Below are 60948 nucleotides of genomic sequence, written 5' to 3'. Positions count from 1 at the left end.
CAATATAATGACTTAGAAAACAATGATATAATTTATTTATTCATAAAACATGTAATATACCAGTGGAGAAAGTTGAATAATTGGCTAGCTAGAAAGAAAGACGTTACTCACATGAATCAATGTTGAAGATAAGGATATCTAGAGGCCAGAAAGGCAACCGTTGACATATCAAACCTAACCACTACATGAAAGTTACCTACAAATTAGGCCGAACCCATTAATTTTAGTCCAAATTCTGTATTTATATTAAGAGATCCATTAAATATGTACGAAAAATATTCAAAACACAATTACTAACATCTTATGTCATTATCATAGAATTTAGAACTCATAAAATTTAAATTCTGGCTCTGTCTTTGTTAGTAGGGAGCACTTTCAGAGGTGAAGCTACAACAAGGGAAGGGTGATCAGTTGGGACATTTCAAAAACTTACATTATATTTGAACATATATATGTTAAATTTTGTACATATATATGTTAAATCTTGAACATCCTTCACGAAATTTCTAACTTTGCCGTGAGTGCTTTACCTTAAATATGGAACTTTTCGGCATGAATCTAAATTAATTGAATTCCATAGCAGATATTGAATACCTAGTGGGAAACAAAAACGGAAAGCACTATATATATATAGACTCACAAGAAACCTCTTCAAGTACACTTCACTTTTTTGCTTTATACATCTTTCATTCATATAATTTTTAAAGTTCATTACGTTGAAGTCCAAATCCATCCTCCCTTATTTAAAACTTCTTCAATATCAATCTTCCACTTTTTATCTTATGCAAAACCGTTGACTTTCAAAATCTTTAGACCATTTCCATTTGTTCTAAACATCATGGCTAATAACCAAACCAAAACCACAAACACAATAACACCCTCAAGATCATCATGAATGCTACAGCCAATGGCCCGGACCCGAATTCCTTAGGCAACAACGGGTTCCACGGATCCCAAAACATCGGATCATTCGCGTATGGCATCGGAGTCTCTGCTGGTGTATTGTTATTGATAACAACAATCACCTTGACGTCCTACTTTTGTACAAGACATCAAACGATAGTCCCACCTCAGAGGAGGCGGAGGAATAGTAATAATAATAACGAGGATTTAGCACAAGTAGCAGAGGTGGTCGTGGACGTGGAAGTGGGGCTTGATGAGGAAACTCTATTGAGTTTTCCAAAGTTATTGTATTCAGAAGCTTCTAAGAATATTCACAAGGATTCAACAGCTACAGCGAGTACTTGTTGTTCAATTTGTTTGGCTGATTACAAGAATACTGACATGTTAAGGCTATTGCCTGATTGTGGACATTTGTTTCATTTGAAGTGTGTGGATCCATGGCTGAGGTTACATCCAACTTGTCCTGTTTGTAGAACTTCTCCATTGCCAACACCACAATCTACTCCTCTGGCTGAAGTTGTTCCTTTCGCAACTAGACCTATTGGATAGAGCGACAATCAAATTCAACTTTTTTGGGGGGTTTTTTTTTGTTTGGTGTCTGGTATTTGTTTTGGGATCCGATTAATCTGGATTTGCAGGTGAAATAGCGCTCACTGACCACTTTTCAGCCTTGTCGTTTGAAAAATAACCACACCCTTTGTTCGAGTAGTTTTTTCTTCGGCAAGTTACCTGAGGCCTTTTCATTTTTGAGTTATGGAGTTTCACCTGTGAAATTTGAAATTTTCACAATGATTGAAAAGTGGCAATCTATGAATTTCATTTGAATTTGCGCGAGAAAGTCCTGCTTTGGGAGTAAAGCGATCTCTAACTAAGGTGACTCCATTCTCAGGGCTCAAACACAGAACTTTTGATATTTTTTTCATCTTTTATGTAAACTGTAGATTAGTGTATCCTTTCTTCTACAAATTTATATGTATAATATGTCATTGAAAGAAAAAGTTTTCTTCTATTGCCAATTTTTTTTTTCCGGATTCTTTGTATAATCTACCTCACGTTTACCTTCTTGAAGCTAGGGCAAGGGTCAGAAAGACATTGATAGATGTTTAAGGAAGATATTTATTTGATGTCTTATAAGTTGTAAAAGTAATTTTGAGATATAGTAATTTTGAGATATACTGCTGTGCAAGCACAATTACTTTTTTTCATCTTCTTTTTTCTCCTTTTTTTCTTTTGGCGTGCAGCTTAATTATTTATCTATAAAATCAATTTCAACACAAAAAAACTATATTTCACCACACTTAATGCTTATCAATTACTATTAATTAGCTAAGTCAAACGGACTCTAAAGCAATAATCAAGGGTGAAAGTCACTCCACATAAAACATGTGTCGGGAGAAAATATTTCAACAAAAAAACTATAGTTGAAAGCATGACATTGAAAGGTTATTATTCACAACACAATCTATGGGGGAAAATAGTCAAATAATATTCCGTAACCTAATTTCGCCGGAAATAAGAAAAAAGAAGAAGCAATATTCTCATAGACAAAGGCGGAACTTTGTAGAGTTGAAGGTTTCAATTGAATTTCCTTCCTCGATAATTATACAAGATAAATAAAGCAAAAACTAACCCTTTCAATAGTTCAGTAAGTATTAACTGTCAATTGCTGGAAATAAGAAAAACGAAGAACCCAATATTCTCATAGATAAGGGCAGAACTAAGTAGAGTTAAGGTTTCAATTAGATTTCCTTCATCGAAAAATTATACAATGTAAATAACGCAATAATAAAAACAACTCTTTCTATTATATATTAAGTATAAACAAATTGTCTATTCAAACTGTGACATTCTAGTATTATTATTATTACTCTAAAATCTCCTAAATTCCTGATTCCGCTACTACCGACAAACTTAACCATTCCTTTGGAATAATGTCATGGAATTTTTTTAGGGTAGTATCAGAATTTCTCTTTGAAAACCCTGTTTCTTGATCCTTTGAATATTCAACAATAGATAGAGTCAAATCAGTACAAGGCAATTGCTCTTTTCGCTTTGGTGAGATCAAATCAAAATCTCTGTTCAAGATCACAGCTTCTTCTTCTTGCTTCATGTTTCTTAGTAATTTTGAGAAAACAAAGTGTAATGAGAAGAATTCTTTCAAGGCCCCTATTTGTAGAGATTGATTATGGTTTTTTGTTTCCTATTTTGAATTGGAGAAGGAGAATAACATTTTGCTTCCTATTCCATATCAAAGTTGGATTTTAAAGGAGGAAATTCATTAATAAAAGAGAAAAGAAATCAAAAGAAAATGTGTTAAATTTTTTTTTAAAAAGAATGCTATAATAAAATCAGTGTTGTAAATACTTGTCTGTTGTTTACACCAATTGAATAGATGCATGCCATCTATTTATATACGCTTATATTACTTAACTGAACACTATAAAAGTGCTTAAAAGCTATTTTGGCTTAAAAACACCTAAAATAAGTCAATCCAAACAGGCGATAAGTGACTTATAGCCTATTTGGCCAAGCTTATTTTTCCCCAAAAGTACTTTTTTTTTTTTCAATAAGTTTTTATTTTAAAAAAAGTGAGGTGTTTGGCCAAGTTTTTGGGAGAAAATAAATGCTTCTGGGAAGTAGCACAAACAGTTTTTCAGAAGCTAAAAAAAAAAATAGCTTTTGCCCAAAAGTATTTTTTTTCAAAAGCACTTTTGAGAAAATTACACTTATAAGTACTTTTTAAAAGCTTGGCAATTGCTACTCAAAAGTGCTTTTAAAATTAATTGGCCAAACACAAACTGCTTTTCTCCAAAAATATTTTTTTGAAAAGTACATTTGAAAAAAAAAACACTTTTCAGAATAAGCTAATTTTAGAAGTTTGGCCAAACAGGTTATCAATCATGATAAATTGAGTTGATTTAGTATAAACATCCGGTGCTAATAAATATTTTCTATGATAATATGTCTTAATTCTAAATAAGTTGAAACTGACTATATGAATCATCATAACATCTTCCTCCATATAAATTTAACTCATGTCATCTTTGTACCATATTTAAAAGAATGCTAAATGAATAAAATTATGAAAATTATCAGAGTATGACTTTACTGAGTAAAATCAGTATTTTCCTCCTTTAATTATTTTTAAAAAATAACCACACCCTTTAATCGAGTAGTTTTTTCTTCGGCAAGTTGCCTAGGCCTATGCATTTTTGAGTTCTGAAGTTTTACCTGTGAAGTTTGAAATTCCATGATGGTGGCTATTTTTCAATTACAATGGCTGAAAAGTGGCAATCTGTGAATTTTATTCGAATTTGCGCGAGAAAATCCCGCTTTGGGAGAAAAGTGAATTTCCTTTTGGCGTGCAGCTTAATTACTTAGCTATAAAATCAATTTCAACCCAAAAAATTATATTTCAACACTTAGTGATTATCAACTACTATTAATTAGCTAATCCAAACAGGTTCTAAAGCGATGATTAATCAAGAGCATAAAACATGTGTCAGGAAAAAAGATTTTATCAAAAAATTTATAGTTGAAAGCATGACATTGAAACGTTATATTTCACAACACAATCTATGGGGAAAAATTGTTAAATTCCGTAACCTAATTTTGCCGGAAATAAGAAAAGGGAAGAAGTAATATTCTCATAGACAAAGGCGGAACTATGCAGAGTTGAAGGTTTCAATTGAATTTCCTTCGTCGAAAAATTATACGGGATAAATAAAGCAAAAACTAACTCTTTCAATTTTATAGTAAGTATTAACATTGAAATTGTAACACTGTAACCTTATTTCGCCACAAATAAGAAAAAGGAAGAAGCAATATTCTCAAGGGCGGAACTACGTAGAGTTAAGGTTTCAATTGAATTTTCTTCATCGATAAAATTATACAAGTTTAAATAACGCAAAAAAAAAAAAAAAAAAACTACTCTTTTGATTATATATTAAGTATAAACTGTGATTCAAACTGTGATGTTCTAGTATAATTATTACTCTAAATCTCCTGCATAAATTCCTTATTCCGCTACTGCCGACAAACTTAACCATTCCTTTGGATGATGTCCTGGAATTTTTTGAGGGTAGTATCAGAATTCCTCTTTGAAAACCTTGCTTCTTGATTCTCTGAATATCCAGATATACATAGAGTCAAATCAGTACAAGGCAACTGCTCTTTCTTATTTTCTTTTTTCCCTTTCTCAGCCAAATTACTCAAAATCACATCTTCTTCTTCTTGCTTCATGTTTGTTAGTAATTTTCTGAAAAGTGTGTAATGAGAAGAATTCTTTGGAGGCCCCTATATGTAGAGATTAATTATGGTTTTTTGTGTCCTATTTGAATTGGAGAAAGAGAATAGCATTTAGCTTCCTATTCCATATCACAGTTGGATTTTAAAGGAGGAAATTCATTAATAAAAGAGAAAAGAAATCAAAAGGTAACGTATTTTTGAAAAAAAAAGGATGCTAAGACAAAATGAATGTTGTAAATACTTGTTTGTTGTTTACATCAATCCAATAGATGCATGTCATCTGTTTATATACACATATATTACTTAATCATGAGTAGTCCATGCTTATTTAACTATATTAAGTCACTTAATTATAATAATTGAGGTTGATTAGTATAAACATCCGGTGCTAATAAATATTTTCCATGATAATATGTCTTAATCCTAAATAAGTTGGAAACGATTATATGAATCATCAAACATCTTTCTCCATCTAAATTTAACTCATGTCATCTTTGTACCAAATTTAAAAGAATGCTAAACGAGTAAAATTATGAAAATAATTAGCGTGTGACTTTACTGAGTAAAATTAGGAAAGTAATTAAAGTATTTTCCTCCTTTAATTATTTTTGAAAAATATCCACACCCTTTAATCAAGTTGTTTTTCTTCGGCAAGTTGCCTGAGGCCTATGCATTTTTGAGTTATGAAGTTTTACTGTGAAGTTTGAAATTCCATGACGGTGGCTATTTTTCAGTTATAATGACTGAAGTGTGGCAATCTGTGAATTTTATTCGAATTTGCATGAGGAAGTCTCGCTTTGGGAGTAAAGCGATCTCTAACGAAGATGACTTCATTCTCAAGACTCGAACCCTGAACTTTTGATACTTTTCTCATCTTTTATGTAATCTGTAGATTAACACTATCTCCTGTCTTCCTTTAAATTTATATGTATAACATGTCATCGAAAGAAAAGGTTTCTTCTACGGCCATTTTTTTTTTGGACTCCTTATATAATTTAGGGAAAAGGCTCAAATATGTCATCGAACTATCAGAAAAGGTTCATTCATGTCACTCGTTAATAGTTGGGCTCAAAAATGCCACCGTTGTTACCATTTTGGGTCATATATGCCATTAGTCACTAACAGAACTCTACTACTACCAGATTTTACCACGTGGCATTATCTAAGCCATTCATTTTATGAGTGGCATATATGAGCCATTTCGTAGTTCAGTGACATATTTGAGCCTTTTCTCAATTCCTATATAAATCTCCATCTTTTCTAATTTTATGTAACAAGCTTATATGGACAAGTTTATCCCTTATACTAATAACTTTTTCATTTTACATGGAAAAACTATTGTCTCTTATTTAATAGGATTATAAATCTAATCTTATATATATCCTTCACAATTTTACCTACTTTATGGCTCTTTAAAAAGATTAAAAATAAATAAAATTTATTTAAGAAAAAAAAGAGACATATTTAAAAGAAAGTACACTAATGAGGTATAAATGGGTATGGAGAGTTACATATGAGTGAAATTAGGGGTGTTAATAGTGGTAGGGAGAAGGCTCAAATTTGTCACACTCATATGTAATTTTCATACCCATCTCACCTCATTACTATACTCTCTTTTAAACCCGTCTCTTTTTTTCTTAAACAAATTTTATATTTTTTTAGATCTTTTTAAAGAGTCATAAAGTCGTGAAAATTATGAATGATGTAGAATAGGATTAGATTCATAATATAACTAAATAAGAGAGTATGTAGTTTTTCCATGTAAAATAATAATGTTATTAGTATAAGGGACAAACTTGTCCTTATAAGCTTGTTACATAAAATTAGAAAAGATGGAGATTTATATAGGAATTGGGAAAAGGCTCAAATATGCCACTGAACTACGAAACGACTCATATATGCCACTCGTAAAATGAAGGGTTTAGATAATGTCATGTGACAAAATATTGTAGTAGTAGAGTTCTGTTAGTGAATAATAAATGGCGGTGGCATTTTTTAGCCCAACTATTAACGAGTGGCATGAATGGGCCTTTTCTAATAGTTCAATGGCATATTTAAGCCTTTTTCCCATAACCTACCTCACATTTCCCTATTTCTCTTAAAGCCATGATGTTTATTTGATATCTTATAAGTTGTAAAAATAATTTTGAGGCTATTCTGCTATGCAAGCACAATTACTTTTTTTCATCTTCTTTTTTTTAATTTTTCTATTTGTGTGCAGCTTAATTATTTATCTATAAAATCAATTTCAACACAAAAGTCTATATTTCAACAATTAATGATTATCAACTACCATATTAATTAGCTAATCCAAACGGACTCTAAAGCTATAATCAAGAGTGAAAAGTCACTCCACATAAAACATGTGTCAGGAGAAAAGATTTCAACAAAAAAATAATAGTTGAAAGCATGACATCACAATCTATGGAGAAAAATTGTTAAATTCTGTAACCTAATGTTGCTGGAAATAAGAAAAAGGAAGAAGCAATAGTCTCATAGACAAAGGCGGAACTATGTAGAGTTGAAGTTTTCAATTGAATTTCCTTCGTCAAAAAAATTATATAGGATAAATAACGCCAAAACTAACTCTTTCACTTTTATAGTAAGTATTAACTGTCGATTGAAACTATAACATTGTAATCTAATTTTCCGGAAATAAGAAAAATGAAGAAGCAATATTCTCATAGACAAGGGCGGAACTATGTAGAGTTAAGGTTTTAATTGAATTTCCTTCATCAAAAAGTCATACATTTAAAATAACACAAAAAACAAAAACTCTTTTGATTATATTTTAAGTATAAACTGTCGATTCAAACTGTGACATTCTAGTATTATTATTACTCTAAATCTCCTGCATAAATTCCTTATTCCGCTACTACCGACAAACTCAACCATTCCTTTGGAACAATGTCATGGAATTTTTTGAGGGTAGTATCAGAATTCCTCTTTGAAAACCCTGCTTCTTGATTCTCTGAATATTCAGCAATAGATAGAGTCAAATCAGTACAAGGCAATTGCTGTTTTTGCTTTGGCGAGACCAAATCAAAATCTCTGTTCAAGATCACAGCTTCTTCTTCTTGCTTCATGTTTGTTACGTAGTAATATGAGAAAACAGTGTGTAATGGGAAGAATTCTTTCGAGGCCCCTATTTGTAGAGATTAATTATGGTTTTTTGTTTCCTATTTTGAATAGAAGGAGAATAGCATTTACATTTAGCTTCCTATTCCATATCAAAGTTGGACTTTAAAGGAGGAAATTTTCATTAATAAAAGAGAAAAGAAATTAAAAGGAAACGTACGATAAAATCAATGTTGTAAATGTTTGTTTATTGTTTTATACCAATCGGATAGATGCATGCCATCTATTTATATACGCTTATATTACTTAATCATGATTAGTCCAGGCTTATTTTCGCTATATTAAGTCACTTATTTTGATATTATTATTCATGATTGTAAAAGCATTCATGTGTGACTTTACTTCTATTTCTTTGTCTTTTTTCAAAAGATTAGCGAACCAAAGGTGCCCATCTGTTAACTCGAGCTTCGGGTTCTATGTCTGATGCTATGGAGTGGATACTAGATCCCCCACCTTTGATGCATAATGTAATCAACTTTGATTTGATTAATAAATGATCAGAATGCCTTTTTCAAAACAAAAAAAAAAAATCATAATAAATTGAGTTGGTTTAATACAAATATCAGGTGTTTAATAAGTATTTTCCATGATTATATGTCTTAATCCTAAATAAGTTGGAATCAATTATATGAATCATCGGAATATATTTCTCCATTTAAATTTAACTCATGTCGTCTTTGTACCAAATTTAAAAGAATGCTAAATGAGTAAAATTATGAAAATTAATAGAGTATGACTTTACTGAGCAACATATGTGTTTTTGAATATATTAGTCTCTATGCATCTTTTAATATCATTAAATTTCAGTATGTCGGATTTATATAAAAGTAAATGAACTAATACTGTTTATATTATTATGGACTCAATTTTGATTCTAAAAAGAAAAAGAGGGTTTAAGCAAAAAAAAAAAAAAAAAAAAAAAAGAAAGAAAGAAAGAGGGTAACTATATAATACTATAAGTTATATATTTGTACTATTATAAAAGCACGATTTCAAAAACAAAATATTAATCTACTCTTTGTTATCGTTTAGAAGAACAGATTTTTCATAGGCAAAGTTGTTATTTTAAAAGCAAATACGATTGCTTCTTCCTACATGAACTTGTCACTTTCGAAGAAGGAATTAGATTGTGTTCTGAGTACGAAAATTCCTAGGCTTGTGTAAATAATAAAAAATATTTCTGAAATTCCAGATTTAAATAAAAGAAGAAAATATTTTTGCAAGAAGTCGAATAATCTCCAATTCTTAAATCCTACAATAATTAAAGGAGGAAATACTTTCTCAAAGCTAGATATTACACAAATCCTTTAAAGTCCATCCTAGATGCTCAAAGCTAGAAATTACACATCTTAGCCTTGCTCATGATTTGCTTCCTTTTTCTAAAGGGAACCTAGTCTCTGTGACTGCATTCCACAAATTATTCCTGCTGTTCTCTCAGGCCTCAGGGTTGCAAGTCAATCTGAACAAATGTTCAGTGTACTTTGGAGGAGTTACACAAGGTGAAAGAGACATAATTCTACAACATCTAGGATATATACATGGAGAGTGTCCTTTCAAGTATTTAGGTATCCCATTATCTATTAAAAAGCTGACTATAGTACAATGGCAACTATTGATTGAGAAGATTGTTAAGGGAGTGTCATTATGGACTACTAAGAAGTTGTCCTATGCAGGAAGGATGCAATTGGTTCAAAGTGTCCTTTTGGCATTCAAGCCTACTGGCTCGGTTGTTTATCTGTAGGAGCTATGTATGGTCTGAAGTTAACACAATTACTAAAAGGGAAGTCTGAACATGCTAGAATCTTTAGAAAGTTATGTGTTGACTGAAAGGAATATGAGGATCTTTGAAAAGAGTAGAGAAGTTGAAAGCCCTGCTTGAGAAATAGCCTACACCTGCAATGTTCGAGCTAAACCTGGCCTTAGAAACCTTGTCCTGAACTACCAATTTTGATTCTTTTGCGCAGCTTTTTTATTTTTTTATTTTATAGCAATAGGTTGTTTGTAGAACTTCTCCATTGCCAACAGCCCAACACCACAATCCACTCCTCTGGCTGAAGTTGTTCCTTTGGCAACTAGACCTATTGGATAAAGTGCATTCAAATTCAATGTTTTTTAGTGTTTGGTTTCTGTTTTTGGGCTCGGTTAGTCCAAATTTGGGGGCGAAATAGCGTATGCTTGCCAGTTTTTTATCCTATTATTGTAACATAGTTACTGTAATGGAGTTTTAAGTTCACACGTGAAACTCTAGGACATTATCAAGGAGTTTCACCTGTGAAATTTGAAACTCCATAGCAGTGACTATTTCTCAATTACAAGGGCTGAAAAGTGGCTATTTGTGAATTATTTTATGCGGATTTGCGCAGAAAAGTCTTGTTTTGGAGGTGAAGCGCCCTCTACAAAGGCAAATTCTGAGGGCTCGAACATAATACTTTCGATTTTTTTTTTCTTCTTTTATGTATACTGTAGATTAATTATCTAGTTTTTTTCTTCTAAATTCACATGTATAACATGTCATTGAAACAAAAAGTTTTCTTCTATGTCCAAATTTTTTGTTTTTGTTTTGGATTCTTTATATAATCTGCCTCATTTTTCTCTATGATCTCATGAAGCTAGAGTAAAGGTCAGAAAAGACATTGATAGATGTTTAAGGAAGATGTATTATTTCATGTCGCTAAGTAATTTTGAGGCTATACTGATATGCAAGCACAATTACTTTTTTACATCATCTTTTTCCTTTTTTCTTTCAGGGCGTGCAATTTAATTGCTTATTTATAAAATTAACTTCAACACTAAAAATACTTTTCAGCACCTAATATGTATCAACTACTACTAATTTGCTAATCCAAATGGACTCTTAAGCTATTATCAAGGGTGAAAGTTCACTCCACATAAGACGTGTAGGAGGAAAAGATTTCTACAAAAAATCTATAGTTGAAAGCATGACGGTGAAAGGTTATTCACAATGCATACAATTCCTCTATAGGGGGAAATTGTTAAATTCAGTAACCTAATTCCCCCCCCCCCCCCCCCCCCCCCCAAAAAAAGTGAAAAAAAAGAAAGAAAGAAAGAAGGGAAGCAACAATATTCTCATAGTCAAGGGCGAACTATGTGCAGTTGGGTGTTCAATTGAATCCCTTCATCAAAAATTATGTAGTTAATAGCGCAAACAAATGAAAACTCTCCATTGTATATAAAGTATAAACTGCCGCTTCAATGTGTGACATTTTAGTATTATTATTATTTTAAATCTCGACATAAATTTTTTATTCCGCTGTTACTATTGATAAACTTAGCCATTCCTTTGGTAGGTTGTAATGGAATTTTTTTATGATAGTATCAGCCATAGACAAAGTCAAATCAGTAGAAGACAATTGCTTTATTCTCGATGATGAACCAAATTCCCCTTCTCAAAATCTACTTCTTCTTCAAGGTTCGAATCAAATTCAGCGACCACACTTTTAATCCCTTTCTTCTTTCCTTTTTGCCCTTCTACAGAAAAATTATATAATATAATTTGTATCTAAATATGTAATTTAAATTTTTGGTGAATAGTGTTCAACTGACCATGTTTAATGCATCTTTATATTTCTCCTACTATGCTTTTCGTTTACCGTTTAGTTCAATTGTACTTCTTTTTTTTCTTGCAAACAAGAAGGGGAAAAAAGGGAGATTTGAATCTCTATTTTTCTGCTTTCCTCTTTTCTGCTTTCTTGCTCATGCCAATGCCTAACAAAACAGTCAAGAAAGTTGTATGGATAAGCAGAACATCAGCCACTACGACTTCCAACAAATGATTGATGCGCTGAAAAGATTTCAACAAACAATTTATAATAGAAAGCTGACAAGGAAAGGTATCATAGCTCGATGCATACAATTCCTCTATAGGAAGAAAAAACAAAAAAGAAATTGCTAAATTCCGTAACCTAATTTCTCCGAAAATAAGAAAAAGGAAGAAGCAATATTCTCATAAACAAGGGAAGAACTATGTAGAGTTGAATGTTTCAGTTAAATTTCCTTCTTCGGCAAAATTATACAAGATAAATAAAACAAAAACAGACTCTTTCTATTCTATAGTACGTATTAACTGTCGATTCGAAACTTTGACATTCTAGTATTATATTATTTTAAAATCTCCGACATAAATTTCTGATTCCGCTACTATCGACAAACTTAGCCATTCCATTGGAAGTTTATCATGGAACTTTTTCATGATAGTATTAGAATTCCTCTTTGAAACCCCTTTACTTCTTTCTAAGCCTTGAGCGAAAATTTCGTATTCAGATATAGATAGACTCAAATCAGTAGAAGGCAATTGCTTTATTCTCGACGATGAAGCAAATTCGCCTTCAGGAAATTCACTTCTTCTCTGTTCTTCTTCGATGTTCGAAATCAAATTAAGTGTCTCACATTCATGCTCCTTCTTCTTTTCTTTTTTCCCTTTCGCGGCGAATTTACTCAGCCATTTTCGCTTTGGCGAGACAAAATCAATATCTTTGTTCAAAATTACAGCTTCTTCTTTATCTGTTAAATAAGTAGAAGGCAATTGCTTTGTTGTTCTCCGTACCCCACTTGTGAGATTAAACTGAGTATGTTGTTGTTGTTGTAGTAATGGCTTTGTTCTTGACGATGAAGCAAATTCGTCTTCACAAGATTTTCTACTTCTTCGTTCTTCTTCTTCAATGTTCGAAATCAAATTAAGTGTCTCACCTTCATGCTTTTTCTTCTTTTCTTTTTGCTCTTTTACGGAGAAATTACACGTTGATTTTCGTTTTCGCGAGACTGATTTGGAATCTTTGTTCAACATAACAGCTTCTTCTTCTTCTTCTTCTTCGTCGTCGTCATCTGTTAAATCGATGATGTGATTTTCTGATGAGAGTGGAAATAAGGACAATGTGTATGAAGGTGGTGGTGATTGTTCATGCGCCATGTTTGTTGTAGTAACTAGTAGTAGTAATTTTGGAGAGAAAAAAAAAACAGTGTAATGAGATTTGAGAATAATTCTCTAAGACTCCTTTTTATAGAGCTTAATTATGGTTTATCTTTCCTATTTTGCATTGGAGAAGGAGATTAGCATTTAGTTTTTCGAATTCAAGAAAAACAGAATTTAGCTTCCTATTCCAAATGAAATTTGGATTTGATGAAACATTAAACGAAAAGGAAAGGAAGAAAACGTGTTAAAACCTTAAAAGGATGCTACATGAGATATTTTTTTGTTATGTTGAAACCTAACTAAAAAAAATAGAAATTTCATAAGCTATATGGCTTAATTACGGTAGGAGGAAAAACTTTATTTTCTTGAGTGTGTTTTTTCAAATTAGCAAAAAAAAAAAAAAAAAAAAAAAACCAACTTTGTGACCTTTATTTGCTAAAAGGCCAGCATTAGTTTGCGTCCCGTTAGATATGTTTAATAGTGATGTCGTTAACTTCAAGAAATTATATACAATCTTTAATAATATCTCTAAGAGGGTTATACTGTATATCCTCCTCTTTGATAAAAATTGACAGTAATTAGAGCATATTTCTACTTCTAGTTCTTTATATCACATTTCTTTTCCTAATTTTAATCCTTGTTTGATAACAGAAATTTTAGCTTCCTATTCCATATTGGAATTGGAGAATAACAGCATTTAGATTCCCGTTCCGAATGAAATTTGGAAAGGAAGAAACACATTAAACAAAAAGGAAAGAAAAAAACGTGCAAATAGTTTTAAAAGGATGCTAAATGAGGATTAATTTTTGTTACACTGAAAAAATCTAACTAAAAAAACTCAATTACTACATGAGCTACATAGGTTAAGCTTGACTTGAAAAATTCTATTTTCTGGAATGTTTTTCTTCCGAGTAACAAATCTTTGTCATATTTGTGACCTTCATTTGTTGAAAACCTACATATCTACGCATTAGTTCGTGTCCCGTCAAATATGTTGAATAGTTGCCTTGTTAACTTCAAGCATTTATGATCTTTAATGACATCGTAAGATGGTGGTACTGTATATCCTCCCTTTTGATAAATTTGACATCAAGTAGATAGTATGTTTCTATTTCTAGTTTTTTATACCCATTCGTTTTGCTAATTTCAATCCTTGTATACGATAATTCATAGTGGCTTAAAATGAATTTTAACTGATCCCATCAGCCACGCTCTTTGGACATTTCTTAAAATCCCTCAAAAAGCAGCATTTTTTAGTTTGATTCTTGATATTTCTTAAAACCTAACTAAGAAATAAGATATTTTTTGTTATGTTGAAACCTAACTAAAAAAAATAGAAATTTCACAAGCTATATGGCTTAAGTGTGGTAGGAGAAAAAAACTTTATTTTCTTGAGTGTGTTTTTTCAAATTAGCAAAAAAAAAAAAAAAAAATAATATTGGGACCTTTATTTGCTAAAAAGCTATGCATTAGTTCGCGTCCTGTCACATATGTTTAATAGTGATGTCGTTAACTTCAAGAAAATATATACAATCTTTAATAATATCTCTAAGAAGGTGATACTTATATCCTCTTTGATAAAATTTGACAGTAATTAGAGCATATTTCTACTTCTAGATCTTTATATCTCATTTCTTTTGCTAATTTCAACCCTTTTGAGCTGCCTATTCCAGATTGGAATTGGAGAATAGCAGAAATTAGCTTCCGGTTCCGAATGAAATTTGGAAAGGAAGAAACACATTAAACAAAAAGGAAAGAAAAAAAAAATGAGGATTAATTTTTGTTACACTGAAAAAACCTAACTAAAAAAACTCAATTACTTCATGAGCTACATTGCTTAAGCTTGACTTGAAAAATTCGATTTTCTGGAATGTTTTTCTTCCGAGTAACAAATATTTTTCATGTTTGTGATCTTCATTTGCCGAAAATCTACAAATCTACGCATTAGTTCGCGTCCCGTCAAGTATGCTGAATAGTTGCCTTGTTAACTTCAAGCATTTACGATCTTTAATGATATCGCTAAGATGGTGGTACTATATATCCTCCCTTTTGATAAATTTGACATCAAGTAGACAATATGTTTTTATTTCTAGTTTTTTATACCCATTCGTTTTGCTAATTTCAATCCTTGTATATGATAATTCATAGTGGCTTAAAATAGGCTTTATTTTAACTGATCCCATCAGCCACGCTCTTTGGACATTTCTTAAAATCCCTCAAAAAGCAGCATTTTTAGTTTGATTCTTGATATTTCTTAAAACCTAACTAAGAAATAAGATATTTTTTGTTATGTTGAAACCTAACTAAAAAAAATAGAAATTTCACAAGCTATATGGCTTAAGTGTGGTAGGAGAAAAAACTTTATTTTCTTGAGTGTATTTTTTCAAATTAGCAACAAAAAAAATAAAAATATTGGGACCTTTATTTGCTAAAAAGCTACGCATTAGTTCGCGTCCTATCACATATGTTTAATAGTGTTGTCGTTAACTTCAAGAAAATATATACAATCTTTAATAATATCTCTAAGAAGGTGATACTTATATCCTCTTTGATAAAATTTGACAGTAATTAGAGCATATTTCTACTTCTAGATCTTTATATCTCATTTCTTTTGCTAATTTCAACCCTTGTTTGATAACAGAATTTGAGCTGCCTATTCCAGATTGGAATTGGAGAATAACAGAAATTAGCTTCCGGTTCCGAATGAAATTTGGAAAGGAAGAAACACATTAAACAAAAAGGAAAGAAAAAAAAAATGAGGATCAATTTTTGTTACACTGAAAAAACCTAACTAAAAAAACTCAATTACTTCATGAGCTACATTGCTTAGCTTGACTTGGAAAATTCTATTTTTTTCTGAAATGTTTTTCTTTAGACTAACAAATCTTTTTCATGTTTGTGACCTTCATTTGTCAAAATCTACAAATCTACGCATTAGTTCGGTCCCATCAAATATGTTGAATAGTTGCCTTGTTAACTTCAAGCATTTACGATCTTTATTGACATCGCTAAGATGGTGGTATGTATATCCTCCCTTTTGGTAAATTTGAAATCAAGTAGATAGTATGTTTCTATTTCTAGTTTTTTATACCCATTCGTTTTGCTAATTTCAATCCTTGTATACGATAATTCATAGTGGCTTAAAATAGGCTTATCTTAACTGAGTATCCCATCAGCCACGTTCTTTGGACATTTCTTAAAATCCCTCAAAAAGCAACATTTTTAGTTTGATTCTTGACATTTCTTAAAATTCATCAATATTCAATTTAAATTTTTCTGCACCGGGGTAGATTAAAGCTATTAGTTTGACTTATTGAAAATTCTGGCACGCAAATACTTGAACAATTTCCCTAGAAGAATCACTAATTTGTTTGCAATATAAGGTCAATAGGTAAATATTTGTTTCAATCAAAATTCGATTTCACTCTTTTCATATATGTCACACAATTAAAGATGTAAGTCTAGTATAGCGAAGAGTTGCTCGATATTATTTATAGTCAAGTCATTCAAGCAGTGATTGAAAATATTTAGATGTGTATCCGATAAAAAATTTCGACGAAACGATTAAGTGTTTCCTAGATGAAAGTCCTGGAAAAAAATTCTGTTGTATATATAGGGTTAAAATTATTTTTTAAAGTATATATAGTAGACATTTGGACCCCCCTTAGCTTTTTAGTGTATTTACTTCTTCATATTTTCCCCCAATAAGAGTCAGATGGAACACGCTATGCATCATAGAATTGATAATGGATTGAGCATGTTAATGACCAATTTCTCCTTATGTAAATATCAAATCTTGTATGATGTGAATACAATACACCACACAATCAACCGATCAATTCATTTTTATTTTTTTTAAATCCTTTATCTTTCAGTCACTATATTAGTCCAAATTTTCAACTGGAACACAAACATTACATTATTTATGTAAATTTTATATTAGAAATAAAACAATCCCATATATTAATTTTATAATATAGTTATTTTAGTAACGACAGGGTTTTATATTGCTAAGCAATTACTGAAATTACGAAATTGTCCTTTCACACCCATCCAAAAAAGATAAATTATTCTTTCTTATTATTGGAGCAACAACCAGATAATCCATAATTGTAAATTTCATACGTTGCCCACTTAACACTCCTTCATGTCGGTTCTCTCCTTCCTAAGTAGCAGTCAATATGTGACGTTGGAACAAAAATTTGTTTTATATCAAATGACACTAATTATTTATCATTAGACGTTAGGGTTATGGATAAGATTAAGACTTTAAAAGGTCTAGCATTCAAGCCCTAAATATGAAAAAGAAACTCAAATAGAAAACATTTTCTCTTTTAATAGACTTGCGTGATGTGAATCTAGAAAAAAATTCTAATAGGAAAAGCTTTTTCTTTTAATGAGCCTTCCATGACTTGAATCTGAATTAATCGAGATTTCAATCTGAGTATTAAATACCCGATGGAAAAAAAAAAGGCATACTAATTCACAATAGTTAAATGATAAATAAATGAAAACATACACTAGTTTAACTATACCAATTCACTATAGTTAACTTTTATTGTATTGTATTGTTGTACCCGTTATTATGTAGTGATGAAAAATGTCAATTTATGTAACTACCAATTTAGTATGATTGCGTCCTTATTTTTTTTCTCCTAGTTATTTAATAAATTTTTAATTTTTACCTACCCGTTTTATGATATCTCTATCTTATATTCTACTTTTTTAAAAATATTAGTACAAAATTATTAGATTATTGACGTGTAATAATGCAAAACCATTGTTATTATAATAACCATTTAAATTAGCAATTAATGACATTAATACATAGGAAAACATAAATAAATATATTTATTGATTGAATATAAATATTAGGTGCACCTAAATTTTTAATGTTGATATTGTAGTTAAGCTTTAATAGGAAACTTGGCCTTTTTACCAAGTGTTTCCTACATATTCTCTTCTCTTCCATATTTTACTTTGCTTCAATCAATCAATGGCAATGGCTTCTACAAAACTCTTGGTTGCTCTTTTCTTCTTCCTATGTCTTTTCTCTCCTCTTACTTCAGCTGAATCCACCAATTTTGAGTATTGCAGTAAGTTTTTTCCCTTCATTGGTTCTTTGACCTACTTTTTGTACAATATGCACCCCAAAATTTGCTTGATTAGTGGTTTTTCAATGCAGATTTTGTTGGATCTTTTTGTTTGATCGTATCTTGAATTAGTTAAATTAACTCTCCAAAAGCGAAAACTACCATATAAAATTGACACAAAGGGAGTAATATATTTATTTAAGAAAAAATACGCGATGTGACAAACACTTAGATTGTATTTATGACATACAACTATAGTTTAAAAAAATTACAAAGCGCAACTATATTTTGGGTCTTGTAGCCAACACATAATACACACGCGTAACTGTGTGCATTAATACGGTACGATACCCTTGATTTCAGCTAATCCGGTGTAATTGTATGCGTTGATATAGCTTATCCAAGTGCGATTATGCACTAATAATGACTCTAAACTACAGCTACTCTATGCACAATTATAGCTATGTTTTATAAATACGCAAACTGTAGCTAACATTTGTAATTACACTCTAAAATATAGCTATTTATGAAATTTTTTTCTTTTATTTATTCATTGGTATAAATATAAATATTGGGTGCACCTAAATTTTTATCCTAATATATTTGGAGATGGTCATTTAACTCTTTAAATAGGAGACTTGTTCTTACCTTGTAACTGTTTCCTATATATTCTCTTCCATCTTTAACGTTCCTTTTTCGACTTTGCTTGCTTCAATCAATAACAATGGCTTCTACAAAATTCTTGGTCACTCTTCTCTTCTCCCTTTGTATTCTATCTCCTTTTACTTCAGCTGAATCCACCAATTTCGAGTATTGCAGTAAGTTTTTTTTCCTTCACTGGTTCTTTGACTTACTTTTTTGTACCATATGTAACCCAAAATCTGATTGATTTTCGGGGTTTCACTGAATATTTTGTTGCATCCGTTTGTTTGATTGTCTTTTTGATCTGTTCTGTCAATGGTGTCTCAATAAAATTAGTGATTGTCCTTTCGATCTGTTTGACCTGTCTAACAGGGTCTTAATAAAATTAGTGGTTTAAGGCTAAATTTTAAATAGGACAAAGGTGCAAATATACCTTTAATTTTGCCATTTAAAGTAGATATATCCATGTATATATTACTATAAAATGGTGTAAATATATGTTATAAAATTGTGCAAGTACACTTCTTTTTGCTGATAGATCATTTAGGTTAGTTATTTAATTAAAAAAATATCACGTGATTTAAAAAAAGATCTATCCATTTTTTTTAAACGAATTAGATTCGGTCCACCAAAATTTAACACGTGGCTTTTGAATATATGCACCAGCAAAAAAATTAGTTTTGTCTTTTTTTGTTTTTTCCACTTTATTAATGGGAGGCTTGCCCTTTATCTTTTAGCTGTTTCCTATATGTTCTCCTCTTCCAAATCTTTATCAGTCCGTTTTTTCACTTTTGCTTCGATCAATAACAATGGCTTCTACAAAACTCATCGTCACTCTTCTCTTCTCCCTATGTCTTCACTTCAGCTGAGTCCACCAATTTTGAGTATTGCAGTAATTTTTTTGCTTTTTTTCTTTTCCTTCACTGGTCCTTTAAGGGGTCGTTTGGTTCAAAAACAAATTACTTAAAAAATAATATTTTAATTATATAAAAAAAAGTTAGTTTTTTAAAACTGCATTTTTAAAAAAAATCATATTTAAAAAAAAAATTATAAATCTGGATTTTTTAAAAAAAAGAAAAAAATAATTTTTGTAATTTTGTCCTATCAAAAAATTTATGTCGAAAATCATAAAAAAATCTACAATTTTTATGTAAAAGTTGAAGTTTATTAAAAAATAAAGATAAGAAATTACTAAATAATCATTTTTATCTTATTATTTTTTTATCGTTTTCCCCTTAGTTACCTTGTTTTATTTGACTAAATTTTGATTTTTTTTACAAAGATTTTACTGAATCCCTTTGTTTTATTGTCAATTTTCGATCTGTTTGGTCAACAATCAGTGACTCCTGAGTCAAGCCTTTCACCTAAGAATTCAAATATATAAAAGAAGTTAAGTGGATTTAATATTTACTATATATAAATAAAAAATAATTTTAAATTTATATATACATGTAGTTTCGGACATCATTGGTACTTTTCTGACAGCATTTTTAATAATTAATAAAATTAATGGTTTAAAGTCAAATTTTAAATATATACAACTGCACAAAAAAATTAGTTTTGTCTTTTTTTGTTTTTTCCACTTTATTAATGGGAGACTTGCTCTTTTTTCACTTTGCTTCAATCAATCAATAACAATGGCTTCTACAAAACTCTTGGTTGCTCTTCTCTTCTCTCTATCTCTTCTCTCTCCTTTCACTTCAGCTGAATCTACCAATTTTGAGTATTGCAGTAAGTTTTATTTTCTTTCATTGGTCCTTTGACTTACTTTTTTGTACAATTTGCAACCCAAAATTTGCTCTATTTTTGGGTTTTTAATGCAGATTTTGATGGATCTTTTGTTTGATTGTCTCTTCAATCTGTTTTGTTAAGGGCGTCTCAATAAAATTAGTATCTATTTGGTTAAAGGCGTCTCAGTTAAAGTTTAATATTAATTTGAAACCTTAAATATATACACATACATTTGGTCATAAATTTGACCAAGAATTTGCATATTTTTGTTTTTAATGCAGATTTTGATGGATCTTTTGTTTGATCTTTCATTGTTTTGACTTACTTTTTTGTACAATTTGGGTTTTTAATAAAGTTTGCTTTATTTTTGGGATTAATTTGAAACCTTAAATATGTACAATATCTATTTGGTTAAGGATGTTTCAATAAAATTAATGGGTTAAAGTTTAACATTAATTTGAAACCTTAAATAGGTACACATACATATTTGGGACCTTTGACTCTACAACATATGACCAAAAATTTGCTTGATTTTTGTGTTTTTAATACAGATTTTGTTGGATCTTTTTGTTTAATTGTCTCTTGAATCTGTTTGGTAGATACCCATTTTGGGTTCTTGAATTTTAGGGGTTTATAAAAAAAATTTTTTTTTTTTTTTTTTTTTTTTTTTTTTTAATCTCTTACTCACCCAATATATGTGGCACAGTTCGGATTCCAAGTGTTAAACTTTTCAATTTTGATCATGATTTTAAACATGAAATATTTAAATAAATAAAATTTACATATTTGAAACTACTTAAGAAGTATCACTATAGTTAACATATATATAAAAAAAAAAAAATCATGGTCAAAGAAAAACTTGTTTGACCTTGTTTTTATACAGTCTTGAAATTATCTCCTTTGAAAGTTTTTTTTTTTTTTTTTTTTTTTTTTTTTTTTTTTTACTTTTACATTCTTGATTGTCTGTTGAATCTGTTTGTAGATACCCATTTTGGGTTTTTGAAATTTAGGGAGTGTTTAATGCTATCTGATTTTTGGTGATTTGTTGTGTTTGTTTCTGTTTCAACTGACGATTGTTTTCTGATATTGTTTTTATACAGTCTTGAAATTATCTCCTTTGCTAAAGTTGGAAGCTTGTACAAGCACAAACTTAGTTTGATATAAATTCATTCACTTTTTGAAAATAAAATTTGTTAGATATTTACAGACTATACAAGATAAGCTATAAGTTGTACTTCACGAAGAAGGTGCTATAAGTGGTAATTTTTTTCATAATACTAAATGGTCACAGAAATCATTTTGTGCTACAAGTGGTAATTTGAAAAAGAGAAGATCATTTTTTAAATCTCGTAAAGCAAGAAGGACAGGGAAGGACTATATATATAATTAGTAGTACTCCTTATCAAAAAAAAAAAAAAAAAAAAAAAAAAAAAAAGAAAAAAAAAAAAGGGAGTATATAATAAGCAGTACTAGATTTTTAAAATAATATCTTTGTACTTGTAAGATAGTTTTTCTCCATTTTTCTCTCATTTTAGGTAGAATAGATCTTTGGGAAACATTGAGGAAACTTTAATAAATATAATTGTGATATGCTAGCTAGGAGAGGTGATTAGACAGGCATGACACAACTTCAGCTAACTGAGGACATGGCCTTAGATAGGAAGGTATGGAGGTCGAGGATTATGGTAGAAGGTTAATAGGTAGCTGAATGTTGTCCCACTTTGTGTAAGTGAGACAGGGGGCTAGCCTTCTCCTCTCCCTTTCTTCTTTTTAGTAATATTATTTAGTTGTCACGTAGTTTCTTATGCTTCAATGTGTATGACTATCTGTTGTTGCACTTGTCTTGTATCTTGCTATTTTGCTGTTTTATTTTTCTTACAATTCTGCGTTGGATACATTTCTTTTGAGCCGAGGGTCTATCTGAAACATCCTCTCTACCCCACAAAGCTAGGGGTCAGGTCTGCGTACATCCTACCCTCTCCAGACCCCACTTGTGAGATTACATTGGGTATAGTGTCTTTTTATTATAATATGCCAGCTGATGGAATTGTTTTTTGGTTTTGCAGATAAAAGGGCCAATTATGATGTGAAGGTCAGTGGAATAGATATAACACCCTATCCTGTTAGCGGAGGTAAAAAGACCACATTCAGTATTAGTGCAAACACAGGTAATGAACTACTTGCATATTCTCTCTCTTTGTTTTTTTCCTTTTCTCATATTCATGTATACTCAACAGGTTGATTTTAGTGAACTTTGATGGTTAAGTACTTAAGTTGATTAACTATTTTACTTGCTTCTATATAATTTGCCGGTTTTATTGGCTACTCTCAAATAATCTGTTAAATAATTGGATGTATGTCTTGCTTACATGCCTAGCTTGGTTGAGATTATTGGATTTTTATATCCTTAAAATTGGAAAAGGCAATAGAAGTAGTGAACACAATTTCATGTTATTGCTGGAGGAGAAATTACATCGAGTACACTTGTTGTCTATAGCCCTCAAGTCTTTGTATTTGTTCTCGCATTTTGAGTGATCAAAATGTTAGATGGTTTTTGACATAGCCTTGTGTCCTTCTTCACTTTTCTTTCCCTCCTTTTAAACCAATCACTTTACTAGTGGTTATACTTTATATTAACATGGAAATATTTACAATGATGTTAGAAACTTGGATTCTTACCCTTCATTTCTGTGTTATTTTTCATTCTCCTTATCCTTCATCTTCTGGAAAGTGTGGACGAACAAGGCCTAGGACAAAAAGCATATGGAGAAGTTCAACTATAGACCTTATAATTTTTCTAATATTGTTGACAGGATGTGTGTGTCTGTATTGATATGTGCATGTGCATTAAGATAGATATGTTAAACTTAGTGAATAATGTAACTTCTCTTCACTAAGTATTTTGCAAGAGACGTGATTTACCTATATAGACTCGTATAACCTAAGTAGCACGGACAAATAGGCTTGTGCTGCAAATCCCCAGCAAGATGAACTCTTTCCTTCTCTACGTGCTCAAGCTGGATTTAGTTCTTCTCAACCTTGTTGACCCATTAGCTGTTCCATTAGAGAAGCATATGAAATTCGTAAGCAAATGGCCTACTCGTGACCCACCTAAGCATGCGTTTATCACAGGTAGATGGGCATAACCTTTTTTAATTATTCAAGAAAGTTTTATTTGGGAAGGTGAACAGAGGTTCAGAAACATAATAGATAGAAAACCATGGGAAAACATGCAACCCACAGGTTATTACATGTAGGTTAGTAGGTCAGTTACACAGCTTTGACCAGTTTCAACTCAAGTAGTACTTGAAGCCCATAGATTTTTAGCCGATCAGTATCAACTAAAGTAGTACTGGAAGCCCATAGATTTTGACTCATAGAAGAAAGAGTACTTAGTGTTATTCGTCAAACAAAAAAAAGGAGTAGTACTTAGTGTTGGTACCTTGGAGTCATGTCCTTGTGTAAATCTAGTGAAACTATGCTGGGTGGGTACAGAAGGTAAAGGACAAAGCTCGAGGGAGATAGCAGAAACTGACTGCTAATTGGTATTATCCTTTTTGGTTTCAGCTTCTATATCTGATTTGAGAAAAAAAGTTACTGATCATCGTGTTACTTCATGCTGCCAGAAATATTCTTAATTATTTTCCTTACTTCCTAGGTATTTAGGAATCTCAGGAATGCAACCGATTGTTGCTGGATTAAAAAGGTTTTGTTGTAGTTTGACTGGGACTGGACTGATTTTTCTCGTACATGTGTTCTTAATTGAGAAAAATAAAAAATGCAGTTAGTGAAAGGATTATATTTTTCGTATTTATAAAAAGAAGTATGGACAATGATAGGTATCCAACATGAAAGTTATCAATTTGTTTCCATAAAACATGAAAGTAATCAATGTTAAGAGAGCTGCATGTAAAGAAACTTCAGTAGGTGCAGAAAAAACGAAAAAAAGAAAGAAAGGATGGAGAGGCTTCGATGGAGTTTCCGAAAGGATGGAGAGGCTTCGATGGAGTTTCTATTGATCAAGCAATCAACAACGACACGTGTTTTTAACCCAAAGGGAAAGCTGATCATACCACAGTAAATGTGATTTTCATTTGTTTTTTTAGTCTTATTAGCTTACCAGTCTTCAGAATGCAACTTCCTATTGCTATTATCTCACTAGTTTGTCAACCTAAGTGTTTGTTTCTCAGCTTTTTAGGACTCCTCTTATTCTATTTTTTAAATTTGCTGATTGAGAAGAATCAGTGATCACAGTTTGTTAAAGATTCAGCTTTTTTAAGTCTTTTTCTTGTAAATAGAACTAGATACCGCTCATCAAGTATCCAATCAAATTTAAGGTTCCTTTTCCTAAAGGTAACATTTTGGTTCGTTTGCAAGGGCTTTTAAGTTTTTTCCCCAAGAGCCTCTACATTTTCTAGATAAGCCGGATTAAAAGACTTCTCCTTAATTTTGCTCTAGCAAAGTAAGACTTTGAAGTTACTTGAAGTTAAACCCCTTCCTCGGATGTATCTGTGGGATTAGTTTGGAAAAGCTGCACTCTGTGTTATCAAGAGTTTATCCTCTTTTATGAAAGAGTTAATTGAGGGACGAATAAATAGATGCTTACATTCTCTTAACTGTCTAATTAGCATTATCATGTTGCTGAAGTTTCTTGGTGGTTGTAGTTTTCTCTTATCACCAATGATATATGCTTAGCAAGGACTAAACTCCAAAGCAATGGTATGCTTGTTTCTTGGTTGGATCTTCACACCCATGCATAGTATTGCCAGTTTTTTTTTTTTTTTTTTTTTTTTTTTTAAATGTGGAGTCCTTTTTTTTTGGGTTTAAATCAAAAAAAAAAAAATGTGGAGCAAGCAGTAAAACTCTCATGTTATGATGAGAAGTTTGATCCCATTTATATGTCATCAGCCTGATGTTTGGTGGTCAATTTTATGTCTAGCCTATGGTTTGTTCATCGTATCTAAGGATCTTGCTGAGGTATGGGCGGCATCGACCATTTATTAACTTTGAATGTTGTGCATGGACGCAAGCACTACGCTTAAGTTATCAATAAACATGTTGGGTTCACTTTCTCATGTTTATGAATATAATGGCTCTGCAATTCCTTTAAAAGTGGCTTTTGCTCTCATATGACCAGTGGCTCTGTCATATAGTCTATTAGTTTTTCTGCACCCTTTCTTGGACAGGGAAAAAAAAGTTCAAGAATATGGTAAAGAGTTATTTTACTTGAACAGTGAATTGTCCTTGCAGGTAAGAGTCTCACTGGAGGAAAGCTGGTGATTGATGTCAACTATTTGTTCTTTCATGTCCACCACGAGGCCATCGACCTTTGTAAAGAGACATCTTGCCCAGCTTCCGGTGATTTCGTGATTTCCCACTCACAAGAGTTGCCTGGATTTACTCCACCTGTGAGTCAACTTTCTGATTCAATTTTGATTCATCCATGTTATTATCCTTTGCTACTTCCATTCTGCATAAATTTTCTTAAAAGAGCATACCCGTCCCTCCATTTCTTGAGCTGTTTACTTCTTACAAGTCTTCAAACCCTAATCTTCTGTGCCTCTTTGGAAAGGAATGGGGTCTAGTTCTTGGATGTTCTGAAGCTATGGGCCTGGGGCTTGGGTCTAGGGGTAAGAGCGCAATGCATGATGTGTGAGTTAGGCTCATGTCACGGGTTCGAACCCTGCCACAAACAGAAGCTTGGTATTTAAGTGGAGAAGGGTAAAGGGGCAGGCCCATTATCCACCAAGTTTAAAACCGTGCGCTATGGCCCTCAGGGAGGAAAGTTGTCGCTGACCCCCTCCCCTTGTAGATTATCTTGTTTTTTGGTTCTGTTATCACCCTTCATCCTTTTTTCGGAGGAAGCGTACTATAAAATTAGACCACATCAAAGGCCAGTTCAATACATTTTTTTTTCATGATAAAAACATCCAGATATATCCACTGAAGATGCTTTTTCTGATTGCATCTACTTGATATTTTATTCGATGCTTCAGAACTTCAGATGCTGATTTTGGTGTTTCCGGTTTGAATTGGAAGAAAATCTTGTAATGCTGCCTTCAAGCATACTTAATGGTGTTTTTGTTTTGCCTTTTTTAAATTCAGGGATCATACACACTTACAATGAAGATGGTGGATGAAAAGAATAAGGAACTGTCATGCATAAGTTTTGGCTTCAGCATTGGGTTCATAGCTGAATCCCAGGCATTAGCAGCATCTAGCTAGGTGGTCCAAGGACTTAGTGACAAATAATGGTTTATCAATTATGTAATTAAAGTGTCTTAAAGGAGTTTCTGTTTCTGCTTAATGTATAATACTTGTATTATGTGGTCTATGGCATTTTCGTGTACTTCTTTATACGGTAATACCAGTGCCACTGGTTTTCTCAGAGATTCAAGAAAAATATGTTTCTTTGTCCTAGGGATAATGCTTATCCTTTGCTAATAAGCCAGTAGGGGGTGGTGTGTGTTGCATCCTTGAGATCGTGTAGCACTATTTAAGTCGGAAGGGGCTGGTATGTGTTGCATCTGGGGATGGATCATATGTAGTGGCACTCAATTTATCGAGTCACTCTTGCTTCTTGGCTCTGCCGAATGGTAGCTCAGATGGTCTATTGAGGGGTGGCTTATGCCTATCAGTTGAACTGCCAGACTCATCAAGGTGCAGGAATGGGACCTTTAGAGGGTGATTTGCTGAAATAGGATGATTTAATACCCGGTGTTTAACTTCTGTCGACGTTTAAGGAAGTTGTGTACAATGGCCTTGATATTATACTCCACGAAGAATGAAAAATCATGCTTCAAGTTATGACAGACCGGTCATAGTGTTAGTACAATTTTCATTCTTCACAGTTCTTGTTGGATTTGCAGATGCGTTTGTCCATTTTGAACAAAATCTTTAAACGGTGACAAAATTTAAGAAACAACGCGTAGTGTTATATCTGTGCAATTTTCCAACGTGTGTGCACAACATGTATTCATGGTGTTCCCCGAGTGCTACAATTGAAAATGCCAAAACATGGAAACCTGTTAATCTCTTGAGTCTTGAGAGAGCATCTATTCGTATTTGTAGTTGCAATAAGGTTTTCTTTTTCTACTAGAGATTGGTTTGGTCTTAAACCTATTTTAGTGAAACTTAAAATTTCTTTGTTTTTTCTTCTGGTTATTGACATAGCATTCTGAACTCGACGAATAATGGGCTCTTTTATCCTTTTCCACTTAAACGCCAGGCAAGGTTTGAATCTGTAATGTGTTTCTTCCTTATTCACATATCGTACGGTGTGCTCTTATCACTCCAAACCTTGGGCATCTAGATCTCATCCATTGGATGCTCCTTTGGAGAGGTGGTTGTTTAGTTTTGATACCAAAGCTTTTATCCCTTAATTTTCTCTCTGACAAGAGAAATAATATCCAAAGAAACTATTGACTGTGCTTTTAGTTAGCTTGTCAAATCAACATCATATAAGGGGCTTTGCTTTATGGCTTTTTGACTTGTTGAGAAAAGGTCATGCACAATAGCAAAAAGGTTTTTGAGTCACTATTGCTTTATATCCTCTAAACTTTCTTCTAATTGATAAAAAGAAGTTGCTTTGCACCCCTTGTGATTGTATTATTGCTAGAGGCACACCTTGTCCCCTATCCTAACTTGGCCCCATTGAAACCTTCTACTTTGTTGTTACCTCTCCATTTTCATACAAAGACGGAATTTAGAATTTTAATTTAATGAGTTCGATTTTTAAAGTTCTTTAATACTGAACTCGTTGTACTTCCAAAATTACGGGTTACAGATCTATTATTAATTTGTTGACATTTTCGTCGATTTTCACATATATATTATGCTCCAAGTCCAAAATACGGCTTTGAATGAAACTGTAGCGGAAGAATTAGATCTGCCCCTATTTTCATTGTGAGATTATCAAAATGCTACCAATGGCAAATTCAAGATTTGAATTTTATGAGTTCGAGTTTGGAATTCTATCACTACTTATTTGATTTACAGAGTTATAAACCACTTGTTTTTGCACATTTAGCAAATATGTTAACTCGTATATAGGGTTAAGACTTCCAAAGATAATGGGTTCAGATCAACCTAGTAGTTACACTCTACATCCACACCTGACTTGAACCAATCATAATCGTCCGCCTTAGCCGTTGATAGTGGGTTCAAATCAACCTAGTAGTTACATTCTACATCCACACCTGACTTGAACCAATCATAATCGTCCACCTTGGCCGTTGTACTTGGTAAAATTACATAATCGTCCACCTTGGCCGTTGTACTTGGTAAAATTACTTAGAATTCCTTCACATATAGATGTGAATTCAGGATTTTACCTGACTTGAACCAATCATAATCGTCCACCTTAGCCGTTGTACTTGGTAAAATTACATAATCGTCCACCTTAGCCGTTGTACTTGGTAAAATTACTTAGAAGTCCTTCACATATAGATGTGAATTCAGGATTTTACAGGTAATGAGTTCTTAGCACTGAACTTGTTGCATCTTTAAAATTATGGGTTGAGATCTATTTGTTAAAAGTTTAGTAGATTATCACATATTACACTTCACATAAAAATACTGGATTCGGATGAACCCGTAGCCAATGCTTAAACCAATCATAAAGGTCCACGTCACCCATTTGTACTCAGTGAAATTACTGAGAAGTCCTTCGCATATGGATGTGTGGTCAATTTAAATAAGCTTTTGAGCATGTTAAATTGGAACCAGCTCTAGAACATGTTCTTTTTTTATGGGTACGTTTTGCCAATTTGTTAGTTATCATCATTCAGAAGTTCAAAAGGCTACTAACAAATAGCCTTTTGTACATTGCTTTTTCAACCACAAGAAAAGAAAAATCAACTAAAGTCCCTATCTATCCCCCTTCTATCAATACCTTCAATCAATACCTTCAAAATTTGGTTGTAGACAAAAGTGTTGCCCAACTCTTTCTTTGTTGGACACTAGCATAGCTAAATCAGTCTACAAGTGAAACAAACAACAAGAAGGAAAACAAAGGAAAAGAAGAGATGAACAGCATCAAGGGAGGAATTCTAAGGAAAATCAATTCCTTTCCAACATTAGTTTTCCAAGTAAATCATCCAACCAAACACTTCCAAAGTCACCTAACAACAAATACACAACATGACAATGAAATGTTTTGTCAAAACATTATGTCCGATCTTGCAAATGATGTTCAAGACAAAATGAAAAACACTTCTACATGTGAATGTGAAACTCATCATTCTAGTACTACATCTATTACTCTTCAAGAATCAGACACCATGGAGGAAAACAAAGGCTTGGATGATTTTGAATACAAGTGCCCACCAGGAGGAAAAGACGTGGTCATTTTTTACACGACGAGCTTAAGGGGGATAAGAAAAACGTTCGAGGACTGCAACATGATCCGATTTCTCTTAGAAAGCTTTCGAGTTGTCTACTACGAGCGAGATGTATCCTTACACGTCGAGTATAGAGAGGAATTATGGCGGATTTTTGGTCGAAAAGTAGTCCCTCCAAGTTTGTTTATCAGAGGTAGGCACATTGGTGGAGCTGATGAAGTTGTTGGATTTCATGAACAAGGGATTTTAAAGAAACTCTTACATGGGATTCCTTTGATTTCTTCAAATTTTCCATGTAAAGGGTGTTGTGGGATTAGGTTTGTTTTGTGTTTGAGTTGCCATGGATGTTGCAAGATCATTGATCAAGAAGGGAAAGATACTAATGGATATCGAATTCGATGTCCAGAATGTAACGAAAATGGATTGATCAAGTGTCCTGTTTGTAGCTAATGTGGCCATGATCTTGTAAATATATTAGTCTTTATGTTGACTATATGTAAACTATGCTGTTTGTAGCTAATTTCTGGCCATGTTCTTGTAAATAAATTAATCTTTATGTTGAGTGTTGACTGTATGTAAACTATGCTGTTTGAAGCTAATTGACCATACTCTTGTAAATATATTAATCTTTGTGTTGACTATGTGTAAACTGTGTTTATGATTAACTTAGAATTATTGTGAGGGTTGTTAAGCATATTGATCATGTTCCTATTATCACTAAATTAATTTCATGGATTCCCCTGTTTATGGCTATCCCTTTTTGGTCAAGTGCCCCATCCTTAATATGTTACAGAATGACTTACCCTTTCCATGCGCTAAGCTGGGCAGAGCGCTTTATACCGATCATAGAGTCACATTCTTTAGGCTCTAGCTTAAAACTTTGAAACTATACCAAAGCATACTAAAGCGTGGAGAAAATCCACATTCCTTGGAAACGAAAGATCTCAAACCTGAGTATTATAATCTTTTAAGCCACCTAATGTAGGAAGCAGAAGTATGGTGAACTCGGCCAAGATATGGGACCTGAAGGTTCGATGCGCACAATCCTATCATATTCGAGTCTGAGTTTTTAAGGATGAATAATGAATATGCTTGGATTTGAAATTGTAAATTCAGCATTAGCTAATTTAAGTTTATATATTTCATGGGGAATTGTCCTATATTTATTCATTAATTTATTACTTTTTATAAAAGTGATGTTCGAGTCAACTTGCAGAACCTCAACGATTCTGAATATTCATACAACTTGTTTTTGCGCTGATTGTCCTTCATTTGGGATGGTCTTTAATTTTTGTCTTTCAAATTGGTGGTCTTCCTTCGGTTTGCCTCCACGAATAAATTTAACATTATCTTCCTAGTCCTGGCCATGGCTCGTGTGTAAACTAAATGAACTATGGATTCAAGCGGCCATTCAAGTCCAGTGGACACTATAAGGAAATATACCCAATCCAAAATATATGAGCTTAATGGGCTTAATAACGCTTTGTCTGTTGCAAAATGAATAGCTTAATACAACAAGGGAAATTTGCAGGATTGTCCTTCGCTGGGGTGGTCTTTAATTTTTGTCCCTCAAAATGGTGGTCTTTAACTTTTATACTTAAGGCAGAATTTCGCTTTGCATGGGAAGATTTGCAAAAAAAATTCCTTGCGTTTTTTTTTTTTTTTTTACTGAGTTGGGGTTCGAAGCCACAATGTCGAGGTATCAGGGAAAGGACAAAACTTAAAGACCGCCAATTTGAAGGGAAAAAATTAAAGACCACCCCAAATGAAGGGCAATCTGCGCAAAAAAAAAAAAAAGATACAACAAAAACATACACAGAAAAATCTCATAAGTGGGAGTTGAGAGGTAGACGTAAACTTTATCCACTATCTCGAGAGATAGAGGTATATTACGATGACGTTAATTCAATTGAGCTTATAAAAAGACAAAACCGTATAGCTAATGTGAGAACAATTCTTGTCAAAACCTTTGCCACGTAAGTATGTCAGAATAGAATTGGCACAATAGCAACATACATATTATGACAATTGACCTTAAGGGAGACTAGTTTTTAGACCTGTTTCTAATATTTAGTCACTGTTTAAGATATAATTAATAAATAACTATTTTTAACACGAAAATAAGATTGGATGAAATATTCCTATCTAAAACAAGGAAAAACGTCAACGTCATATATTGGAGTTCGAAATTTCTATAAATAAAACTCCAGCACATCTTGGCACAAGGGGCGGAGCCAGCCTTAGCGAACCAAACAATTTTCGTCCTAAATCCATATATTTGTATTAAAAGTTTTTGTCAAATATGTATAAATTATTGATGAACCCGCATAGCAATTTTAAAGAATTAGGCATATCTTCGAATCTTAATCCTTTCGAACTATACAGAAAACCAAACACGAAGTTTTGATTTGAATTGCTATAGTTCAGACTCCAGTATTTCTTATGCCAGAGTATTCTTTGCATGCACCAAACCAAAAACCAAAACAGTCCTTTTCAATCACTTTAAATACAATACCTTACCTTTCTTTTTCTGATTTTCTCAATCTAAAATGACCCAGTCCAAGTGCATTGGCATATTTCCCAAAGTTAGGTAGTATATTCTAATAGGACTCTAATGATGGGAATATTTCAGAGAAGCTCATTTGCCAATGAATTTGCTCAACTTGTAGTGATCATTATTCATTAATACACTTTAGGGAATCAATAGGAAAACCATTCTTTCTTGGAACTTTGCTATCAAATTCTTCTGAGACTTTCCATAGTGCCAGTAACATTTTCTACATTAGCAAAACATAAGAAAACTTGGGTCATAAGTGCAAAATTCATTTTCCCTCCTTCATAATCATGGAACTATGGAGCAACGATGATGTTATATTGTGTGATTTATAGATCATAAGTTCGAGCCGTAGAATCAACTATTGATGCTTGCGTAAGGGTAGGCTGCCTATATTAAACCCACTTAGGATGCTACCCTTCTCTATAGAAATAAAAATTATTAAAAAAATTCGTGGATGGTTACTCAACTTTTACTTTATTGCACCAAAGTACTAAACTATTTCTTGTTACGAAAAAGCTCACTCGGCTTTATCTAATAAGTATCAAGAGATTCAATAACCTATTATTTGTAACAAAAGAATTACTCAAATTTTTTCTAAATCTCATATTTTAGGGAAGTCACTAAAAGGGAAAGAATAATATATTTTCTATGATACTCAACCAGAATTCAGTGGCTTTTTCGTTACAAAAGTAATTTATGTGAGTGAATGAATAGGTGGTTTTGTGTGTGGGTGGGTTGTTGGTTGGTTGGGGGGGGGGGGTGGCTAGGAGGTTGAGATTTATCATTTAAAAGTTGAACACGGAAGAAAAAATATCTTCATGTGCTCAAGGAACAAATTTGGAAGAAAGGATCACAACTTTACAGCTAAAAAAGTAACATGGAAAATCACATGTATTGAGCATCATTGCAAAACTACAAACTGAAACACAAACTTTTTTTCTGATTCTGACCTAGCCAAACAAAATACCAGTCAATATCCAATCCAGTGACAAAATGCAGAAAGTTCTCATTAAATCCACTGCACATTGAATAACTTACTATGAACTTTAAAAAAGTCTGATGCACAGTTTATTCCACGTTCACGTAGGGTCTCAAGGATCAAGGGATAGAGGATGTCAAAACCTGCAAACATCAATGCATGGCTGATTAATCAAACGATTCGCAAGATCCAAGAACAGATTGGACCGCAACAGGATGTGATGTAAGCAGCCTATTTTGTCACAATCGGTGGCTGATTCGACAGCATGAACGGTTGTAGGTTCCAAGAAAGGACCGAGCCCCAAGGGATGTGATGTAAATAACCTACTCAGATGCAACATCAGTGGCTGATTTTTACAACTCGAACGTGTGATCTATAGATCACACAAATGCAATTTTACCGTTGCTCCATTTCAACCTACTATGCAATCTAGTCTAGAAAGAAAAACGTCTTTTTCCATACAACATAAATCAGATAACCAACTTTAGAACCTTCTATTTAACTTTCTTAACACCTAGGAAACTAAAAGTGAAGTCACAAATCGTTTTCAGAAATAAGGGCTGCAATTAATGTTTACCAAGTATGTTCAGAACATTTATATAGAATATAACCAAGGCATGCAGTGATAGTACAAAGCTCAGAAGTTAAAAACCATCTACTATTATAATTCCAAGACAGAAGGTTGATATACAAACTTTTGCTTCCATAGAAGCTTAACACTATCTTTACTCTAATGCAACACAAAGACATGGCAAGGGAAAAAACAAAGATCCTCTTAAACCACTTGAAAGAGATAACATGGGCTTGCATGCTTCTTAAAGCACCATTCATCCCTGTTGCTAACAGAACGAAAACTAGTTAGAAACTACTCACTTCTTAAATTTACAGTTAAAAGACTTTACACCGAGATCTCAGTCATTGCAACTGCAGGCGATTCTTGTGCAGCCGTCGCCATCTCTATTGCTGGAGTTATGGGTGCTTCTTGTTGTAAATGGGTGAAGTGGAGTTCAATCTGAAGCCGGTGATGAAGAGGGGTTGACGTTATCAAACCTTTCTTGATATCTGCCTGCAGTTCCCTTATCGGTATGGCAGCCAAAAAACTCTTGATGTAGTCTTTGCAAGACTCTTTGCCTTGACAGATAATTTCTTCTGCGGTCCCGACCTTCAACTGTTCATCCGATTCGTTCACTGTTTCACTGCTTAGAGGAGCATCGCTAAGCATTGGTTCAACTATCGTAGAAATACTTTGATGATCGGCAGCAGGTTTTTCTTCGGTCGAATTTGTAGTAGGGCCGGGCTGTTTATAGATGGTTGTATCCTTGTCGAACTTCAGTATATAAGCTTGATTGCATCCCTCGTAGAGTCTCTCGCCTAAGGTGTCGATAATGTAGTAAGCTTCCGCTTCAACCTTCAGGACGAAAAAATGGTCGTTCCAACTCACAATATAGATTTGTGGTTCACCGACAGAAGGGCTAATTTCATCCCAAATATTGTCGAACGACATAGCACCATGCAGAAAATCGAATCCTCCCTCATCCATCCCTTCATCGGGGTGGAAAAATCCGACAAAGGACTTCCCTGGCACAACGGATATCGAGCGAATTTTGGCTTGAAGGACCGTCTCCAGATCAAAGTGCTTGTCAGGGAACCGTTCCCTGTATGTTTCGTTTTCACAAAGTTTCCTCCACTCTAATGAACCTTCTCTAATTAAGCTATCGAACTGCGACTTAATGGGCATGAGATCGCGGTTGTTCTGCAACCAATCAGCAAGCACGGCCACGAGGGCTGTGCACGCACTTTCTCCAGCAGCTCGCTCACTTCGCTGGTCAATGGAAGCAAAGAATACCTGAGTTTTAAGCTTCATGTGTCCATCCCGACTTACTATCTCTCTCTGTTCCCAAGCGCCGACAGCAAAATTGTCCTCACCAAACTCAGATACTGAAGATCGATTGGCGGTCGAGTCTTCCTCCACCTTGTGCCACTGCTAGTCAATATCAAATTTACTTGTAAGAAAATTATAACAGGGCCTAAACATAGCAGATTTATGAGATAAATTCGAGACAGTGTCAAGCACCAATATGGGCTCATTCTATGTTGCCCGGACTCTTCAAAATCCCAGCCGCACCCCTGAAGACACAACATGGGTGACGGTGTGGGATCCATACTGGATTTGATCAACTTATCTTGGGTAATTTGGCCTCATTCTATGACCGAGAAGTATAGATTGATAGGGTATTTGGTTTGATTTTTCGGTTCATGTATTTTTTAATTTTTTTTGATGACATGGGAACCCGCAGCCGCTACCCTTCGGGTGAGCACAGGGTAAACCAGCTCCTGTGTAATAGCTCGCAAACCACACAGGAGAGATAACCCGCACTAGGCAAGCCCCGTGCGACGACGAGCTCGACCCGGGCAAATCTCCCCGCCGTCGGCGGTGGGGTTTGAACCGAGACCTCCATTATATGAGAATGTTTTTCTCTTATGCAAGATAAGAATAGAATATTGGTATTCGTAAAGAATGAAGTTTTATTAGTTTTAGTTCAATAACTTTTAACTAATTGAAATATATACTTTTTATGTCGTAATATACATTTATTGGCATCAATAACTCCGAATACTAAAATTTATGTGATGAGGAATCCGACCTTTAGATCAGCAACCGGATCGAATACTCGCACCCGAGTCCAAGCAACATACGGCTCATTAGATGTATAAGGTGAGAAAATTGCTGCCTAAGTTATACGTTCTAAATTCTAACTACTCTCATTTGAGTCAACATACTAGAAATGGAAATGTGGTTTGCGCTGACCAGACATACTAAATTTGGGCTTTGGATAACTAGTACAGACAAAATTACGAAGTGGAACGTCTGTTAAAAGAGAGGCTTATAGATCTTACCCCAAATGACAGAGATTCATCAGAACTGAGCTGCCGACGATCAAAGTCAATATCATCTCCACCTTCTTCCCCATTATCCTTCTTCAACAGTGGTTCCCCCTTGGATTTAGGGGATCTAAAGCTCAGCTTCCTCTTCCTCCAAGGCAGGATACTTCGCTTTGAATTCTGCAAAACTACAAGATCAGAAGCACAGTTGATCTGCTCATCCGTTTGCGAGCAGCCCACATCTGATCTGCGGTTGCTAAAATAAACCCAATCCTCACCACCCTCACCGTTGACCCTTGTACTAGAATGAAAAGAAGAAACTCCTGCACAATTCGCGTAAGCCAATGGACCATAATTAAATGACTTCCTAACATTGGAGTCGGAATCTGACTCTCCTTCATACTCATCATTGGACTCGGAATCAAAAGGATAAGTGTATTCCCCATCTTCACTCCTCGCAGAGCATCTCTCTTCACTACCCTCTTCTTCTCGACAAGCTTTCTTTGCTCTCCGAGTTGACACATACTCCGTAAATATTTTAACCTTTCTGAGGCCAGCTTTGAGTGCAGAAAGCTCATCCTTTTCTACTGGCAGAGTTTCTCCGGACTGTGTTGGAGATTGAACGGGAGCTAGCGGCCTCTGAACCAACTCTGCTGACTCTTGGGCAGCTCTTAGTTCGGACAAGCTAAGCGATATCTGTATGACATTTAGAGATCAAGTCAAGTAAGAATAAGGGATAATTACATTTTTGGACCGCTCAAAAGAATAATAGTCAGCAAATGAATAGGTTTTAAATAAATATACATATAATATACAATAATCGATGTACAGGTTTTGTATATCTTGACTAGCGCCCATAATTAATTTCGGTTGACAGGCCAAAAATGAAAAAACCCCTAAAAATAACAACTCTTCGACGAGGGTAGTAGTAAGAATAACATGTTATGAAGAAATTAACTCGGGAAATAAAAGGAACATACACAAAGTGTGGGCCGAGTCTCAGAAGCAACCCCTGGAACTACCAAAGGAATGTTTAGTTTAAATTCTTTCTCCTCTATCTTGGCGGCGAATTCAGCGACGTTTAAGACAGCTGTACCAACGACAGGTGCCTTATTCTTCGAATTTATACCCTGGACCAGAAAAAAGAATCAGTCTCCATGAACAAATAACTAAAGCAAAAGATGGTTATGCCAGCTATAAGAATCTAAACAGTCAAAATAGCATCTACATCCTTAATGACCAAACATAAAATTTGGTGGAAACCATAAATCAGTTCAAATATAAAAAAATCGAGATACGTATGTAGATTTAAAAGAATTTGAGTATCCGACCATCCCCTTTACGGCAAAGTGTAGATTAGGTCAAGATCTGCATAAACCCTTAGTACGATGATAATGTAGCTGATATAGAATGTTATATTATTCAACAACGTCCCGCATGTGTAACCCAATTATGGGGTTCACAGGTGTTATTCAGCACTGATTTAGAAGACAGTTTTTTAAAGTTGGCTATGACGTAATGTGAATGAATCTGAGCACCGCCCCTTCTTTTTTCTTGTTTTTTCTCTCTCTAAATAATGTACTTATCCGATGTGGAACATCATATAATTCGATATAAATAAACATGACTACTGCTTAGTGTCTAATATTGGTACCATAGTACCACTTATAAGCAGCAAACGATCCAGAAGAAACAAAATAAGTCATCTATCTTCTTCTTAGTTCAATCTCCAAAATCTCAGTTTCATAAATGGATTAGTATTTAAGTCTGCAAGTCTTTTCTAGAGCACAATAGGAGGGAGATGTAAACGACAAAACGAACCTCACTCCAGACGAAAACGTCTCTTTAGGTCTTCTTTAACCATTAAAGAGAAGACAAGCCATGTATTAGACTACATATCTCGTTTCCCGTCTTCCAACATAACCTTACTATCACGTTTAAAGCAAGGCAAAGAGGTAGGTATTTTACTAGTGAAAAAGGGCAACCGACGGACGCAAGGCGACAAAAATCCATCCAATGAATCACTAAGATAATCGAAAGGAAGAGGAAATTTTAGCTTAAGCAATGGACGCAACACGACAAACATCCATAGCATTCGCTGCCTAATTGGAAACAACAGCATAAATCTCAATATGCGTCGGCTTCGTAACGACAAATTCCATTAAAATTTTCCTTGACTTCCCCGTTTCCATCCCAGACCACGTAAGCACAACTACCAGAATCTTTCTTTCGACAGCAAACAAACACATTACCACTCGGCTTGATTCAAACTTCAAATGGATTGAAGAATAAGACTTTTCCCCAAAAACTATCAAGATATCAGATGGTAGAGCGTTCAAAGCTATTTTTAAAAAAAGTAGCTGTAGGCACAATTTTCTACAAACAACCAGCACAAAATGAATGATTAGAAAATATAACAACATTCATTTCTACAGATTATCATCAGTCCATCTAAAATCAAATCACCAATACAGAAAAACAAATTGAGAAAATTTTACAACATATCCACACAAAATAACGCAAGAAACGACAATGAACACTCATTTTCACTAGATCATACATTATCCTCTTCTCCTTTGACTAAATAAAAAACCCCTAAAAACATTTCCAAACATAACTTCAACCAGTCATAATTAAAACATAAAGAGAAAACACAAAAGATGCTACTCCATAAAAGATCTAAGTAATACAAGGCAAGACACTAAACATGAAACTGAATAAAAAAAGTGAAAACTTCTAAGAACTAAAGATAAACTGAGAATCTCACATTCAATACAGAAACACAAAATTGAGATAATTTTCCAACATATCCACACAAAATATGGCAAGAAATGATAATGAAGACTCATTTTCACTAGATCACATCATTTTCCTCTTTTCCTTTGACTAAATATAAAACATTCCAAACATAACTTCAACCAGTCATAGTTAAAACATAAAAAGATACTACTCACATAAAAGATCTAATCAATATAAGGCAAGACATTAAATATTAAAAACTGAATAAAAAAAGGAAAAAATTCTCACATTCAACACAGTGAAGGCAATTTCCCAAGGATGAAACACATTGTCTTTATAACCAGACAAATTACACAAACTCTGAAACTCTTCATCCCACTCAACAAAAACAACACCATTTGGTCCATTTTTAACACTTTCCTCTTTAGTACAGTTTCTCTTAACTGTTTTTCTAAAAGAACTCAAAGCTAGTTTTGGGGGTCCTTTCCACCTTATCTCCACTGTAACACCACCACCACTAGATGACACATCATTCACCACCAAATTTTCAAGTTTGCCTACAAAAATCTTAACATCAAATTTCTTTGAAATAAGTGGTGGCCATGGTCGCCATTTCATCATTTTTACCACCATTTCTCACACAAAAATGACAAAAAATTTAAATTTTTTTGACACCCTTTTTCAAGATTTGTGAGTACTACATGGGTTTTTTTTTTTTAGGGAAAATGGGTTGTTTTTATGAGGAAATTAATGGTTTTTTCAAGCAAAAATGGCAAAAAAATAGATTTTTTTGACACCCTTTTTCAAGATCAGTGAGTACTACATGGGTTTTTAATTTTTAGGGATATGGTTTTGTTTTTTAGAGGAAAAGATTGGTTTTTTCAAGCAAAAAATGGATTTTTTTTGACACCCTTTTTCAAGATCCATGAGTACTACATAGGTTTAGATTTAGAGAGGAAAAAATTGAATTTTTTTTTCAAGTTCTCTTGATGATTTTCCAAGAAAACACAGCTAGTATATAGAGAGAGAAGAATATGCCGTTAAAGTTTTCTAGGTACCTTGAGAAGTATACAAATATATTGTGTTTGTATAGTATTTGTTTGTTTATATATAACACATGTATATTGAGAGAGAGAGAGAGCAAATGCTACGGCAGTTTAAGCCGAGGTTTTCAAGTGTGTGATGTGTGTTTTGGGTACTTGTGAGGAAACTTCTTTTTTTTTTTTTTTTTTTTCTATTTTTTATTTGGTGTTCAATATCAGTTTTGAGTTTTTTTATTTTTTATCTGGTGTTCGATATCAGCATTAAAGTCTGACTATATCCGAATTTGTACCGTGTAGGGCCCTTTCGGGGTAAGCGCTTCCTGCCAACGATTTTTTCATATGCAAGGCTTAAAGCAGGCGCCACAGTTAAGGAAAAAACATTTTGCGCCATTCTTTGATACTAATTTTGAGTTTAATTAATTTAATATGTGTTGAAACTTTTCATATATTTTATTTTTAGAGATAAATTAGAGTTTTGTTATTATGAAGGAATACTTATCGCCCATCACATTTTTTTATAATATTACAAGAAAACTTCTGATTATGCATGAAAGACACTTACCGTTCATCATACTCTTTAATGATCTGATGAAAAACACTTTTGAATATGGATGAAAAGTTACTTACTATTCGTCACTATCTTTAATGATCTTATGAAAAACAGTTCTAATTATAGATAGAGGATTATCTACCAACCGTCACAATTTTTAATGACTTTGTGTGAAACACTTCTAATTACAAATGATGGATTACTTACTATTTGTTATAACGTTCGATGATCTTAAGAAAGATATTTCTATTTATAGATGGAGATTACTTATTATTTGTCGTAATTTTTTGATGATCTTGTGAAAAAAAATATTGATTATGGGTGGAGTGTTATTTACCGCCCGTCACAATTTTGATGATCTTATAAAACACTTTTACTTATGGATGAAGAGTTACATACCACCGGTCACAGTCTTTAATGATCTTATAAAAATCATTTTTTATTTGGATGGAGAGTTACTTATCACCCGTCACAATCTTTAATGATTTGATGAACAACACTTTTGATTATGAATGGAAAAGTTACTTACCATCCATGATCCGTCGATCACCATCTTTAATGATTTTATGAAAACAATTCAAATTATAAATGGAGGATTATCTACCAACAGTCAAATTTTTAATGGCTTTGTGACAAACACTTGTGATTATAAATGAAAGATTACTTACCATTTGTTACAATCTTGGATGATCTTATGAAAAACTACTTCTAATTATGGATGAAGAATTACTTATCACTTGATTGTAATCTTTTGATGATCTTATTGAAAAAAATATTAATTATGGATGAAGAGTTATTTACCGTCGTCACAATTTTGATGGTCCTGTGAGAAATGATAGCATAGCAATTGGCAGGTAAACTTAAATGGTAATCAGTTGAACACTCATTCTTGTAAAATTATACTGTATATATAAAAAAATAATACGTACAATATAAAGGTTAAAAATTATTTTAGTTAAATACAATTTAAATCTTGAACACACTTAAATCGATGGACCCACCCACTATAAACAACCTTAGATATACTTCGTGAGGGGTGGGTGGTTAGAAGGGGTAGTGGGTCGGTGAAAGTGTTGATTGTGATATTGCGAATAAAACGGCGTGGGAACAAAGGAGTTGACTTGCATTCTAGTTTTCTTTTTGATGGTCAAGATAATCAAAGATTAGGTTTGTTGAAATCATGGAAAATTCTTGGTGCCTTCTCTCATAATGTGTTTTTCTAAAGGTATAGGTCACGAGTTTGTGGAAGCAGTCACTAATACTTGTGTTACGTTAAGATGTCTAGTGCATACATCACATTCCTTAGATGTGGTCGCATTGTGGATCATCTTAATGCGTGTTTTGTCTGACAATTGCTAAGTTAACTTTTTGAAAATTTCACTTATTGTTCTAATTTTTCTTAGCTCATAAGTTTTCTACATTGAGATAATTTTGATAGTAATTGTTTCTAGTTATTATAAGAAAATAAAAAAATACTACTAAACATTGTGATCAGATTTGATAATTTCTCTATTCTTAGTCAGAAATCTTAAATTCGAATGTTGCAGTGAAGTTTTTTATATGGAGCATTTTATTTTCAAAGTAGATTTTTTCGGCACAAAACCTAATTAATCGAGCCCAAAATGAATATTGTTGGACATTAGTGGCCGAACCGTAATATATACTAGGGGACGTCAAAGAATTCAACATCTACAATATATAAATAAAAGATAATTTTAACTTTACACAGTCAAACCTCTCTGTGAGAACGTTGTTTGTTCGGATATCTTTTGGCTGCTATAGTACAATGTTACGTTGAACATATAATATAACATAAAAAGAAAATTTAATTGTTATGGTGATAGAAGATTATTGTTATTGAGGTCAAATTGTATATCTTAGTTTAATTTTTCAATGAAGGGGATCAAATTCAAATTGTATATACAATTTAATTTTTCAATGAAGGGGTTCAAATTAAGCCTTTGTGACCCTAGTTCCGCCCCTACTGGATATCAAGTGTAAACCAAGAAGAAAAAAAAAGAGGATATAGACATTGTTTGGTGAAAACTTACGTGAAGACAAAGTTGTAATTAAATGAAGTATATTGATTGTCTGAATCTATAAATGACTAGATAAGTGGTTTAAACATATTTTTGCAATCTAGAAGTTAGTGTACATAAAGAGAAAATTAGGGCTTAATTACTCCTTAATACATGTTACTTACATGCAAAGCAATTACCATTATCTTTGATATACTGTACAAAATCAATGCGTAATATAGTTTCTTAGTGTTTTTAGAAATACTTAACAGTTGTAGAGAAAAAATTAACTTGCACTAAGTGTATAAACAGAATAATTAAAGCTTAGTTAATTGATGAGTATTACGTATACGTACATACAAAGAGATAACTCCATATGTTCGACATGGTGTGCAAAGTCAATGTGTAATATAGTTTGCTAGTGTTTTTAGAAATAATTAACAGCAGTAGAGAAAAAATTAACTCACATTTAAGTGTTTAAATGGAAAATTTAAAGTTTACTTATTGATGATTATTACGTACATGCAAAGAAATAACTATATTTCGATCTGGTTTTCAAAATTCAATGTGTAATAAAGTGTATTAGTATTGTGAATTAATTACTACAATTTGTAGGGAAAAAGCTTATACTCTATGTATCCCGTATTTACTCCCAAGTAAATATCGGGTGGGAATAAGTACTTTCAATAATAGTAAGCATGGTCTGAAATTGCTTAATTAATTGGTTAACAGACAATTATGTTAATGTTTCTCCCAAAAAACAAAAACAAAAAAGGAGTAAGAGGTTATGTTCATCAGTTGGATTTTTAAAAGAGTTAAAACAATAAAATAATCTTTTTTAGACTAGCTATTAGGAGCACCATGCGAGAGAGAGAGTGTGAAAAAAAAAATGTCGGTTTAATTGGCTCCTAAACCCTAGATATTTACACTCTTTTTTTTTTATATATATTTTTAATTTGCGTAAAAATTTTAAGCATCTTGTTTTTGACATTTCAGTTTTTTTATTAATGAAAATTGACGAATTCAAAGAGAAACATGCATTTGGTACGTCACCGCTTGCATGAAATAGGGAACACGAAATGCATGAAGCATAATTTTTATAATTTTATTGAACTATATAATAATGGTTGGAATTAATTAAGACACAATCTGCAATCTATCGTGGAAAAATCTACAACATATCATTAATTAACATAAAGTACGATATTTTTTACTTTCTAATATTTGGTATCCATTATGATGAGGTCTGGTTAATTTGGATCCGCATCAGAAAGTTCCGATTAGAGGGTAATTAAAGCTATTTTGATCATATTATTCAAAAATATTGTGGGGAGTATCAGATTCTTCAACAGCTGTGCATTTTTGGAGGATCTAGCTCGGACGACAGCTGCAGAATTTTCAACAAAAGATAGGATTCAAAAAATAAAAAAAATTAACACTAGAAAAATGTACTATATATACATGAAGAAATAATTAAATCTGATATATATACAATGTTAATTTCTTTGTGATGAACCCCCTTTCATTCTCTCGTTCTGCATATAAATACATGTGCAATAATATTTTTGGATCCATGCAAGGGGTAAAGTATTTCTTATTAAAAACCACTTCATTTTTTAAATTTGGACCCAAAATTTTTAATAAAAAATAGCGGAGTATTAACCACCCATTACTATTTGAAATGATAATAGTAAATAGTAGGAGATGATCACAAGATTAAAAGCATTATGCATGAGTATTTCCTAAGCTAAGTAACAAATAATAGTACAACGCTACAAAACATAATAATTACTAACTATAGAATTTACTTTCTCTGGCTCAGTTATACTAAAGTTATAATAGCTCCATATTCAATTAGTACTCAACATATATTCAGTAAACTTCACTCCATTTATTTTAATTCAGTTATAACTTAGGTTTATCTAGTAACAGTAAATTAAAATAAAACGATAATTCATTCAAAATACTAATTAAATATGAGATTCTTTTTGCACAATATAATTGTTTTATGAAGAGCCCTATATCATCACTCCGCTATCAGCTTCCTAGTCGTCTTATAGAATCATTAGCTCATATATCAGTTGTTGAGCTAAAACCACCCCAAAGATACTCTTCATATTGTGTGATATTGTTTAGTTTGGGCAAAACCCGCACAATTTTCTCAAAGTGCCTTATTAAAATTAAGAGTATCGCCTATACTAGTGCCTCACTAAAATTAAGAGTATCGCCTACACTAGTGCCTCACTAAAATTAAGAGTATCGCCTACACTTTCTATGTAGTTTTCTCATCTTCTCAATTACTTATATGAGATTTTATTCGCATACCGAACATAATTTATTGACCTTTACTAGTATATAAACTAAGCTGTTTTTATTAAAAACTACTATTGTGTTAAATTTTGCTTTTAGAAAATTTCCTTTTTGTTATTGTCAACACTTTGAAGATAAAACGATTAACCATTGACTTTTCATGTTCAACATATGCACACGATATCCGTTTTGATTTTGCATAAAAGTGTGGGTAATCAATATAGTTTAATGAGATGATTGGATGAAATTTGACTTTGCAGCTTAGCTTTGTCACATCCTTGGAATTTTTTATTTTTTTTTTGACATATTTTTATGTGATGCTAAATGTATGGTCCCTTAGTTGCTACAACTTGCAATAAAATTTGTCCACAAAAAAATGTTTCTTCATTTAACATTTTATTCTCATAGCTAGTTCCGAATATTACAATTCTTTTCTAAATTTTGATTTTTGACGAATTAAGTAGAATTTTTAATTTCTATGATGAATTAGCAACCCTCTGGCTTGGTTGAAAAAGACTGAATTATAATCTAAAATTCATAAAACTTACTATTTGTAACGAACTAGTAATTTTACTCATTCTACTGTGGTTCTTTTGAATAAAATTTGTTTCAAGAATTTTAGCCCACCAAGATCGTCGGAGTAGCTTAATTAGACCTTAATCTTAATGATTATTTGCCTTTAATGAAATTTTGAATCTTAATCATTGATATTTCATTCGTTAAGTTTGAATCTTGAGTATTTAGATCTCAATCATTAAATGCGATTAAGACCTATAACAAAGTGTTAATATCATTAAAATGGTAAGAATTTCAGTAAAGAATAAAGATGACATTTTATCACTACTCCATCCACTTTCATTACTAACCACTAATCATTATTGTCGCCGCCCGCCATTATCAACTATCGATTGCCACCATCTACCCACCTCATTATAGACTACCATCTCCCATATTGACACTGCCGCCAATCACCATAATCAATAGTCGCCATTTACAATCATCACCATCACAATAACCGCCAATTAATCACTACCATGCATAATCACCACTAACAACTATCGATTATTGTGTATCGCCAACCATCGCTATCAATCACCAACACCATAAGCTATCACGATAATCCGGTATAATCATCAATCACTACCAACGACCACTACCGACCATCACTATCAACCACTATTGCCCGACCACTTTATATCACTACAACTCACAACCAGGGGTGAATCTATGCATTAAAAATACGTGAACACATGGTCACCCGACTAAACCCGGTATATTATATATATAATCCTTAAAATATATCTAATATTAACTAAAGGAACACATGGTCAAACTAGATTGAGTGGAGCACTGCTTAAGTGTTGAGTTTAACCCCTTAAGGTTGTGGGATTGAACCAAATGAAAATATATATATTCGATCAAATCTTTTTATCCTTGTTTCTAGAAAGAAAAGGATTTGGAGAAATTTCTACTAAATGCCCTCTTGCGTCTTTTTTTTTTTATTTAAAAAATCTAAGGTGAACTCATCCTCTTGAAATCCTCGATCCGCATCTGCTCACAACCATTACCATCAGCCAACACCACTACCCTTAGTCGACACCCACCACCGCCACATAAGTTCTTAAATATATTTCGTTGATATAATATTAGATTAATTAGCATTTTATACGACTTTTATATCTATTAATTTTTAAATAATTTTTTTTATACGTTTAAATATCATGAAAATAAATAATTTAATTATTTAATATTTAGATCATAATACAACATCTTGATATTCTGGTTCAAAAGTTTTAATTTTAATAAAGCAAATGGGGCCTAAGTAGTTACCTTTTACTCATTCTACTGTTTATTTTTTCTTGTGCATAAAATTTATTACAAGAATTGTAGCCTAAGCAAGTCCTAAATCAACCGAATGTGAATGGATTCAATAGCATTTGTTAATTAATTACCTACTATATAAACATGTATTATTATAATTTAAATAAGACAGAACAATCCAAACTACATGAATATAGTTAATTGGAAAATAATACGGAATTATTTTTATATTTTTTTTGGAAAAATTATCCATATTATTTTTGTGTGAAAAAAAAAAATTGAGTTATTTTAGATTGAGTAAAAAATTATTTGAGTCGCTATCTATGCTTTTGCATTGGGATTCTGATGGAACAGAACAATCCAAACTACATGAATATAGTTAATTGGTTAATATGAACCCGTGTGCATGTCGCTATCTATGCTTTTGCATTGGGTTCTGATGGAATCTTAGGCCAAACACATCAGAAAAATTAATGATTTTGTTTGTTATAACAAAAATTGAAATGTGCATCTCAATAGTTTAATATTTTTGTGCTAATCTTTTATCATGAAAAATACCAAGTGAAACAGCTGGCCATTACCATATGCTTCCATTATATGTTGGGCCATAAATTGCAGTTTTTTTCCCTTCTCATTTTTATTTGGTGATATACCAAACATACTCTCTTTGGTATTATATTTTTTGCCTTTAAACATTTTGGCTAGATCACAAAATTGGTAAGAACGTATTTGCACTTGATATTTACATTATATCAGATTAATTTATTATAATTAATTAAGTAGACGGAGGAGTTATAATATTAAATGTTAAGCAACTTGTACTTAGACCTTGTATTTATATTAGAAAATTCATTAAATATGTCTAAATATTTGATTTTGAATTCAATAATAACTAAATGAGCATCCGTTACCATATGCTTCCATTAGAAAATACAGCTTTTCCTCTTTCTTTGTAATTTAGTGACACTAATATACTCTCTTTGGTATTATTTTCTTTGCCTCAGAATTACATTTTGACTGGAACATAAAATTGGCCAATCTTTGGAACGTAGCCTCTTTTAAGCCTCCATTATTATTATTTTAGGCACATTTGGCCATCCTTTCACCTACTTTTGCAAATTATTAATTTTAAATCCGGATAATTTATGACTCGTCTTTCTTCGTCCCTTCCCTTTCTCTTTAACTAACTCTACTCTATACACTCCATAATCAATAAGGTTGTGACAGAGTGATAGGTACTTATTCATCAGAAATTTCAGGTTCGAGTTCTAAATATGAAATTGTATTTATCACGGAGCGCTTTATCTCCCAATTTGATTTAATCAAGTCATAATACAGGAATTAGACACCGAATAGAAAACAAAAAAATGGAGATCATACATCAGAGAAGATCTTCACATCGAAAATAAAAGAACTGGTGCGTCAGATTGAACTCACAGAAAAGATGTATCTAAACATATTAACGAATACATTGAAGAGCATGGACACATTTGATTATCAAGGATTAACTAATATACAATTACACACTCAAATAAAGAATGAGAAATAACACAAGAATTTAATGAAGTTCAGCCTAAGTGTATATTCTTGGATAAAAGTAAATAGATTTTTCACCATATAATAGAAAAGAACAACACAAGAGATTCCCTAATTATAACCCTCTTTAAATATCCAACCGTTACCCAAACCCAACTTATAAACAAAAATTGACCTGTTCGCTATAGCATAGGATTAGGACAAAAAATTAGCTGTCCTGTTTGGATGTTCTTAAGATAATAATGATCCTATCTACCAACTTGTTTTCTTTTGAATCCTTCTCCTACTTTTCCTCTTCCTTTTTAAAAAAAAAATCCCCTTTTTTTCACTATTACATTAATGAGTTATTCAAAGAAAAGAAAACAGTAGAGGACATTGAGAAGAATACAGGCAAGAGATCATGTATGCTAAAAAACAAAATCTGTTTAGAAAATGACAAATATTGTAACACTGTTCATGGAAAAAAAAAGGTGGGCCTTAGAATTGGAATTTTATCGCAAAGTTTTGACTAAATACCAAATTTCTTTTCTTTTTGCCGCACTTCACTCTTCACCCACTCACCTTACTTTTTGCAATTTCTTTTTCTGTTGTTGGGTTGAGGAAGCTAAGAAAAAAAAAAAAATTATCCCTATAGTATGTATAACTTGCCTTTTATTGTTGTTATTTTCTTTCATTATTGCTTAGATTGCTTTTTTTGAGTCGGGGGTTTATCGAAAACAACCTCTCTACCCCCACAAAGATAGGTGTAAGGTTTGCTTATATCTTACGCTTCTCAGACCCCACTTGTGGAATTACACTGAATATGTTGTTGCTGTTGTTGTTATGTATAACTTGAATTTTATAAATCTATAATGAAAAAAACTAGGTTGATTTCGTTGTGGTTTTCATAAATTGTGGTTTATGTTCCCAAAAAAACTTATTGAAAATGTCTCGAATACATATCTTAACAATCTGAAATCAATTGATGTTAAGGTCAGCTTACACGCAATTAAATATATTTCACTTTTTGTCTCTCTCTTTTTCTTTTTCCTTTTTTGTGGAAAAAAGTTGTTCTAGAAAGGTCATTCATGCTTTCCACATGTATGATGCATCCCTAGCCACTTTCGTAAGTAATGACCACAACTTAGAGAATCATGTGCATTTGCATGCGTTGCACATGATGCTTACCGTTATAATTTTCCAAGTCACTTACGAATCACACAAACAATTCTATTGTCTATTGTGCAGAGAATACAATAGAGTAGTGGTGTTAAAGCTTGTACTTTTAACACATTTAGGCACCCGGGCACAAATAAACTACTAGCCAAGTACACAAAAATATATATAAAATATGTAACATTAAGTATATTATACACTAAACGACAACAACAATAACGTACTAATCCTATCAGAATGTACCCATCCAAAAGGATGTTTCAGATAGACCCCATTTCGAAATATTACACACTAAAATCCCATATATTTGTCCAAAGGTTCCTCGGTGTAAAGAAAGGGGCAATTTCCCGTGATTTCCCTTTGGGAGAAACTTCGCTAAAAATCTCTTGGTAAGAAAAATTTTTAAAATTCGCAAGGTATTATGCGTTGCATTTTGGGTAAGGTAAAATTCGGATATTTTTGAGTTTCGCCCATAGAAGCAAAACTCGCCATTTCGAAATATTACACACTAAAATACACAAAGATATATATATTGTCCGTTGTTTTACGCGGGTGTAAAGAAAGGGCAAGGTGTAATTGCGGGATTTCCCATCGAGAATTGGGTGTAATTACATCCCGTAATTACAAGGTCTTTAATTTTTGTCCCTATTATTTAATTTTTTTTATTTTAGTTTCTTTTCTTTTCTAATTTTTTATTTTATTATTTAATTTCTTTTTCTTTACTTTTTAATTATTTGTATTTTTTAAAATATATTTTTCTTTTATAGAATTTATATTTCATTTCCTTTCTTCGTTCCCAACCTTTTCCCTTCCATGTAATTGCTCGATTTTTTTTTTTTTTATTTTATTCATTTAGGTAATCGTGTTAATATTCTAATTTTTGAACCCATCTCTTAATATTAAAAGAATTTTAAAAAAATAAAAAGTCGCATTAAAGTAGAATTCAAATTTGGATTTCTTTTTCTTTTGAATTATAGGAGTATTTGTTTATGTTACGTTACATTTAGAATTTGGCATAAGAGTATTATGTTAAAAATATTCTTTCCTTAAATTTAGGTTATGTTTTCGATTTTAACATATTTGCTTTAGTTACTATTGATTGTTATTTCGCCTAAATTTTTTTATTTTTAATTTCTGAGTTGATAGAATTATTGTCAAACATTTGAATAGTGTTATGGCATTATATTTATAAATAGACTTTTTGTTAAACATCCGATGTTCTCATAGAAAATTCTTTTAATTTTTATAATCAATTAAAATTAAAATATTATTAATTTGAATTATATATCAATTATTTTTTTATTAGTTACAAATATATGATTATTAATTAACATATTTACAAGAAAAAATGTATTATTAAATAACTAATTTAATATCATTTATAAAGGCACATATTTTTTAAATATTAATTTTAATTTTTTTATAATTAAATTTTATTTTAAATTAAATTAATCTGTGTAATTACAGAACCAAAATTTGAAAAAATTAAAGACCACCCAAAGGAACGACAATTACCCAATTCCATTAACAGTGTTTCCAAACAAAAAAAAAAAAAAAAAAAAAAAGTAAAGAAAGGTTTTCTTGTTATGGTAGGCCCAAGAGCAAAAGGCCCCAACCGAACTTTCCAAGGTCAAATGCAGTCACCATACTATTAACCCAGTCGGTCATTATTGGCAATAGTTTTTGGGGAAAGCAACACAAAATACTCCTCAAATGTAAAATAGTTACACGTTCATGTCTCCTTCTAAACTAATTTCGATTCTTACCTAACCGGTCGAAAATATTTACTAGAATACCCCCCTCGCTCAAAACCCTTCCTCCATGATACCATCGCAGTATATTTATATATTATGATGGTATGATGAAAGAAAATAAGAGAGCGATCGAATAAATTCTCCACGATACCATCTCAATATATTTATTTACCAAGATGATATCACGAAGGACTGAGCACTGTCCCACTAAAGGACTGAAGCATTCTCATAGGTTTGGGAGCATTTCTAGTAAATATTTTTAGGGATAAGAAAATAAGAGGTGTATGAGCGGACAATTATTTTATTTTCAGGAGGCAGCGACGTCCTTTCCCTAGCTTTTAAGCACTAACGATCGACCATGTATGGCCCCTAATGGTTATAGAACTTTGAAGTTTATAAAAATCTGGTTGATCTTGCCCACAAAGAAATTGTCGAAACAACATTCTGCTGTTGATGCTTTACCATAGTCTTTCAGCAATTCAGCCTACTATTTTGCAATATTTAAATCGTTTATAAGGACTATCGACTATCGAGGCGCAATTATGGTGATTTTAGGGTGCTGTACGTATATGAATAACTAGGAAACTTATTGCATTTACGTGCTGTAACTTAGGATTCGCACCATCGCATGAATGTGAATAAATCGTTGTCACAGCGTATCCCTAACAAATTTGAACTTGAATAAATGAGAATACGAGATAATTTTATTTTATTTTTTCTATCTTTTCGGGTGCTCCCCAATGCATTCATCCATGAGTAAATAACATTTGTAATCGAAACTGGATAGAGTCTGTAATGAGACTAAACCCTAAGGTTGCAAAATCGAGTCACCAAGGGAGCAAAGCGGGCAGCTCGTGGGGAGGGGTTAAAAAAAAAAAAAAAAAAAAAAAAAAAAAGCAACAAACCGACCACAATCTGAATGTTAATAAGTATATACAAAATGGCAATGGGTTATGTTTGCCGTATGCATACTAAAATTTCAACAAATATTAGCTTCGATGATAAGATTTTAAAGATCCGAACACATCTAAGTTTATATCAGTGGACTGTGTCTAGTCATTGTTGAACATGGCCAATATTTTTAAAAGAATAAAAAGTACAAAGGAGCACCAAGGTCCAAGGACCTAAGGTGAAAAGCAAGAAGTATAGCACATGATTCTTTAAAGTAAAATGCACAATTTACAAAATTAAGGAATAGCAAAACATATAAATCTAGTGGTACAGCTTACAATCATAATGAAATTGTAATTAGTAGAACAAATTTCAACCTCAAAATAAACAATAACGTTGATATTAATCCAAACTCCTCAAAGTTGATTCAAAGAAATCCAATCACTTTGTGCATTAATGCTCAAAGGCGCATGACTTCACTCATGAAGCGACAACCCCTTCTTTTGCATCACTTCCTTGCTTTAAACGACCAAGCGATGGCTCTTAATAGCACCGAACATGCCTCGATGAACCTTAGCATTGACGGGTTAAATTAACCTCCAGCCGTTTTTTCGAAAAACGATTTTCTTGAGCCGAGAGTCCATCGGAAATAGCGTCTCCATCCCACAAAAGTAGGGGTAAGTTATCTATACACCCACACTCCCCAGACCCTACTTGTGGAAATATAGTGGGTATTTTGATGTTGTTGTATTAACCTCTAGTTTTTTTAGAATCAATGGTAGCCCTCGAAACTTGGGTATAATAAGTTCATCCGTCTACCCTCCTCCACTTGAATATTACAGAGTTCGCAGGTCACAAGTCCCTCAACTTTTGCCACTTGAACTATACCATAGTGGCTTACTCTCTAGCTTTTACATCTATTTGGATTATTTATGACTTATAACAACCTGCCATTGGCCAGCCTTTCTCCCTTTTTGAGCAAAGATTGGTAGAAGCCAAAAGCTCAAGTCTACTTGACTTTTTTTTTTAAAATAAAAATAAAAAAATTAATAGTCTAATAGGCAGCTGCCAACTAGCTGTTTTTATTGATAATCAAAACCATTCTCTCTTCTTTTTAAAAACTTGCATCTTAAACTTGGTAATGAGAAAACCATTCTCTTTTTCTTTTTTTACGAGTTTTTGTTCTTTTAGATGGGGAGTCTAGTTTGATTAAAAAATAACGTTGTCCAGAAAGGACATACTATACATGATTGTCACCTTTGTCAGTCTTTTTTATTTCCTTCTTCTTTTTCATTTTCTTCATGTTTTATTTATGTTATTCCCAACAAAGCAACCACCTATACTGTTCCCTTGCTCAAATGCATTCTTTGCTTGGTTCGTTAAAAATAGACGTTACAAAATGTATTGGATAACTTGAAGTTTGATAAAAAATACAGAACTTGAATATGAAATCAAGACATGTAATTAAATTTTTAATCGGTTTTAAGCCGTATTTTGGAAGATTAATTTTCTCAAAAAACTTGAGCATGTTTTGAGCATGGACGGATAGATGTTTTACGGCCATTAGCTACGTTTATAGCAGGACTATGACCCTGTCAACCCCAATCCCTTACTTGACTCTCAAAACTCATGATTCCTCTCCCACCTTACCTTTTTTTAGTTCCCGAGCTCCACTAAACTATGATATAATACATTAACATCGACGGAAAGGTGCCACATTTGATTTTCCTTGGAGATTTCAAAGGAAATGTTCAAACCATTATTGCAATTACTCGTGTTTATGCAAATTTGGAAGACACCAATGTTGTTTTGATGCGTTCGTTTGTCCAAGTTAGATAGCAGTTTGGGGTGAAAGGCGGAAAAACAAGTAAAGAGGATAAAAGACGCGTACCGGAAAGATGTCACTCGACCCACATCATCATCATCTAGCAAATTTGAATAGACATGCAAATACCTGATTGTTCCTGCGTCAATAATAATTAGAGGATTGATATCACGTCCTGTCTAATGAAAGAACAAGAACAACACAAAATATGCTCTACATCATCTGTGTCCACTTACACTGAACCTTAAAAAACGTTTCTCTGTCATAATGCAAGTACAAAGAATTTTCAACCCATGACCAAAAATGGTAATACTCTTAAGCAAATACTAATTAGATTTAACAACTTGAGCTTACACGTGATTCTCAACTTTCTAGCTTTAAAAAGATATTGATATAATAAATCTTCTTTAAAGCTTAAAAAATTTGTGTAGATAGACAATCCTATCCTGTGTGAGCTCTTCCTTTGCCTAGAGAAACCTGTAAAGGCATACTAGCATTTTGAGCATACACATGGATTATAAAGCTCGGGATTTTAAAAAAAATGAGGATGCGGCAGCATTTTTGGAGTTCAAGCAACATAATGCTGCATTCATTGCTAAATCATTCTTACTCCATGGACATCACATATAGTTACCAACTTCACATCTTTGAGGACATAACTATGGAACATTTTTAGATGTTAAATCGGGTCGAACTATTTTAAACATGTTAGACAGCAGATTATAGCATGTGTATCTATGGAAAGATTATGGAGACTTAATTTCACAAATAACACTGCATATTGAACCGTTAATGTGATTGAAGAAAATAACTAGAGCAATCACATAATGTTGAAGTCATACATAATTGCATACACACACAGAGACAAGACATCTCAACGTAACAACCAAATAAACTAAAAAGTACTTTGGATTCCGTGAAATTGAAAGTGGTATATTATTATACTTGAAATGTGAAGGTATATTAATAATGTATGTCTGTACACAATATATAGTTCCAAAAGAGTGCCTTGAAATTGCATAATTAAGCAAAACCTATTCTGAATTCTTAAGAGGAGGAACTCATCTGCAACTGTGATATCTACAAGAACATATGCAAGGGGTACACACTCATCGTCCTTTTTACAAGAATGTGTAAACCCTGAAGTACGTGTATGCATCTGATACCGTCCGACTAAGAGTTGCAACGGCAAACCCTGAAATGGCACCAAAGTGGCAAAACGAAGTTACATAGCATATTGGCCTAAAAAGCTATTACTAAAATTTGCAATTCCCTCCTTTATCTTATAGGTGCATTGTATACATGTTTTGAATTCATACAGACCATCTACACTCAACCTTCAAACAAAAGCAACATTGGAAAAGCAGTTCAAGTAGATAATTGCTTTATCATATTGCTAAAAGTAAAGGTGAATGTAACCAAATCAATTGCCTCAACAACGCGGGGGCAAAGAGAGACTGACACACACGAAAATGTACAACTGGAACACCCAAAACCAGCAATACACACGCACACACACAAGCATATACTCCCTCTATCCCCATTTATGCGACACACTTTCCGTTTTAGTCAATCCCAAAAAGAATGACATATTTCTATATTCAGTAACAATTTAACTTTACACTTCCCATTTTACCCTTAATGAGATGATTAAAGGCCACACAAATATTTATGGCTTATTTTAGACCACAAATATCAAAAGTCGCCCAGTCGAACATCTTCCAATAAATTGGGACGGAAGAAGTATGTATCTAAGGAAGCCCCTATGATTTCTCTCTCAATGGAATGGCCCACTCCATTGGCTATAGTAACCTCTTTCCAAGTCGCATAAGAGAGACTCATATTGGGCAAGTTCTGTCTTTTAAATGGCAACGCCAACAACTAGCCTAATGATAGTGTCCAACGGAGTGCGAGTGGAAGATGAGCTAGAAGACTTGGAAATATCTTTAAATATTTTATTGGTGATTGCGACGATATCGGAAGATGACATGGAGTCATTGGAGGGGCGAAAGGAACAAAAATTGAAGTTTGACTTAATTTGAGGTTGAGTGCAGCTAGCGCGGATAGTTCCACTCTATGTTGCTCGGACCCTTCAAAAATGTGATCGAGTGTGTGTAGGATCTTCCAAAGTTGTTCTTTTTTGGAGGATCTGACATGGGTGTGGCGGCATTTTTGGAGGATCCAAGCAACATAGATGTCTCCATCCGTCCTAGAACTTTTATTTTAAGGATTTTTTGGTCTTTTTGACATATTTGTAATCATCTCATTAGTTAGAAAGATTTAGCTTTGAATCTTTAGGATAAGATTTATTATACTCTTCCCCTCCTATTTCTTTTTTCTCTGGATTGATTTTATCTATTTTCCTTTGTATTAAACCTTGTTTGGAATATCATTTAGTAAGTTCTTTCATATTTGTTAGAATTACTTATTATATTCTCTATTTGATTCTTTCTTCAATTTTGTTGTGATTTCTTTGGGTTTGAATGATCGTTTCTCTAACAAGGATTCAAGTTTGTTCAACTACTTAAGTTTGTGTTATTCTAATCCGTAAAATTCAATTCACCATATCCTTTATTCTTTCTTAGTGTGCTTCTGTATATTTGCTTTCACTACCGTTATCGCACACTACCCACTAAAGAGCTCGAACCCACTAATGAAGGTTTCACTAGCTGACTGTCAAAATAGGTACCAAGAAATTACATATAAGGAGCAACTCAAACTGTTTCTTCTCCTTTTTTATACTCTAAGAAATTCTCGAGGGACAGTGACGCATGATTCGAAACTCGGTCACCCTTCCACCCTTCTTTACTTAAATACCAATTGAACTCGTGACGTGCTTCTAACTCACGCATCACAAGTTGCACTCTTACCGCTAGATCAGCCCGGAGGCCTTTAAAACTAAAGGTGAAGTCCTTTAACATTTACACCAACTGTTATTTGTCAAAAGAATTTCTCCCAACTTCTCCACGAATTTATTCCTTACAGTATGATCCCTGATGTGTACAAAGAATGACCAAAAAGAACCTCCATATTTTCCAAACGTAGAGGCAATACATATATCTCATGTTAATGTTAATCCTACAAAGTCTAAAATTCAGAAGCATGATCATCTACATCTAGGGAGGAGGACTTTTCTAGTGGATGATCTACAACAATTCAGAGGTAACTTATGCTGGGCAGGATTTAAATAGAGTACAAATAGTGAAAAATAATAAAATGCAGAAGAAACACAAGTAGTGAAATATGGCTATATTCAGAAAACAATAATACCACACAAGGTATAAATTGGTTTCTGCTTCCAGAAACATTTTAAAAAAAGGAGTTGCTATTGACAAATGACAATACCATTGCTTACTATATGTACACGATGACAAATCTCTATCTGCAAAACTGCAGCATGGGTGTCCGTGGAACCCACCAGTCAAGAAACGACCCCTAAGAAGAAGAAAAAGGAGTGGGTATAGGAAAACAAACAGACAGCGAAAAGAATAAACTCAAGAAAGTTCAGGAGTAAATTAAAATACCTAAATACAGCAGTGGAACACATCGGATCTGGCATCTCCTTTGCATTTCAATTCATCGAGCCACGACACCTGATGAGAAAATGCATACATCAACAAAATAAGCTAAGGCTTTTTCTGATCCTTAACAAGACCAAGTCAAGAAAGCTAAACTGAAATAACAGTTAGTTCTATGACATCACCGGAGAAATAGATGACCGGAGAAATAGATGACTTGAAAAAAAAATCAGAGGGTATAACATTTGAAGTAAAAAGATATCATTGAAAGCATCAAGAAGATGCAAAAATTTACAGAGCTGAGTACAAGGACTTAGAAGCAAAAGTATAGCACAGTCAGTTCTATCAACTAGAGACTAAATTTTAAGAACTGACAAAATGCAAAAAGTGCTCAACGCTAGACACAGGAGTCAGATTGAGCCAGCAAATAAGAGGGTATACATATGCACTAAATTCAAGATAATTACATGCACATAAACTGCCATCTTATTAAGGAGATTGTCTTTCACCATCAGAACTATCAAACAAAGGATAAAGCTAGCAATGAATTTCCTACCCTGTCCGATACATTACCTTCTATGTTATATATCACACACAATAAAAATATAGATAAACATTCAATCATCGACAAAAGTTTTACCTTTTAGAACCACAATTACAGGGGATCTTCTTTTCCTCCAAAGGAAACTTGTAATTGTAAGTTATCTCTTCACCAGCTGCAATATGCCGCTTAGCATATATGAAGATCTTTTTCTGACCCTCAACACTTATAACTTTTGTATAGCAATTCGGCTGCAACAATTTGTTAAGATCAAGCAGATAACATAATATTGAGTTGAAACCCTATAGCACTTCAAATAATTTCAACAGTAAGAAAATCACCTCACAAGAATGGTTTATGAATCTGGCAATACCACCACGTTTTGTTGCATCAACCTTCAAAAAATACAGCCAGTTATCAAGAAATGCCTGCTCAACCTTTTATCAAATTCTCATAATATGCAACACAATATGACTATTGTTTCAACATCGGGCTAATTAGACTTGATTCCCAGCAAATGATTTGGAGAAGTATTCCTTTAGCTTTAGCATTACACCCGGAGTTATCACGATTCACTGGCAACCCCTGGTAATGTGTGAATTGCATCCACCATTCCAAAAACAAACAATAGCGATATTGAATACAAGATCTAGCAATCCAAATATTAATATTTATGTTTGCGGTCTTGTAGCAATTGGTTTTTAAATCCAGCGCAAATGAACAGATACGTTGTTCCAATGAGTAGCAATTATATCATTTGATACTTAACAATTCTCTCTGTCAATCAAGTGTTCAACTATCTGAATCATTCAGCTCTATACATGTCTATCTCAATTCAAAAGTAAAAAGCTTTGTTTAAGGAAAGATGGGGGTTTCTAGACATCTCACATTATCCTCACACGATTTTACAAGTCTCTAACTAGAATAAAGGGAATCTTACAAGTTAACAAGCATCCAGACTAATCTCAAAATCATCTTTAACTTCAGAAATCATGATCTTTTAGGGCGGTAAGAGCATAGCGCTTAGTATGTGGATTAGGCACACATCACGAGTTCGAACCCTGCGGAAGACAAAAGCATGATATTTAAGTGGAGAATGATAGAGGGGACGACCCTTTTATCCATCAAGTTTCGAACTGTGCTCCACTTGCCCTCTGGAATTTCTTAATTATCAAATAATATTTTTAGGTGTTCTACTACAATTCTATTTCAGTTATTCCTTGTTAAAAAAGTAAACCCCATATACCAATCTTCTTTGTGTGTACATTCATGTGATTTCCCAATGTGTTAACTTAGCGTGTGGTTGCACATGTTTTCACATGCTTCTAGTAGTCTCTAGTCCAATTTAAACGCGCCTCAACTAATCCACTGCGTACTTGCGACTCTCAGTATCAGGTAACTCTATCCACCAATACTTGGCACCTCGGGTAGGACTTGAACATTGATCACTGGTTGTTACTCCACCTCTTTAACTACTAGGCCACCCGCCACCCGCCACCCGCCACCCCCTTAGGGTGTTGTTTCTATTTGCTTATTATTTCTCATTCCCTTAAGGTTTATCGCTTCCATTAATAGGTACTATATATGGAAGTACATATTAACTAAATATGGAAATAGGATCTTAAATTAATGCTATTAACCTTTTCTTCTTCATTTTTGACAGATAGCTTTAATTAATGTTAATTAGAGGCCATTGCATTTGTCACCATTAGATTCATCTAAAAATTCTATACTCTATATCTAGTTTGTTTAATATGAAACAAGACAAACTAAATCATGGTTTGCAAAATGTTTTAGTTAAGATTGTGAGGGTAAAATTAATATCCTGATTATAGTGATTCATTCTAGTGATGATCTTTCACATAAAAAATAAAAGTTGTAATGTAAGAAAAGGTCAATGTTACTGAGTTCAACCGAAGAGATGATTTACACAACTACTACTAGTCTTGCCTCAATCCAAAACTAGTAAAAGGTTGCCGCACCCGCACCCATCGACATTTTTGAAGAGTCCGAGCAATATAGGTCGACACCTAAGGTGTGATTCATCTTTTAAAATCTCTTTTAAACCATATCGAGTTTGGCCTAACAAAACCTAACTTGAGCAGAGCGCAAACTCAATGCATCTGATTAACCATAGCAATATACTCACAAGGTAACAATGACAAGACCAACCCCACTCCTAATTTGATTTATCGAATGGCCCTCACTATTATGACCAATCCATCCCATGAACCATACCAAGTATTGCTTAATCTTAGCAAACTACATCGAATATTACCTAAAAAAGACAAACCTTAGCAAACCACAAACTCAATCCATCTCATGAACCATAGCAATATACTTATTAGATAACATTGATTACACCAACCACAGTTCTAGTTTGATGTGTTATAAATGAGCCTCATTAAATGAAATATTGGTAGCCAATTGACCCCCTGAACCGTAACAATTTACTTATCAGGTAACATTGATAATAGCAACCCCACTCCTAGTTTGATGTGTCGTAAATGAGCTTCATTAAATGAAAGATTAGTCTGAAGACTAACTAGTTTGATCTAAAACACTAAATCCTCAAAATAACCTTACCACTGTCCTTAATTCCTTTTTCATAGTCCTTTAACATTCATTTCTCTCAAAATTAATTCCAATCAAAAACATCAATTTATGCTTATTAGTTTTTTTTTTTTTGAGATGGAATTTATGCTCATTAGTAGCTCTTCAACGATTAATATTAGACCAAAAAAAGTTCAGCCGGCAGTTAATATTATTCAAAAAAAGTTGTAAAGGCAAAAAAAAAAAAAA

The 60948-nt window shown here is 32.9% G+C and overlaps 5 protein-coding genes across 14 annotated transcripts in view; 3 read left to right on the top strand and 2 right to left on the bottom strand.

The window, feature by feature from the left end:
• Positions 1–646: 646 nt before the first annotated feature.
• LOC132035190 (RING-H2 finger protein ATL70-like) lies at positions 647–2076 on the top strand. The gene has a single exon (XM_059425478.1). It carries the CDS (start codon positions 892–894, stop codon positions 1450–1452), a length of 561 nt encoding a protein of 186 aa, XP_059281461.1. The 5' UTR covers positions 647–891; the 3' UTR covers positions 1453–2076.
• Positions 2077–18200: 16124 nt separating this feature from the next.
• LOC132032796 (uncharacterized) lies at positions 18201–27105 on the top strand. 3 transcript variants are annotated; one of them, XM_059422525.1, is made up of 5 exons: positions 18966–18990; positions 20564–20685; positions 22752–22853; positions 25936–26093; positions 26791–27105. In XM_059422525.1, the coding sequence occupies exons 2-5, from the start codon at positions 20592–20594 to the stop codon at positions 26908–26910; spliced, it is 474 nt and encodes a 157-aa protein (XP_059278508.1). In that variant the 5' UTR covers positions 18966–18990; positions 20564–20591; the 3' UTR covers positions 26911–27105. The 3 variants fall into 3 exon arrangements, with proteins under 3 accessions (XP_059278507.1, XP_059278508.1, XP_059278510.1); XM_059422524.1 differs by lacking the exons at positions 18966–18990; positions 20564–20685 and adding an exon at positions 18201–18315; XM_059422527.1 differs by lacking the exons at positions 18966–18990; positions 20564–20685 and adding an exon at positions 19008–19130.
• Positions 27106–29409: 2304 nt separating this feature from the next.
• Positions 29410–30662, top strand: LOC132035189 (uncharacterized protein At5g39865-like). Its single transcript, XM_059425477.1, has one exon. The coding sequence runs from the start codon at positions 29712–29714 to the stop codon at positions 30474–30476; it is 765 nt and encodes a 254-aa protein (XP_059281460.1). The 5' UTR covers positions 29410–29711; the 3' UTR covers positions 30477–30662.
• A 3540-nt stretch (positions 30663–34202) lies between these two features.
• LOC132032795 (uncharacterized) lies at positions 34203–40229 on the bottom strand. Its single transcript, XM_059422523.1, has 4 exons — positions 39473–40229; positions 37426–37575; positions 36461–37141; positions 34203–35543 (listed from the first exon to the last, which is right to left on the bottom strand). The coding sequence occupies exons 1-4, from the start codon at positions 39815–39817 to the stop codon at positions 34461–34463; spliced, it is 2259 nt and encodes a 752-aa protein (XP_059278506.1). The 5' UTR covers positions 39818–40229; the 3' UTR covers positions 34203–34460.
• Positions 40230–55592: 15363 nt separating this feature from the next.
• LOC132032793 (histone-lysine N-methyltransferase ATXR7-like) overlaps positions 55593–60948 on the bottom strand; it is a 16815-nt gene continuing 11459 nt past the window's right edge. For 4 of the 8 annotated variants that reach the window (XM_059422515.1, XM_059422518.1, XM_059422520.1 and 1 more), the window contains exons 19-22: positions 58488–58541; positions 58246–58397; positions 57612–57680; positions 55594–57522 (exon numbers count right to left, since the gene is read on the bottom strand). In XM_059422515.1, the coding sequence (XP_059278498.1) occupies positions 57659–57680; positions 58246–58397; positions 58488–58541 (228 nt within the window). In that variant the 3' untranslated portion in view covers positions 55594–57522; positions 57612–57658. Of the gene's footprint in view, positions 57523–57611; positions 57681–58245; positions 58398–58487; positions 58542–59972 lie in introns of those variants that run through there. The other 4 variants (XM_059422517.1, XM_059422522.1, XM_059422516.1 and 1 more) reach the window with 3 other exon arrangements.

Source organism: Lycium ferocissimum, chromosome 10, assembly GCF_029784015.1.
Source record: "Lycium ferocissimum isolate CSIRO_LF1 chromosome 10, AGI_CSIRO_Lferr_CH_V1, whole genome shotgun sequence".
Lineage (NCBI taxonomy): Eukaryota > Viridiplantae > Streptophyta > Magnoliopsida > Solanales > Solanaceae > Lycium > Lycium ferocissimum.
Note: the sequence above shows the minus strand (reverse complement) of the source record. Positions and strands in the feature narration are given on the sequence as shown.

Excerpts from the sequence above, each read along its gene's own strand:
- LOC132035190 (XM_059425478.1), top strand. The coding sequence starts at position 892 with ATGAATGCTACAGCCAATGGCCCGGACCCGAATTCCTTAGGCAACAAC.
- LOC132035189 (XM_059425477.1), top strand. The coding sequence starts at position 29,712 with ATGAACAGCATCAAGGGAGGAATTCTAAGGAAAATCAATTCCTTTCCA.
- LOC132032796 (XM_059422524.1), top strand. The coding sequence starts at position 18,216 with ATGGCAATGGCTTCTACAAAACTCTTGGTTGCTCTTTTCTTCTTCCTA. Across the intron at positions 18,316-22,751 it reads CACCAATTTTGAGTATTGCA|ATAAAAGGGCCAATTATGAT; the intron begins GTAAGTTTTTTC and ends TTGGTTTTGCAG. Across the intron at positions 22,854-25,935 it reads CAGTATTAGTGCAAACACAG|GTAAGAGTCTCACTGGAGGA; the intron begins GTAATGAACTAC and ends TTGTCCTTGCAG.
- LOC132032795 (XM_059422523.1), bottom strand. The coding sequence starts at position 39,817 with ATGGTGGTAAAAATGATGAAATGGCGACCATGGCCACCACTTATTTCA. Across the intron at positions 37,142-37,425 it reads AGACTCGGCCCACACTTTGT|ATATCGCTTAGCTTGTCCGA; the intron begins GTATGTTCCTTT and ends AATGTCATACAG. Across the intron at positions 35,544-36,460 it reads ATGAATCTCTGTCATTTGGG|TGGCACAAGGTGGAGGAAGA; the intron begins GTAAGATCTATA and ends ATTGACTAGCAG.